This window comes from Arvicola amphibius, chromosome 11 (assembly GCF_903992535.2).
Source record: "Arvicola amphibius chromosome 11, mArvAmp1.2, whole genome shotgun sequence".
NCBI lineage: Eukaryota > Metazoa > Chordata > Mammalia > Rodentia > Cricetidae > Arvicola > Arvicola amphibius.
The window spans coordinates 117,981,099-118,052,863 of NC_052057.2; the positions used below are offsets into that span (position 1 = coordinate 117,981,099).

Here is a 71,765-nt window from a genome sequence, read left to right on the forward strand (position 1 = left end):
TCCCTGGGCACCTGTATATATGGTTTACTAACCAGAGTGTCCAGGTGACTAGGAATTGCCCTCAGAGTGAGCACAGGTCAGCTGGTCTAGTGTCTGTACTGTGCCTTCAGACTGTCACTTCTTCATTCCTGAGACGCTCCAGTCGGGATAAGGATCAGGCCAGATGTGAAGAGGCACACAGACACTCAAATGTACACATAGTTTTTAAGGAAAGAGAAAAGACTGGGAGCTGGGAGATGAGTTGGTGCCTATGGTGGCCAGAAGTATCAGGTCTCCCCGGGCCCGAGCTGGAGTTACAGGTGGCTGTATGCCGCCTGTGATTTGGGTGCTGGGAATTGAACTCAGGTCCTTTAGTGAGCGCAATCTGATCTCTTAACCACTGAGTTGTCTCTCCAGCCCCCCAGCTCCCGGTCTTTCTTGTCTCAAGCACTGCTAGATCCAGCCATGGTAGCTCACACCTATAGTCTCAACATGCGGGAGGCCAAAGAAAAGATCACAAGTCCATGGCCAGTGTAGACCACAGTGGAACTCCTACCCAGCAAAATCCTGTCTCAAAAACCCAAAGGTGACAGAAACAAATACACAAAACCTCTGCCGGTTTTCTACTGCAGTAATAATGCCACAGCTTTACTTGATGGGGATATAAACTAACTTATATTGCACTTACTACATGGCAGGTGCTTCTTGTAACTCTGTATGTTAGCTCATTTATCTAAACAACACTTTGGGTAGGAAGTAATACATCCTCGTGTCTGCCCGGAAGCTGTCACAGTTAGTGAACGCAGAATTAGATCACGGTCAGGCTTCTGCCGAGCGTGTGCCACCATCCTCCATCTTCTCGCACGTCTCGAGGCCTCCAAAGCCCTCAATGGTTCTTCAACCCACCGCTCTACACACCTGTTTCTGGGAGTGGATCGCATGCAGCCAGTAAAGCCAGCAACTTTCAGTCCCAGCTATGAAAATCACCTGGAAGAAGGACGCTGGATCGCCGGGAACTTTGCTAGCATGCGCAAGACCCCGGCAACAAGCTCCAGCACTAAACAACAAATACACTTTTTTCAATCTTCTAAATGAATAATTGTTACTGTTTGGTTTTTGTTTGAAGACAGGGTCTCTGTGTAGCCCTGGCTATCCTAGAACTCCCTCTGTAGACCAGAGTAGTCTAAAACTCAAAGCTCTGCCTGCCTCTGAGATTAAGGGCATGTGCCACCATGTCCAGCACAACAAACAAATGAATAAAATACTTTGGAAAAATGCAATTCTCAGTGTCAGTTACTCTACCAATCTCCAGGGAGAAAGGCCTAGAACTTGGAAGAGACAGACAGATCTAAGTATGAGTTTGAGGCTAGCCTGGTCTACACAGTGAGTTCTAAACTACCCAGGGCTATCTAATGGAACTGTTTCAAAAGATTCTTTCACAATTTCACAGACACACACACTCCCCTACTATTTTCTCTTATCCCCTCCTCCTCCACCAAACCCTTCCCAAGAAGCAAACTCTTAAAGAACTAAAGCAGATTCTGGTGAACTCAGGAACCAGTTAGGAGCCATCAGAGCCAAGTGGAACTGAAGTAAATTCCGAGGTGAAAAGTGTCAAAAAGGAGTGAAGGCCAGAGTGAGCAACCGTTCAGTGGGGAAACATGAAGACTCCTCCCGTGGCCAGAAGACATCAGAGCAGGAGAGACAGCCAGGCCAGGGTGATGAGTTCTCCCCCAAGCTAGCTGAGAGCAGAGCACTCACTCAACGGGAAAAGCAAGAACGCTGCTGCTGCTGCCGGGTTCCAGGAGGGGAGGAGACAGGAGCAGGCATGGACAGCAGACACACTCTGTGGACGAGCGGGGCCCTGTGAGAAAGCTCAGGCTTCTCACTCACAAAAGGGTGCATCCACCAGCTGAGGGCAGGGAGGGGGTTTCTGGAGCAGGAAAAGTTTCCAATAGTCCCTGAGATAAACCCTGGGAACACAACGAACACCGGAACAAAGACTACAAAGGTCAGAGTCCATAGCATGCTACAGAAAGGCTACCATATGTAAAAACCCATAGCATCTTAGGGCTTCCATTGCCCTGAAGAGACACCATGACGGCGGGGCAACACTTACAAAGGAAAACATTTCATTAGGGCTGACTTACAGATCAGAGGTTTAGTCCATTACTGTCACGGCGGCGGGACGAGGTGCTGCAGAAGGAACTGAGAGCTCCCCATCTAGATCTGCAGGCAGCAGCAGGTGTCTGTGTCCCACTGGCCAGACCTCCAAGTCGGCCTCCACAGTGACACACTTCTTCCAACAAAGCCACACCTCCTCCCACAAGCCCACACCTCCAACAGTACCATTTGCTATGGGTAATTCCTTCAAACACATGGTCCGTGGGCCATGCCTTGTTGTGGATCATTTAAAGATGTGAAGGTGTGTTGCATTTGTTTATAATGGAGAATATTACTTTAACTGTGTAAAGGTGTGTTACATTTGTTTATACTACAATTTATTACCTTAACTGAGTGGAGGTGTGTTACATTTGTTTATACTGCAGAATATTTAACTGTGTGAAGGTGTGTTATACTTGTTTATACTGCAGAATATTACTCTATGTGAAGGTGTGTTGTATTTGTTTATACTGAAGAATATTTAACTGTGTGAAGGTGTGTTACATTTGTTTATACTGAAGAATATTATTTGAGAAGATGTGTTATATTTGTTTATACTGCAGAATATTTAACTGTGGGAAGGTGTGTTATATTTGTTTATACTGCAGAATATTTAACTGTGTGATGGTGTGTTATATTTGTTTATACTGCAGATTATTAACTGAAGGTGTGTTATATTTGTTTATGCTGCAGAATATTTAACTATGTAAAGATGTGTTATATTTGTTTACAATGGAGAATATTACTTTACCTGTGTGATGGTGTGTTTTGTTTATACTGCAGAATGTTTAACAGTGTGACGGTGTGTTATATTTGTTTATCCTGCAGAATGTTACTTTAATTCTGTAAAAGTGCGTTACATGTGTTTATTTTTCAGAAAACTCTGTGTGAAGGTGTGTTATATTTGTTATACTGCAGAATATTTAACTGTGTGAAGGTGTTATTTTGTTTATTCTGCAATATTTAACTATGTGAAGGTGTGTTTGTTTATTCTGCAGAATATATAACTGTGTAAACGTGTGTTCCATTTGTTTATAATGGAGAATATTACTTTAACTGTGTAAAGGTGTGTTACATTTGTTTATACTACAATTTATTACCTTAACTGAGTGGAGGTGTGTTACATTTGTTTATACTGCAGAATATTTAACTGTGTGAAGGTGTGTTATAATTGTTTATACTGCAGAATATTACTCTAACTATGTGAAGGTGTGTTATATTTGTTTATGCTGCAGAATGTTAACTGTGAAGTTGTGTTACATTTGTTTATACTGAAGAATATTATTTAATTGAGAAGATGTGTTATATTTGTTTATACTGCAGAATATTATTTAACAGTAAAGGTGTTTTATATTTGTTTATCCTGCAGAATATTACTTTAACTCTGTAAAGGTGTGTTACATTTGTTTATTTTGCGGAATATTACTCTAACTGTGTGAAGGTGTGTTGTATTTGTTTATGCAGCAGAATATTTAACTATGTAAAGATGTGTTATATTTGTTTATAATGGAGAATATTTAACTGTGTGAAGGTGTCTTTTGTTTATACTGCAGAGTGTTTAACAGTGTGAAGGTGTGTTATATTTGTTTATACTGAAGAATATTTAACTGTGTGAAGCTGTGTTACATTTGTTTATACTGCAGAATATTATTTAATTGTGAGATGTGTCATATTTGCTTATACTGCAGAATATTTAACTGTGGGAAGGTGTGTTAAATTTGTTATACTGCAGAATATTATTTATCAGTGAAGGTGTGTTATATTTGTAAATACTACAGGATATTTAATTGGGTGAAGGTGTGTTATATTTGTTTATACTGCAGATTATTAACTGTGAAGGTGTGTTATATTTGTTTATACTGGAGAATATTTAACTATGTAAAGATGTGTTATATTTGTTTATAATGGAGAATATTACTTTAACTGTGTAAAGGTGTGTTACATTTGTTTATACCACAATTTATTACCTTAACTGAGTGGAGGTGTGTTACATTTGTTTATACTGCAGAATATTTAACTGTGTGGAGGTGTGTTATACTTGTTTATACTGCAGAATATTACTCTAACTATGTGAAGGTGTGTTATATTTGTTTATGCTGCAGAATGTTAACTGTGAAGGTGTGTTACATTTGTTTATACTGAAGAATATTATTTAATTGAGAAGATGTGTTATATTTGTTTATACTGCAGAATATTATTTAACAGTAAAGGGGTTTTATATTTGTTTATCCTGCAGAATATTACTTTAACTCTGTAAAGATGTGTTACATTTGTTTATTTTGCGGATTACTCTAACTGTGTGAAGTTGTGTTATATTTGTTTATGCAGCAGAATATTTAACTATGTAAAGATGTGTTATATTTGTTTATAATGGAGAATATTTAACCGTGTGAAGGTGTGTTTTGTTAATACTGCAGAGTGTTTACAAGTGTGAAGGTGTGTTACATTTGTTTATACGGCAGAATATTATTTAATTGTGAGATGTGTTATATTTGTTTATACTGCAGAATATTTAACTGTGGGAAGGTGTGTTATATTTGTTATACTGCAGAATATTATTTATCAGTGAAGGTGTGTTATATTTGTTAATACTGCAGGATATTTAACTGTGTGAAGGTGTGTTATATTTGTTTATACTGCAGAATATTTAACTTGTGATGGTGTGTTATATTTGTTTATACTGCAGATTATTAACTGTGAAGGTGTGTTATATTTGTTTATGCTGCAGAATATTTAACTATGTAAAGATGTGTTATATTTGTTTATAATGGAGAATATTACTTTACCTGTGTGAAGGTGTGTTTTGTTTATACTGCAGAATGTTTAACAGTGTGAAGGTGTGTTATATTCGTTTATACTGAAGAATATTTAACGGTGTGAAGGTGTGTTATATTTGTTTATACTGAAGTATATTTAACAGTGTGAAGGTGTGTTATATTTTTTTATTCTGCAGATTATTTAACTGTGTGAAGGTGTGTTATATTTGTTTACACTACAGAATATTACTTTAACTCTGTAATGGTTAGTTACATGTGTTTATTTTGAGAAATACTCTGTGGGAAGGTGTGTTATATTTGTTATACTGCAGAATATTTAACTGTGTGAAGGTGTGTTATATTTGTTTATTCTGCAGAATATTTAACAGTGTGAAGGTGTGCTATATTTGTTTATTCTGCAGAATATTTAACAGTGTGAAGGTGTGTCATATTTGTTTATCCTGCAGAATATTACTTTTACTCGGTAAAGGTGTGTTACATGTGTTTATTTTGCTACTTACTCTGTGTGAAGGTGTGTTATATTTGTTATACTGCAGAATATTATTTATCAGGGAAGGTGTGTTATATTTGTTAATACTGCAGAATATTTAACTGTGTGAAGGTGTGTTATATTTCTTTATTCTGCAGAATATTCAACAGTGTGAAGGTGTGTTATATTCGTTTATACTGCAGAATATTATTTAACTGTGATGATGTGTTATATTTGTTTATAATGGAGATTTGTAACTGTGTGAAGGTGTGTGATATTTGTTTATTCTGCAGAATATTATTTATCAGTAAAGGTGTGTTGTATTTGTTTATCCTGCAGAATATTTAACTTTGTTAAGCTGTGTTATATTTGTTTATTCTGCAGAGTATTTAACTGTGTGAAGGTGTGTTATATTTGTTCATACTGCAGAATATTCAACAGTGTTAAGGTGTGTTATATTTGTTCATACTGCAGAATATGATTTAACTGTGTGATGGTGTGTTATATTTGTTTATAATGGAGATATTTAACTGTGTGAAGGTGTGTGATATTTGTTTATTCTGCAGAATATTTAACAGCGTGAAGGTATGTTATATTTGTTTATACTGCAGAATTTTTAACTTTTTTAAGCTGTGTTATATTTGTTTATTCTGCAGAATATTTAACAGTGTGAAGGTGTGTTATATTTGTTAATCCTGCAGAATATTACTTTAACTCTGTAAAGGTGTGTTACATTTGTTTATTTTGTGGAATACTAATCTGTGTGAAGGTGTGTTATATTTGTTTATTCTGCAGAATATTTATGGTGTAAAGGTGTGTTCCATTTGTTTATAATGGAGAATATTACTTTAACTGTGTGAAGGTGTGTTTTATTTGTTTATGCTGCAGACTAACAGTGTGAAGGTGTGTTATATTTGTTCATTGTGAAGAATATTATTTAACTGTGTGATAGTGTTTTATATTTGTTTATAATGGAGATATTTAACTGTGAAGGTGTGTTATATTTGTTTATTGTGCAGAATATTATTTATCAGTAAAGGTGTGTTATTTGTTTATCCTGCAGAATATTACTTTAACTCTGTAAAGGTGTGTTACATTTGTTTATTTTGTGGAATACTAATCTAACTGTGTGAAGGTGTGTTATATTTGTTTATTCTGCAGAATAATGGTGTAAAGATGTTATATTTGTTTATAATGGAGAATATTACTTTAACTGTGTGAAGGGTGTTATACTTGTTTATTCTGCGGAATATTTAACTGTGTGAAGGTGTGTTGTATTTGTTATACTGCAGAATATTACTTAACTGTGAAGGTGTGTTACATTTCTTTATAATGGGGAATATTACTTTAACTGTGTGAAGGTATGTTTATTTGTTTATGCTGCAGAATATTTAACAGTGTGAAGGTGTGTTATATTTGTTTATAATGGAGATATTACTTTAACAGTGTGAAGGTGTTATATTTGTTTTACTGCAGAATATTACTTAGAAGGTGTTTTATATTTGTTTATACTGTAAATATTTAACTGTGTGAAGGTGTGTGATATTTGTTTATTCTGCAGAATATTTAACAGCGTGAAGGTGTGTTATATTTGTTTATTCTGCAGAATATTTAACTGTGTGAAGGTGTGACACATTTATTTTGTGGAATATTACTTTAACTCTGTAAAGGTGTGTTACATTTGTTTATTTTGTGGAATATTACTTTAACTCTGTAAAGGTGTGTTACATTTGTTTATTTGTGGGATATTACTTTAACTCTGTAAAGGTGTGTTACATTTGTTTATTTTGTGGGATATTACTTTAACTCTGTAAAGGTGTGTTACATTTGTTTATTTTGTGGGATATTACTTTAACTCTGTAAAGGTGTGTTACATTTGTTTATTTTGTGGAATATTACTTTAACTCTGTAAAGGTGTGTTACATTTGTTTATTTTGTGGAATACTAATCTAACTGTGTGAAGGTGTGTTATATTTGTTTATTCTGCAGAATAATGGTGTAAAGATGTGTTATATTTGTTTATAATGGAGAATATTACTTTAACTGTGTGAAGGTGTGTTATACTTGTTTATTCTGCGGAATATTTAACTGTGTGAAGGTGTGTTATATTTGTTATACTGCAGAATATTACTTAACTGTGAAGGTGTGTTACATTTCTTTATAATGGAGAATATTACTTTAACTGTGTGAAGGTATGTTTTGTTTATGCTGCAGAATATTTAACAGTGTGAAGGTGTGTGTTATATTTGTTTATAATGGAGATATTACTTTAACAGTGTGAAGGTGTTATATTTTACTGCAGAATATTACTTAGAAGGTGTTTTATATTTGTTTATACTGTAAATATTTAAGTGTGTGAAGGTGTGTCATATTTATTTATTCTGCAGAATATTTAACTGTGTGAAGGTGTGTTATATTTGTTTATACTGAAGAATATTTAACTGTGTGAAGGTGTGTTACATTTGTTTATACTGCAGAATATTATTTAATTGCAAAATGTGTTATATTTGTTTATACTGCAGAATATTTAACTGTGGGAAGGTGTGTTATATTTGTTTATACTGCAGAATATTTAACTGTGTGAAGGTGTGTTATATTTGTTTATACTGTAGAATATTACTTTAACTCTGTAAAGGTGTGTAACATTTGTTTATTTTGCGCAATATTACTCTGTATGAAGGTGTGTTATATTTGTTATACTGCAGAATATTATTTATCAGTGAAGGTGTGTTATATTTGTTTCTTCTGCAGAATATTTAACAGTGTGAAGGTGTGTTTGTTTATTCTGCAGAATATTTATGGTGTAAACGTGTGTTCCATTTGTTTATAATGGAGAATATTACTTTAACTGTGTGAAGGTGTGTTTTATTTGTTTATGCTGCAGACTAACAGTGTGAAGGTGTGTTATATTTGTTTATACTGCAGAATATTTAACTGTGTGATGGTGTGTTATATTTGTTTATAATGGAGATATTTCTTTAACTGTGTGAAGGTGTGTTATATTTGTTATACTGTAGAATATTACTTTAACTCTGTAATTGTGTGTTACATGTGTTTATTTTGCAGATTACTCTGTGTGAAGGTGTGTTATATTTGTTATACTGCAGAATATTATTTGTGTGATGGTGTGTTATATTTGTTTATAATAGAGATATTACTTTAACAGTTTGAAGGTGTGTTATATTTGTTTATACTGAAGAATATTACTTAACTGTGTGATAGTGTGTTATATTTGTTTATAATGGAGATATTTAACTCTGTGAAGGTGTGTTATATTTCTTTATACAGCAGAATATTATTTAACAGTAAAGGTGTGTTATATTAGTTTATCCTACAGAATATTTAACTGGGTAAAGGTGTGTTATATTTGTTTATACTGCAGAATATTACTTTAACTCTGTAAAGGTGTGTTACATTTGTTTATTTTGTGCAATATTAATCTAACTGTGTGAAGCTGTGTTATATTTGTTTATTCTACAGAATATTTAAGTGTGTAAACATGAGTTATATTTGTTTATAATGGAGAATATTACTTTAAGTGTGTGAAGGTGTGTTTTCTTTATCCTTCAGAAAGTTTAACAGTGTGAAGGTGTGTTATATTTGATTATACTGCAGAATATTTAACTGTGTGAAGGTGTGTTACATTTGTTTATCCTGCAGAATATTACTTTAACAATGTGAAGGTGTGTTATATTTGTTTATCCTGCAGAATATTACTTTAACTCTGTAAAGGTGAGTTACGTTTGTTTATTTTGTGGAATACTACTCTGTTTGAATGTGTGTTATATTTGTTTATGCTGAAGAATATTATTAACTGTGTGATACTGTGTTATTTTTGTTTATATGGAGATATTTAACTGTGTGAAGGTGTGTTATATTTGTTTATTCTGCAGAATATTACTTTAACTCTGTAAAGGTGTGTTACATTTGTTTATTTTGTGCAATATTAATCTAACTGTGTCAAGCTGTGTTATATTTGTTTATTCTGCAGAATATTTGAGTGTGTAAACATGTGTTATATTTGTTTATAATGGAGAATATTACTTTAAGTTTGTGGTGTGTTTTCTTTATACTGCAGAACGTTTAACAGTGTGAAGGTGTGTTATATTTGTTTATACTGAAGAATATTTAACTGTGTGAAGGTGTGTTTTATTTCTTTATACTGCAGAATATTATTAAACTGTGTGAAGGTGTGTCATATTTGTTTATTCTGCAGAATATTGAACTGTGTATAGATGTGTTATATTTTTTTATACTGTAGAATATTACCTTTATTCTGTAAAGGTGTGTCACATGTGTTTATTTTGCTACTTACTCCGTGTGAAGGTGTGTTATATTTGTTATACTGCAGAATATTATTTATCAGGGAAGGTGTGTTATATTTGTTTCTTCTGCAGAATATTTAACAGTGTGAAGGTGTGTTATATTTGTTTATACTGCAGAATATTATTTTTGTGATGGTTTGTAATATTTGTTTATAATAGAGATATTACTTTAACAGTTTGAAGGTGTGTTATATTTGTTTATACTGAAGAATATTACTGAACTGTGTGATAGTGTGTTATATTTGTTTATAATGGAGATATTTAACTCTGTGAAGGTGTGTTATATTTCTTTATACAGCAGAATATTATTTAACAGTAAAGAGTGTTTTATTTGTTTATCCTACAGAATATTTAACTGTGTAAAGGTGTGTTATATTTGTTTATAATGGAGAATACTATAACTGTGTGAAGGTGTGTTTTATTTGTTATACTGCAGAATATTAATTGTGAAGGTGTTTTATATTTGTTTATACTATAAAATATTTAACTGTGTGAGGTGTGTTATATTTCTTTATTCTGCAGAATAACAGTGTGAAGGTATGTTATATTTGTTTATAGAGCAGAATATTTAACTGTATGAAGGTGTGTTATATATCTTTATACTGCAGAATATTAACTGTGAAGGTGTGTTATATTTGTTTATACTGAAGAATATTAATTGTGAAGAAGTGTTACATTTGTTTATAATGCAGAATATTATTTGTCTGATGGTGTGTTATCTTTGTTTATAATAGAGATATTACTTTAACTGTGTGAAGGTGTGTTATATTTCTTTATACTGCAGAATATTATTTAACAGTAAAGGTGTGTTATATTTGTTTATCCTGCAGAATATTTAACTGTGTAGAGGTGTGTTACATTTGTTTATAATGGAGAATACTATAACTATAACTGTGTGAAGATGTGTTTTATTTGTTATACTGCAGAATATTAATTGTGAAGGTGTTTTATATTTGTTTATACTGTAGAATATTTAACTGTGTGAAGGTGTGTTATATTTCTTTATTCTGCAGAATATTTGACAGTGTGAAGGTGTGTTATATTTCTTTATAAAGCAGAATATTTAACTGTATGAAGGTGTGTTATATTTCTTTATACTGCAGAATATTAACTGTGAAGGTGTGTTATATTTGTTTATGCTGAAGAATATTATATTTGTTTATTCTGCAGAATATTTAAGTGTGTAAACATGTGTTATATTTGTTTATAATATATGTGCAAATACACTCACAGACACACAAATAAAATAAAAACATGTTTTCTTTAGAGAGTAACTGTGCTTTGGTTCCTAATTCCCTTACCCTATTTATGGCTGATGATCACTTTACCGCACTGCCCTGCCTTATGCGTATTTACCAAGTCTTTTCTAATGTGGTCCTGAGCGCATAGTTTCTAGTATCCCAGTGGCTGAAAGGAAGGCAGGATTTTATCTCATTTTATTTTAGATTGAACCCAAGGCTCATGTCGGCCAGAACCGCTCCACCATTGAGTACACTCCACAGCCTTCAGCTATGAGAATAGCTGTCTCTGCCTCTTCGAGTTGGTCAGGAAGTTAGAAAGAGTTTGGTTACAGACTAGTATTTGTTGCATTTTGTTCTACTTTATCTACCTTTCACGTGTGGATCAGTGCACACGGGAATGCCTTTGAATACAACTCGAGCAACAACGCCAGCTCTTGTCATTGCCCTCACCACAGCGCTAACAGGGCTGGAGGGAGAAGCTGTGTCAGGAAATGTCCGAGGTGCCACAGTCAGAAACACAGTCCCTTTTAACACTTTCTGTCTAGAAAATCTCCACTCAGGCTCAGGTCGCACTCATAATGGAAGGAGGGACAGGTTTTCACCATCCAAGTTCGCAGAACCCTTGAACTTTATGCATGAATCTTCGCTTAAGGCTCTCTCTGTAGTCAAATTGTAAAAAAAAACACTAGTTGATATTCCACCATAGTGGTGAATGTTTCAGAAATCAACATGATAAAAAAAAATTCACCTTAGCTAGACGTGGCAGAACACGCCTGAAAAGCCCAGAACTTGGAGGTGAAGGCAGGGGGGTCGAAGTTTAAGACCAGCTTTGCCTGCACAGGTGCTGGTCAGCCAGACTGCTTGAAACTGTCTCAGAGCAAACGGCAAACGAAACCCACAAAAACCTCGCCTTTTCTCTATTTATTTCTCATTATATATTTATGTAGCAACATTTGCAGATGTCATGCCTTTCTTGCTGCTTTCTGCTGTTGCTTCTTGAGACATGGCTCTATGATGTAACTCTGATGTCCTAGAACTCCCTGTGTAGACCAGGCTGACTTCAAGCTCATAGAGATCCCCCTGCCTCAGCCTCCGGAGTGCTGAGATTAAAGGTGTGCACCACCATGGCCACTCTTGTCTTTTTACAGAGAGACTGGTCATTTTCTCTTGGTGGTATTCCTAGGGTATTTTTCCTATTGCAAAAGGAAAATTTTCCATTGAGCATATTTTCCCTGTGATTATTCGTTATCCACTTCTGAGCCTTACATTTTGTCAGCAAGTATTTAGGCACATAGCTCTAGAAGATAAAAGACTTCTTAACTTTTTTGAGACATGGTCTGTTTTATAATACCAGGTTGGTCTAAAACTTGAGGGACTCCTGCCTCCGTCTCCTGAATGTTAAAAATACGAGTGTGTGCGCCGCCACACTAAGCATAAAGACTTTTTAAAGATTCCATGATTCCATTTAAAAGAACCAGGGCAGGAAGATGGCTCAGCAGGTAAAGGGCTTGCCCCCAGCCTGATGATCTGCGTTCGATGACTGGGGGAAATTCCTTAATTCCCTAAGTTTTCTCTCCTGGAGAGCAAGGAGACAGTAACTTTCCCCAGAAGAAAAGGCAGGTAAGGATGGGCAGCCCGCTCTCCTGCCCCATTTCCGCGTCTGTTTTCAGTTGTCTCTGTGCGGCTTCTGGCTAAGTCTTGCTACGGAAGCAACAGGAGGCTAAGGCTTTGCTTCACTTTTAGTAACTGCAGCATCTACAACTCTGGATCGTCCCAGTCAAGCCACCTGATGGGCTGCTGTCTTTAGAGAAATTAAACTGGTACCAGGTAAAACAGCTCACACCAAGACACCGGGGGGTTTGCTGACGTGGGCAGAACAAGTTCTCAATTCTCTGATCTTTATTCAAAATGTTTTACTAGGTCAGAAGAGGTAGGCAATTTCTACTCACACACTTTCCTATAAATGCCGGCTCATCTTCACTTGCTTCTATATTTGGGTTTTTGAGACCAAGTCTCACCTAGGCCAGGCTGGCCTCAAACTCACGAAGAGGATGACCCTGGTCCTCCTCCAGCCATCCCCCAATGCTAGGATTACAGGTGTTCTTTCTCTCCCCTCCATCCCTCCCTTAGGACTAAGGAAGTTCTTTATACCAAGGGATTCACAGCACTGTAAACTACACTAACGAGGCCTGCCTGAGGTAACTCCGGCTCATCACATCTGTAAACAGCAAATTCAGACTGCCTCAGAAAATACAGAGAAGGGGCGGGTAGAGGGGGGTGCAAGGGGGAGAAGTGGGACAAGAGGAGGGAGAGGAGGCTGTGGTTGGGATGTAAAAGAAAGAAGGATGGCAGGGAGGACAGAAGGAAGAGAGAGTCAGTCTCAGGAAGTGTTCAAGTGTTTGCTGAGCCACCGAGGGCCTGGTAATCCAGCTGAGAGTCTCAGCTCCTCTTTTGAAGACCTTTAGGCAGGAACCAAGATGTTTAGCAGTTGATAGCTGCCAAATTTAACCTGGAAGCCATGGTCACAGCGCTAACAAAGACTTAGGAACTCTTCAGCACAGGCTCCTTCAGAATCCCAAGAACCAAGTCCTGATTCTTGTACTTGCCTCCGAGGGTCAGCCATAAGATGCCCTGAAGACAGTTCGAGCCGTGCAGGGATCAACCAAACGCCTCTGACAGGGCACACTGGACACCCAGTCCAGCGTACAGTCTCTCCTACCTATTGTCAATCGGAAGGCTTTCTGCGTACTGGGGGGCTAAGATGAGGCAATGTAGCCTTGTCCTTGCAAAGTTCTGGTTGAATTTAATTTGCAAAAATGTGTTATTTTAAGTCACCACTAACTCACAGTTGAAGCAGACACTAATTTATAGCTAAAATAAAGACTAGACTCACCTGCCAAGTACCATGGAGATTTTTTTTGGAGGGGGGTTATGGGGAGACAGAGTGAGGAGACAGAGGCCTGAAAAGGCAGGAAAAAGGACCAGCTACAATCCTGGTCACAGGACTCAGAGTCTCATTCATAATCCAAACCCACAAGTTAATAGCCATGTAAATACTTTCAATCTTTGCAATCAGTAAGTATTTTACAATTTAAAATTTAGCTGCTTTAATAGTAGAACTCTGGCGGCAGAGGCAGGTTCTAGGCCAACCTGGTCTACATTAGAGTTTCTGGCCAGCCAGAGCAACAAAGTAAGACCTTGTTGCAAAAACAACAACAAAAATAAATAAATAATGAAATTTAATTACGAAAAGAGAATCATTTCAAAAAGCAAGCAAGCAAAAAAGCACATACCATACTGGGTGTGGTGGTAAACATCTTTAGTAGCAGCACTTAGGAGACAGAGGCAGGTACACATCAGAAGCTCAAAGCCAGCTGGTCTACCTAGCAAGTTCCGGGCCAACCAGGTCTAAAAAGTAAGACCCTGTCTCAAAAAAGCAAAAGGCAAACAAAATACACAATCCCATAACGGTTGTTCACTACAATACTGTTAGTATAATTTATACTAATTCAGATTTCCGCCAACACAATTTTATTCACGATCACGGTAAGGCTGAGTGGCTGAAACTGTGGCTTTGGTTAGCTGAGATTAACAAGAAAGTCAACACTTCCAGACCAACCAGAACCGAACAGTTAAATAAGGCTCCAACGGGGATGAGCAGCTGCTTCATCTTTTCCAACATAATTTCTTTATTGGTTCTTTGTGAATCAATTGTGATTACATCACAGCATGTACCCTCATTCCGCTCACCCCCCCAGCCCCCCCATATCCTGCCATCCCCACCCCTGCAGTGCCCCCTCAAAGAAAATTTAAAAAGCAAAACGAAGCAAAGCAAGTAAACAAAAAACCTTCTTCTACCCTCCATCTTTCCAACGCCTCTTTATTCGTCCCGACGGCATTGGGAGGTGTGTGTCACATAGTGTACCCTCTTGTCCAATCAGTTTTACCAGCAAATGTTCATTACAATGAGTCATTGGTTTGGTTCAAGGCCTCTGGTTTCTGGTACACCATCACTGGATTCTGACTGATATCCTGCAGCTGCCCGCGAGTCACGAGGTCTAGTCTGTTCAACCACAAGCTCCGGCAGGTCCTAGATGGGCAGATATTAGGGTGAGCCAACACAAGGCCCTGCCGTGGGCATCGGTGGTAGCTGACTGGTCAGTGTTGGCCACTGGGGCCACCTGCCTCTGGGGACGGGGCGGAGCCAGCTCCCCTACTCCCCCGCCATCAGCGACAGTTCTCCCTTGCCTGCAGCAGTGTCCAGAAAGAACCAAGGCCAGTTTTCCCAGGGCCAGCAAAAGGCAGGGCCAGCTCAACATGGTGCTTTGATTTCATCTCACATGGTTCCTATGGCCACTGAGGTGACAGAGGCCACAGACATCAGCACAGACACCAGCTGCAACCGTACCAAAGACCTAATGGCCCTTGGTAGCAGCTCGGGCCTAGACATCACGATGGCCCCAGGTGGCAAGCAGACCTCCCCATCAGCCCACTTCTGTCTTCCTTTTGGCCTCTTTCCACAGTGCATGAGCCCCCCCACCCCCGTTTCTCTTTCTCCCCCATTTCTTCACCATGTATTTGTTAATCATAACGGGACCCACCTGCTTGGTGCCACAAGGTGCCAAGTGGGCCCATGGATGTCTTCCCTCCAGACTGGACCTTCAAGGGTGGTCTGTGGGTGGCTAGCACCCACCTACGCGGCAGGCCGTGGATCGTTGCTTAATCTTAAACTCAGGTCTTTTTCATCACTATGGATCAATTTTGAGTTAGACTAGCATTAGGGCTACACAGCCCTCAACACAAGACTACTCAGACTTTACACTTATTTTCCTGCCCTAACTCAGTGGTTCTCAACCTTCCCATGGCTGCGACCCTTTAACACAGTTCCTTATGTTGTGGTGACCCCCAACTATAAAATTATTTTTGTTGCTATTTCACAACTGTAATTTTGCTACTGTTATGAATTTTATGTTATGAATGTTACGTACTGTTACATAAATATTTTTGGAGACAGAGGCTTGCCAAAGGGGTCATGACCCACAGAACCACTGCCCAAAATGAACGCATTTTGCAGCTACAGGAGCATGTGACCGTTGGCTAGCAGCATGTTACAGTGTGAACCTAAGTCCCTTCCCCTTGGACCCGAGGGCTGAGGCAGAAAGGAAGTGGCTGACTTTCCCCCTCACCAGACTCTTACTGGGATCCCAACTCCTAGTGATGGCACAGCAGCCCTGTATGGGGGGTAGGATGGTAGGGTCTCAGCAGGGTCCCAGCCCCCAGCAGCTCTACAGCTGTTCTGTGAGCTATTTGAACCCGTGCAATAAACCCTTTTCTCCTTTAGTAAAAAGTTAGCTCTGGAGGCTGGGAAGCTGGCTCAGATGTTAAGAGCTCTTACAGAGGCTCACAGCCAACAGGAACTTAAGTTCCCGGGGATCTAACACCTCTGGCCTCTGTGGGTTCTTGCACATAAACCAACAAAGGCAGACACACACACTCATAAAAATACTACATGCCCTCCCCCGGCTCTAGTGCTTAGAATACAGCTCAACGGAAAAAAGCTGGGGCAGCTAAGTGCCCCTGTTCTGTGGGAGATGCTCTTGTACACTGTAGAGATTTGTCACTCATATTGGCTTAATAAAATGCTGATTGGGAAGTATAGGCAGGGTGACCAGACTAAGAATTCTGGGAAGAGGAAAGGCAGAGTCAGCAGTCAGACAGAGGAAGCAAGATGAGAATGCCTGAGGAAAGGTACCAAGTCACGTGGATAAACACAGACAAGAATCATGGGTTAATTTAAGTTGTAAGAGTTAGTTAATAATAAGCCTGATCTAATAGGCCAAACAGTTTATAACTGTTATAACCCTCTGTGTGTTTGGAACTGAATGACTGCAGGACCAGGTGGGACAGAAACTCTGTTTATATCGCTGCAACCCCAGAGTTTGGAGACAGAGACTGGAGGATCTCAAGAAATTGTCTGGCCAGTCATTCTAGCAGAATCAGTTGGCTCCAGGTTCTCTCATTCTCTCTCTCTCTCTCTCTCTCTCTCTCTCTCTCTCTCTCTCTCTCTCTCTCTCTCCTTTCTCTCTCTCACACACACACACATATATACACACGTACATGTGTACATATGTTAGCTCTTATCCTTTCTAAACAAGATCCCAAAACACACATTTTTAAACCAATAAACTAAAAGTAAACCAGTATTAGTAACATGAAATTATTTTAATATCTTTTTCTCCATGATTGAATATACAAAGATAACGGAAGTAATGTATTCTTCTGCTGTAAAGATGGATGGAATATATCAAAATCCACTCGCTGGATTTTCTTTAAATAGTCCTCTAGAGTAACCTGGAAAAAGAGAACAGTGGTTACTAGATGAGATGATCAAGTTTCCCAAACAAACTAGAGAAAAAGGACAGCTAGCGTGGTGGCCACACCCGCAATCCTAGCACTCAGGAAACTGGAGAAGGCGGATGGCCATGAGTGTGGTCAGCCTGTGCTAATGGTGGAGTCAAGGCCAACCTGGGGTAGAGAGCTAGAGTACTGAGGGAACTGGGGCAGGAGGGTGAAAACCACGCCAATCTGGGCCACACAGTAAGACCTTGTTTCATAGAAAAGGGGAAAGTCCAAGCCTAAAGCTACTTTAGTTTCCCGAGGTGATAATCACATAAGAAAAACATTTCTTTTCCCCAAGACAGGGTCTCTTTATGTAGCCCCAGCCAGCTGAGAACTCATTATATAGACCAGGCTGGCCGTAAGCTCACAGAGATCCTCCTGCCTCTGCCCTGTGAGTGCTGGGATTAAAGCTGTTGTCTTAGGGTTTTGTGCCGTGAAGACACACAATGGCCACAGCAAGTCCTAGAAAGGAAAACATTTGAGACTGGGTAATAGTAGTTCAGAGGTTTGGTCCATTATCATCATGGTAGGACATGGTGGCAACAGGCAGACAGGGTGCCGGAGAGTTCTACATCTGGATCCTCAGGCAGCAAAGGCCTGACACACTGGCCTGGCTACAGCTTCTGAAACATCAAAGCCCACCCCCTAGAGACACATCTCCTCCAACAAGGCCACACCTCCTAAAAGGGCCACTACCTATGGGCCTATGGGGGCCATTTTTATTCAAACACAGCTCTGTACCACCATAGCTGACCAAATTAAAGTTTTTTAAGATTTATTATTTATGTGTATCTGTGTGTAGGAACACCAGTGTCTAAGCCCCTGGAGCTGGAGTTACAGGCAGTTAGGAGCTGCATGACTTGGGCATGGAACTGAACTCCGGTCTCCTAGAAGAGCAGAGCATGCTCTTGACTACTGAGCCATCACCCTAGACCCAACAAAGAGAGAAAATAAAGACAGCCATGTCCCCAGAAACATTTACAACAGCTGAGCCATCTCTCTGGCTTGCATCAGGACCTTTTAACAAGCTTTCTGGGTTAATCCGATGTAGCCAGCTCAGCAATGACCTGTGGGCAGGCACTACTACATGTTCAGGTCACCATGGAGAGAGACATCCTACCAGGGAGACACTCTCACAAGATGGTTTCTTCTATCATTCCCATTTTAAGGATGAGTAAACTGAGGGGTTAAAGAAAGTAAGGCCCTGGCTAGACAGAGACAGTGCAGAGCAAACAATGTGGCCTGGCTGCAGACCCTGTGCTAATGACAGCTCAGAGCTCAGGTGTGACCGTCACGACGAATCAAGCCACCGGGAGGCAGGAAAGCAACCAAAAGGAGTTCCGTAGGGACTGAACCAAACCTGAGAACTAGTCCCAGTCTGTGCACTGGTTCTCCGGCCTCCCCCACTGAAGCACTCACCGTCTGAAGGAAGGCGGGAAACGCCTCCGCAGGAACGTTTCTGTGGAAGGACCTCGCCTTGAAGGGAGGAAAACAGGTTGGTTGGAAAGCTTCTGAAACAGTCTCCTCTGAGGGTGAGCACCAAGCAGCGGCAGCGGTTTAAAGACGTGACCAGGGCCTCTCATGAAAGCAAGGAAACAACTCATCTCCTGCTGTTGTATAAAAGCCTCTTCTTTCAGGGTTCGGCTGGGGGATTCTAGCGCCTTAGATCTCACAATGACTCTGGCCCTAGCCTGGCCTCCTGGTTAGCTCGAGCACAGATGGCCCTCCCAAGCGGGCTTCCTTGCCTAGTGTCTGAGGAGTTCATGTCTTCATCATTACTTCACCTCGATCAAGTGCCAGCTACTCGTCCTGGAATTCGAATGTCTGCATCTAACCTGTCTCAGCTCAGCCTGAAGACCCGGTCACTCAGGCCGATGCCGTCATCCTGCACTGGCCAGACCGACCTGGTGTCCAAGTCCTTATCAGCACCGTCTCCTACACCCTCTACTTCCGCACTGCGCACGTGGTCTCAGCTCCGAGATCACCCAGTTCTCTGTGCTGTCACCATTCTCTACCCTTTCTGCAGCATGGGGAGTGTGATCCTCCTTTCTTCTCTGCTCTGGGACGCAGTCCCCAGTTCTCCTGTTCTGCCCCTCTGCCCTGCTTCCTTCTACCTGATGAATGGATGTGGCCACAGGCTCTGTCCGCATCCTCATCTAGAGGCACACTCTGTGAGCAACAGCACCTAGACTAAAGCTTTGACGGTAACCTCTCACATGGTGACTGCAATTCTGGCCTTCCCAATCACAACCCTGCACTCTCCAGCGGCCCATCTCCCTAAATGTCGCTCCCTCTAATGGAACTATAACCAGAATGAAGACCAGCACCGAGCACACACTGTCGCATCTCTGACTGGCACTAGTGTGGTCTGTGGGAACTCACCGTGCAGCCTGTGACTTGCTCTCCCCCATCCTGTCATAGTTATCTGGTGTCATTGTGGGTGTGGCTGTATATACATACACATACACATACACACATGCACGTCTCTCTAAAGAACTGTATCCTTCTCCGAAGTAAGGGGAACTGTGGGAAGCACAGCCATGCCCAATCCCACCACCACTACCACAACCACCTCAGACCTGTGGTAATGGCAAATCCTCCTGAGTCAGGCTCAGAGAAATGGCAAAACCTTGCCCTGGTCTGTGTGTGAATGTTGACGTTTACAGCCTGAGACCGCTCTCCTAGAGAGCCTCCCACTGACACTAGCTAAGCCTTCTTCCTGCTGCCGGTTTACTAACCAGAGTGTCCAGGTGACTAGGAATTGCCCTCAGAGTGAGCACAGGCCAGCTGGTCTAGTGTCTGTACTGTGCCTTCAGACTGTCACTTCTTCATTCCTGAGACGCTCCAGTCGGGATAAGGATCAGGCCAGATGTGAAGAGGCACACAGACACTCAAATGTACACATAGTTTTTAAGGAAAGAGAAAAGACTGGGAGCTGGGAGATGAGTTGGTGCCTATGGTGGCCAGAAGTATCAGGTCTCCCCGGGCCCGAGCTGGAGTTACAGGTGGCTGTATGCCGCCTGTGATTTGGGTGCTCAGGAATTGAACTTAGTGAGCGCAATCTGATCTCTTAACCACTGAGTTGTCTCTCCAGCCCCCCAGCTCCCGGTCTTTCTTGTCTCAAGCACTGCTAGATCCAGCCATGGTAGCTCACACCTATAGTCTCAACATGCGGGAGGCCAAAGAAAAGATCACAAGTCCATGGCCAGTGTAGACCACAGTGGAACTCCTACCCAGCAAAATCCTGTCTCAAAAACCCAAAGGTGACAGAAACAAATACACAAAACCTCTGCCGGTTTTCTACTGCAGTAATAATGCCACAGCTTTACTTGATGGGGATATAAACTAACATATTGCACTTACTACATGGCAGGTGCTTCTTGTAACTCTGTATGTTAGCTCATTTATCTAAACAACACTTTGGGTAGGAAGTAATACATCCTCGTGTCTGCCCGGAAGCTGACACAGTTAGTGAACACAGAATTAGATCACGGTCAGGCTTCTGCCGAGCGTGTGCCACCATCCTCCATCTTCTCGCACGTCTCGAGGCCTCCAAAGCCCTCAATGGTTCTTCAACCCACCGCTCTACACCTGTTTCTGGGAGTGGATCGCATGCAGCCAGTAAAGCCAGCAGCTTTCAGTCCTAGCTATGAAAATCACCTGGAAGAAGGACGCTGGCTCGCCGGGAACTTTGCTAGCATGCGCAAGACCCCGGCAACAAGCTCCAGCACTAAACAACAAATACACTTTTTTCAATCTTCTAAATGAATAATTGTTACTGTTTGGTTTTTGTTTGAAGACAGGGTCTCTGTGTAGCCCTGGCTATCCTAGAACTCCCTCTGTAGACCAGAGTAGTCTAAAACTCAAAGCTCTGCCTGCCTCTGAGATTAAAGGCATGTGCCACCATGTCCAGCCACAACAAACAAATGAATAAAATACTTTGGAAAAATGCAATTCTCAGTGTCAGTTACTCTACCAATCTCCAGGGAGAAAGGCCTAGAACTTGGAAGAGACAGACAGATCTAAGTATGAGTTTGAGGCTAGCCTGGTCTACACAGTGAGTTCTAAACTACCCAGGGCTATCTAATGGAACTGTTTCAAAAGATTCTTTCACAATTTCACAGACACACACACTCCCCTACTATTTTCTCTTATCCCCTCCTCCTCCACCAAACCCTTCCCAAGAAGCAAACTCTTAAAGAACTAAAGCGGATTCTGGTGAACTCAGGAACCAGTTAGGAGCCATCAGAGCCAAGTGGAACTGAAGTAAATTCCGAGGTGAAAAGTGTCAAAAAGGAGTGAAGGCCAGAGTGAGCAACCGTTCAGTGGGGAAACATGAAGACTCCTCCCGTGGCCAGAAGACATCAGAGCAGGAGAGACAGCCAGGCCAGGGTGATGAGTTCTCCCCCAAGCTAGCTGAGAGCAGAGCACTCACTCAACGGGAAAAGCAAGAACGCTGCTGCTGCCGGGTTCCAGGAGGGGAGGAGACAGGCAGGAGCAGGCATGGACGGCAGACACACTCTGTGGACGAGCGGGGCCCTGTGAGAAAGCTCAGGCTTCTCACTCACAAAAGGGTGCATCCACCAGCTGAGGGCAGGGAGGGGGTTTCTGGAGCAGGAAAAGTTTCCAATAGTCCCTGAGATAAACCCTGGGAACACAACGAACACTGGAACAAAGACTACAAAGGTCAGAGTCCATAGTATGCTACAGAAAGGCTACCATATGTAAAAACCCATAGCATCTTAGGGCTTCCATTGCTCTGAAGAGACACCATGACGGCGGGGCAACACTTACAAAGGAAAACATTTCATTAGGGCTGACTTACAGATCAGAGGTTTAGTCCATTACTGTCACGGCGGCAGGACGAGGTGCTGCAGAAGGAACTGAGAGCTCCCCATCTAGATCTGCAGGCAGCAGCAGGTGTCTGTGTCCCACTGGCCAGACCTCCAAGTCGGCCTCCACAGTGACACACTTCTTCCAACAAAGCCACACCTCCTCCCACAAGCCCACACCTCCAACAGTACCATTTGCTATGGGTAATTCCTTCAAACACATGGTCCATGGGCCATGCCTTGTTGTGGATCATTTAAAGATGTGAAGGTGTGTTACATTTGTTTATAATGGAGAATATTACTTTAACTGTGTAAAGGTGTGTTACATTTGTTTATACTACAATTTATTACCTTAACTGAGTGGAGGTGTGTTACATTTGTTTATACTGCAGAATATTTAACTGTGTGAAGGTGTGTTATACTTGTTTATACTGCAGAATATTACTCTAACTATGTGAAGGTGTGTTATATTTGTTTATGCTGCAGAATGTTAACTGTGAAGGTGTGTTACATTTGTTTATACTGAAGAATATTATTTGAGAAGATGTGTTATATTTGTTTATACTGCAGATTATTTAACAGTAAAGGTGTTTTATATTTGTTTATCCTGCAGAATATTACTTTAACTCTGTAAAGGTGTGTTACATTTGTTTATTTTGCGGAATATTACTCTAACTGTGTGAAGGTGTGTTATATTTGTTTATGCAGCAGAATATTTAACTATGTAAAGATGTGTTATATTTGTTTATAATGGAGAATATTTAACCGTGTGAAGGTGTGTTTTGTTAATACTGCAGAGTGTTTACCAGTGTGAAGGTGTGTTACATTTGTTTATACTGCAGAATATTATTTAATTGTGGGATGTGTTCTATTTGTTTATACTGCAGAATATTTAACTGTGGGAAGGTGTGTTATATTTGTTATACTGCAGAATATTATTTATCAGTGAAGGTGTGTTATATTTGTTAATACTGCAGGATATTTAACTGTGTGAAGGTGTGTTATATTTGTTTATTCTGCAGAATATTTGAGTGTGAAAACATGTGTTATATTTGTTTATAATGGAAAATATTACTTTACCTTTGTGAAGGTGTGTTTTGTTTATACTGCAGAATGTTTAACAGTGTGAAGGTGTGTTATATTTGTTTATACTGAAGTATATTTAACAGTGTGAAGGTGTGTTATATTTTTTTATTCTGCAGATTATTTAACTGTGTGAAGGTGTGTTATATTTGTTTATCCTGCAAAATATTACTTTAATTCTGTAAAGGTGTGTTACATGTGTTTATTTTGCAGATAACTCTGTGTGAAGGTTTGTTATATTTGTTATACTGCAGAATATTTAACTGTGTGAAGGTGTGTTATATTTGTTTATCCTGCAGAATATTACTTTAATTCTGTAAAGGTGCGTTACATGTTTTTATTTTGCAGATTACTCTGTGTGAAGGTGTGTTATATTTGTTATACTGCAGAATATTTAACTGTGTGAAGGTGTTATATTTGTTTATAATGGAGATATTTCATTAACTGTGAAGGTGTGTTATTTGTTCACGCTGCAGAATATTTAACTGTGTAGAGGTGTGTTATATTTGTTTATACTCTAGAATATTACTTTAACTCTGTAAATGTGTGTTACATGTGTTTATAATGGAGATATTTAACTATGTGAAGGTGTGTAATATTTGTTTATACTGCAGAATATTATTTAACATTAAAGGTGTATTATATTTCTTTATCCTGCAGAATATTACTTTAACTCTGTAAAGGTGTGTAACATTTGTTTATTTTGCGCAATATTTAACTGTGTGAAGGTGTGTTATATTTGTTTATTCTGCAGAATATTTAACAGTGTGAAGGTGTGTTACATTTGTTTATAATGGAGATATTACTTTAACATTGTGAAGGTGTGTTATATTTGTTATACAGTAGAATATTACTTTAACTCTGTAAAGGTGCGTTACATGTTTTTATTTTGCGGATTACTATGTGTGAGGTGTGTTATATTTGTTATACTGCAGAATATTATTTATCAGTGAAGGTGTGTTATATTTGTTTCTTCTGCAGAATATTTAACAGTGTGAAGGTGTATTATATTTGTTCATACTGTAGAATATTACTTTTACTCTGTAAAGGTGTGTTACATGTGTTTATTTTGCGAATTACTCTGTGTGAAGGTGTGTTATATTTGGTTATACTGCAGAATATTATTTGTGTGATGGTGTGTTATATTTGTTTATAATAGAGATATTACTTTAACAGTTTGAAGGTGTGTTATATTTGTTTATACTGAAGAATATTACTTAACTGTGTGATAGTGTGTTATATTTGTTTATAATGGAGATATTTAACTCTGTGAAGGTGTGTTATATTTCTTTATACAGCAGAATATTACTTTAACTCTGTAAAGGTGTGTTACATTTGTTTATTTTGTGCAATATTAATCTAACTGTGTGAAGCTGTGTTATATTTGTTAATTCTGCAGAATATTTAAGTGTGTAAACATGTGTTATATTTGTTCATAATGGAGAATATTACTTTAAGTGTGTGAAGGTGTGTTTTCTTTATATTGCAGAACGTTTAACAGTGTGAAGGTGTGTTATATTTGATTATACTGAAGAATATTTAACTGTGTGAAGGTGTGTTACATTTGTTTATCCTGCAGAATATTACTTTAACTCTGTGAAGGTGTGTTATATTTGTTTATTCCGCAGAATATTTAACTGTGTGAAGGTGTGTTATATTTGTTTATCCTGCAGAATGTTACTTTTACTCTGTATAGGTGCGTTACATGTGTTTATTTTGCAGATTACTCTGTGTGAAGGTGTGTTATATTTGTTTATACTGCGGAATATTATTTAACAGTGTGATGGTGTGTTATATATGTTTATAATGTAGATATTTTACTATGTGAAGGTGTGTTATATTTGTTTACACTGAAGAATATTTAACTGTGTGAAGGTGTGTTACATTTGTTTATACTGCAGATTATTTAATTGCGAGATGTGTTATATTTGTTTATACTAGAATATTTAACTGTGGGAAGGTGTGTTATATTTGTTATACTGCAGAATATTATTTATCAGTGAAGGTGTGTTATATTGTTAATACTGCAGGATATTTAACTATGTGAAGGTGTGTTATATTTGTTCATACTTCAGATTGTTAACTGTGAAGGTGTGTTATATTTGTTTATCCTGCAGAATATTACTTTAATTCTCTAAAGGTGCGTTACATGTGTTTATTTTGCAGATTACTCTGTGTGAAGGTGTGTTATATTTGTTATACGGCAGAATATTTAACTGTGTGAAGGTGTGCTATATTTGTTTATTCTGCAGAATATTTAACAGTGTGAAGGTGTGTTGTATTGGTTTATTCTGCAGAATATATAACTGTGTAAACGTGTGTTCCGTTTGTTTATAATGGAGAATATTACTTTAACTATGTGACGGTGTGTTTTATTTGTTCCGCAGACTAACAGTGTGAAGGTGTGTTATATTTGTTTATCCTGCAGAATATTTAACTGTGTAAAGGTGTGTTACATTTGTTTATAATGGAGAATACTATAACTGTGTGAAGGTGTGTTTTATTTGTTATACTGCAGAATATTAATTGTGAAGGTGTTTTATATTTGTTTATACTGTAGAATATTTAACTGTGTGAGGTGTGTTATATTTCTTTATTCTGCAGAATATTTAACATTGTGAAGGTGTGTTATATTTGTTTATAGAGCAGAATATTTAACTGTATGAAGGTGTGTTATATTTGTTTATACTGCAGAATATTAACTGTGAAGATGTGTTATATTTGTTTATACTGAAGAATATTATTTAATTGTGAAGAAGTGTTATATTTGTTTATAATGCAGAATATTATTTGTCTGATGGTGTGTTATCTTTGTTTATATAGAGATATTACTTTAACAATGTGAAGGTGTATTATATTTGTTTATACTGCAGAATATTTAACTGTGTGATGGTGTGTTATATTTTTTTATAATGGAGATTTTGTTTTTTTGTTTTGGTTTTTTTTTTTTTTTTCTTTTGTTTTTCGAGACAGGGTTTCCCTTTAGTTTCTAGAGCCTGTCCTGGAACTAGCTCTTGTAGACCAGGCTGGCCTCGAACTCAGAGATCCGCCTGCCTCTGCCTCCCGAGTGCTGGGAGAGATATTTCTTTAACTGTGTGAAGGTGTGTTATATTTGTTTACGCTGCAGAATATTTAACTGTGTGGAGGTGTGTTATATTTGTTTATACTCTAGAATATTACTTTAACTCTGTAAATGTGTGTTACATGTGTCTATAATGGAGTTATTTAACTGTGTGAAGGTGTGTTATATTTGTTTACGCTGCAGAATATATAACTGTATGGAGGTGTGTTTTATTTGTTTATACTCTAGAATATTACTTTAACTCTGTAAATGTGTGTTACATGTGTTTATAATGGAGTTATTTAACTGTGTGAAGGTGTGTTATATTTGTTTATACTGCAGAATATTTAACAGTGTGAAGATGTGTTATATTTGTTTGTACTGCAGAATATTATTTAAATGTGTGAAAATGTGTTATTTGTTTATTTTGTAGAATATTTAACTATGTAAAGATGTGTTATATTTGTTTATAATGGAGAATATTACTTTAACTGTGTGAAGGTGTGTTATATTTGTTTATAGTGCAAAATAACTGTGGGAAGGTGTGTTATATTTCTTTATTCTGCAGAATATTTAACAGTAAAGGTATTTTATATTTGTTTATCCTACAGAATATTACTTTAACTCTGTAAAGGTGTATTACATGTTTTTATTTTGCGGGATATTACTCTGTGTGAAGGTGTGTTATATTTGTTTATACTGGAGAATATTTAACTCCGTAATGATGTGTTATATTTGTTTATAATGGAAAATATTACTTTACCTGTGTGAAGGTGTGTTTTATTTGTTATACTGCAGAATATTGACTGTGAAGGTGTTTTATATTTGTTTATACTGTAGAATATTTAACTATGTGAAGGTGTGTTATATTTCTTTATTCTGCAGAATATTTACTGTGAAGGTGTGTTATATTTGTTTATGCTGAAGAATATTATTAACTGTGTGATAGGTGTTATATTTGTTTACAATGGAGATATTTAACTGTGTGAAGGTGTGTTATATTTGTTTATTTTGCAGAATATTACTTTAACTCTGTAAAGGTGTGTTACATTTGTTTATTTTGTGCAATATTAATCTAACTGTGAAGCTGTGTTATATTTGTTTATTCTGCAGAATATTTAAGTGTGTGATGGTGTGTTATACTTGTTTATACTGCAGAATATTACTCTATGTGAAGGTGTGTTATATTTGTTTATACTGAAGAATATTTAACTGTGTGAAGGTGTGTTACATTTGTTTATACTGCAGAATATTATTTAATTGTGAGATGTGTTGTATTTGTTTATACTGCAGAATATTTAACTGTGTGATGGTGTGTTATATTTGTTTATACTGCAGAATATTTAACTGTGTGATGGTGTGTTATATTTGTTTATACTGCAGATTATTAACTGAAGGTGTGTTATATTTGTTTATGCTGCAGAATATTTAACTATGTAAAGATGTGTTATATTTGTTCATAATGGAGAATATTACTTTATCTGTGTGAAGGTGTGTTTTGTTTATACTGCAGAATGTTTAACAGTGTGAAGGTGTGTTATATTTGTTTATCCTGCAGAATATTACTTTAATTCTGTAAAAGTGCGTTACATGTGTTTATTTTGCAGATAACTCTGTGTGAAGGTGTGTTATATTTGTTATACTGCATTATATTTAACTGTGTGAAGGTGTGTTATATTTGGTTATCCTGCAGAATATTACTTTAATTCTGTAAAAGTGCGTTACATGTGTTTATTTTGCAGATTACTCTGTGTGAAGGTGTGTTATATTTGTTATACTGCAGAATATTTAACTGTGTGAAGGTGTTATATTTGTTTATTCTGCAATATTTAACTATGTGAATGTGTGTTTGTTTATTCCGCAGAATATATAACTGTGTAAACGTGTGTTCCATTTGTTTATAATGGAGAATATTACTTTAACTGTGTAAAGGTGTGTTACATTTGTTTATACCACAATTTATTACCTTAACTGAGTGGAGGTGTGTTACATTTGTTTATACTGCAGAATATTTAACTGTGTGAAGGTGTGTTATACTTGTTTATACTGCAGAATATTACTCTAACTATGTGAAGGTGTTTTATATTTGTTTATGCTGCAGAATGTTAACTGTGAAGGTGTGTTACATTTGTTTATACTGCAGAATATTATTTAATTGTGAGATGTGTTATATTTGTTTATACTGCTGAATATTTAACTGTGGGAAGGTGTTTTATATTTGTTATACTGCAGAATATTATTTATCAGTGAAGGTGTGTTATATTTGTTAATACTGCAGGATATTTAACTGTGTGAAGGTGTATTATATTTGTTTATACTGCAGATTATTAACTGTGAAGGTGTGTTATATTTGTTTATGCTGCAGAATATTTAACTATGTAAAGATGTGTTATATTTGTTTATAATGGAGAATATTACTTTACCTGTGTGAAGGTGTGTTTTGTTTATACTGCAGAATGTTTAACAGTGTGAAGGTGTGTTATATTTGTTTATACTGAAGTTTATTTAACAGTGTGAAGGTGTGTTATATTTTTTTATTCTGCAGATTATTTAACTGTGTGAAGGTGTGTTATATTTGTTTGTACTGCAGAATATTACTTTAAATCTGTAATGGTGTGTTACATGTGTTTATTTTGAGAATTACTCTGTGGGAAGGTGTGTTATATTTGTTATACTGCAGAATATTTAACTGTGTGAAGGTGTGTTATATTTGTTTATCCTGCAGAATATTACTTTTACTCTGTAAAGGTGTGTTATATGTGTTTATTTTGCTACTTACTCTGTGTGAAGGTGTGTTATATTTGTTATACTGCAGAATATTATTTATCAGGGAAGGTGTGTTATATTTGTTAATACTGCAGAATATTTAACTGTGTGAAGGTGTGTTATTTTTCTTTATACTGTAGAATATTATTTAACAGTAAAGGTGTGTTATATTTGTTTATCCTGAAGAATATTTAACTGTGTAAAGGTGGGTTACATTTGTTTATAATGGAGAATACTATAACTGTGTGAAGATGTGTTTTATTTGTTATACTGCAGAATATTAACTGTGAAGGTGTGTTATATTTGTTTATACTGTAGAATATTTAACTGTGTGAAGGTGTGTTATATTTCTTTATTCGGCAGAATATTTGTCAGTGTGAAGGTGTGTTATATTTCTTTATAGAGCAGAATATTTAACTGTATGAAGGTGTGTTATATTTCTTTATACTGCAGAATATTAACTGTGAAGGTGTGTTATATTTGTTTATACTGAAGAATATTATTAACTTGAGATAGGTGTTATATTTGTATATAATGGAGATATTTAACTGTGTGAAGGTGTGTTATATTTGTTTATTCTGCAGAATATTACTTTAACTCTGTAAAGGTGTGTTACATTTGTTTATTTTGTGCAATATTAATCTAACTGTGTGAAGCTGTGTTATATTTGTTTATTCCGCAGAATATTTAAGTGTGTAAACATGTGTTATATTTGTTTATAATGAAGAATATTACTTTAAGTGTGTGAAGGTGTGTTTTCTTTAAATTGCAGAACGTTTAACTGTGTGAAGGTGTGTTATATTGTTTATACTGAAGAATATTTAACTGTGTTAAGGTGTGTTACATTTGCTTATACTGCAGAATATTATTTAATTGCGAGATGTGTTATATTTGTTTATTCTGCAGAATATTACTTTAACTCTGTAAAGGTGTGTTACATTTGTTTATTTTGTGCAATATTAATCTAACTGTGTGAAGCTGTGTTATATTTGTTTATTCCGCAGAATATTTAAGTGTGTAAACATGTGTTATATTTGTTTATAATGAAGAATATTACTTTAAGTGTGTGAAGGTGTGTTTTCTTTAAATTGCAGAACGTTTAACTGTGTGAAGGTGTGTTATATTGTTTATACTGAAGAATATTTAACTGTGTTAAGGTGTGTTACATTTGCTTATACTGCAGAATATTATTTAATTGCGAGATGTGTTATATTTGTTTATACTGCAGAATATTTAACTGTGGGAAGGTGTGTTATATTTGTTATACTGCAGAATATTTAACTGTGTGATGGTGTGTTATATTTGTTTATACTTCAGATTATTAACTGTGAAGGTGTGTCATATTTGTTTATCCTGCAGAATATTACTTTAATTCTCTAAAGGTGCATTACATGTGTTTATTTTGCAGATTACTCTGTGTGAAGGTGTGTTACATTTGTTATACTGCAGAATATTTAACTGTGTGATGGTGTGTTATATTTGTTTATACTTCAGATTATTAACTGTGAAGGTGTGTCATATTTGTTTATCCTGCAGAATATTACTTTTACTCTGTAAAGGTGTGTTACATGTGTTTATTTTGCTACTTACTCTGTGTGAAGGTGTGTTATATTTGTTATACTGCAGAATATTATTTATCAGGGAAGGTGTGTTATATTTGTTAATACTGCAGAATATTTAACTGTGTGAAGGTGTGTTATTTTTCTTTATTCTGCAGAATATTCAACAGTGTGAAGGTGTGTTATATTCGTTTATACCTCAGAATATTATTTAACTGTGATGATGTGTTATATTTGTTTATAATGGAGATTTTTAACTGTGTGAAGGTGTGTGATATTTGTTTATTCTGCAGAATATTATTTATCAGTAAAGGTGTGTTATAGTTGTTTATCCTGCAGAATATTTAACTTTGTTAAGCTGTGTTATATTTGTGCATACTGCAGAATATTCAACAGTGTGAAGGTGTGTTATATTTGTTCATACTGCAGAATATGATTTAACTGTGTGATGGTGTGTTATATTTGTTTATAATGGAGATATTTAACTGTGTGAAGGTGTGTGATATTTGTTTATTCTGCAGAATATTTAACAGCGTGAAGGTATGTTATATTTGTTTATACTGCAGAATATTTAACTTTTTTAAGCTGTGTTATATTTGTTTATTCTGCAGAATATTTAACAGTGTGAAGGTGTGTTATATTTGTTTATCCTGCAGAATATTACTTTAACTCTGTAAAGGTGTGTTACATTTGTTTATTTTGTGGAATATTACTTTAACTCTGTAAAGGTGTGTTACATTTGTTTATTTTGTGGGATATTACTTTAACTCTGAAAAGGTGTGTTACATTTGTTTATTTTGTGGGATATTACTTTAACTCTGTAAAGGTGTGTTACATTTGTTTATTTTGTGGAATATTACTTTAACTCTGTAAAGGTGTGTTACATTAGTTTTTTGTGGAATATTACTTTAACTCTGTAAAGGTGTGTTACATTTGTTTATTTTGTGGAATACTAATCTAACTGTGTAAGGTGTGTTATATTTGTTTATTCTGCAGAATAATGGTGTAAAGATGTGTTATATGTTTATAATGGAGAATATTACTTTAACTGTGTGAAGGGGTGTTATACTTGTTTATTCTGCGGAATATTTAACTGTGTGAAGGTGTGTTATATTTGTTATACTGCAGAATATTACTTAACTGTGAAGGTGTGTTACATTTCTTTATAATGGAGAATATTACTTTAACTGTGTGAAGGTATGTTTTATTTGTTTATGCTGCAGAATATTTAACAGTGTGAAGGTGTGTTATATTTGTTTATAATGGAGATATTACTTTAACAGTGTGAAGGTGTTATATTTGTTTTACTGCAGAATATTACTTAGAAGGTGTTTTATATTTGTTTATACTGTAAATATTTAACTGTGTGAAGGTGTGTGATATTTGTTTATTCTGCAGAATATTTAACAGCGTGAAGGTATGTTATATTTGTTTATACTGCAGAATATTTAACTTTTTTAAGCTGTGTTATATTTGTTTATCTGCAGAATATTTAACTGTGTGAAGGTGTGTTATATTTGTTTATACTGAAGAATATTACTTTAACTCTGTAAAGGTGCGTTACATGTGTTTATTTTTCGGATTACTCTGTGTGAAGGTGTGTTATATTTGTTATACTGCAGAATATTATTTGTGTGATGGTTTTTTATATTTGTTTATAATGGAGATATTTCTTTAACAGTGTGAAGGTGTGTTATATTTGTTAATCCTGCAGAATATTACTTTAACTCTGTAAAGGTGTGTTACATTTGTTTATTTTGTGGAATACTAATCTGTGTGAAGGTGTGTTATATTTGTTTATTCTGCAGAATATTTATGGTGTAAAGGTGTGTTCCATTTGTTTATAATGGAGAATATTACTTCAACTGTGTGAAGGTGTGTTATATTTGTTTATGCTGCAGAATATTTAACAGAGTGAAGGTGTGTTATATTTGTTCATTGTGAAGAATATTTAACTGTGTGATAGTGTTTTATATTTGTTTGTAATGGAGATATTTAACTGTGAAGGTGTGTTATAGTTGTTTATTGTGCAAAATATTTATCAGTAAAGGTGTGTTATATTTGTTTATCCTGCAGAATATTACTTTAACTCTGTAAAGGTGTGTTACATTTGTTTATTTTGTGGAATACTAATCTAACTGTGTGAAGGTGTGTTATATTTGTTTATTCTGCAGAATAATGGTGTAAAGATGTGTTATATTTGTTTATAATGGAGAATATTACTTTAACTGTGTGAAGGTGTGTTATACTTGTTTATTCTGCGGAATATTTAACTGTGTGAAGGTGTGTTATATTTGTTATACTGCAGAATATTACTTAACTGTGAAGGTGTGTTACATTTCTTTATAATGGAGAATATTACTTTACCTGTGTGAAGGTATGTTTTATTTGTTTATGCTGCAGAATATTTAACAGTGTGAAGGTGTGTTATATTTGTTTATAATGGAGATATTACTTTAACAGTGTGAAGGTGTTATATTTGTTTTACAGCAGAATATTACTTAGGTGTTTTATATTTGTTTATACTGTAAATATTTAACTGTGTGAAGGTGTGTTATATTTCTTTATTCTGGAGAATATTTAACAGTGTGAAGGTGTGTTATATTTGTTTATTCTGCAGAATATTTAACTGTGTGAAGGTGTGACATATTTATTTTGTGGAATATTACTTTAACTCTGTAAAGGTGTGTTACATTTGTTTATTTTGTGGAATATTACTTTAACTCTGTAAAGGTGTGTTACATTTGTTTATTTTGTGGAATATTACTTTAACTCTGTAAAGGTGTGTTACATTTGTTTATTTTGTGGGATATTACTTTAACTCTGTAAAGGTGTGTTACATTTGTTTATTTTGTGGAATATTACTTTAACTCTGTAAAGGTGTGTTACATTTGTTTTTTGTGGAATATTACTTTAACTCTGTAAAGGTGTGTTACATTTGTTTATTTTGTGGAATACTAATCTAACTGTGTGAAGGTGTGTTATATTTGTTTATTCTGCAGAATAATGGTGTAAAGATGTGTTATATTTGTTTATAATGGAGAATATTACTTTAACTGTGTGAAGGTGTGTTATACTTGTTTATTCTGCAGAATATTTAACAGTGTGAAGGTGTGTTATATTTGTTATACTGCAGAATATTACTTAATTGTGAAGGTGTGTTACATTTCTTTATAATGGAGAATATTACTTTAACTGTGTGAAGGTATGTTTTATTTGTTTATGCTGCAGAATATTTAACAGTGTGAAGGTGTGTTATATTTGTTTATAATGGAGATATTACTTTAACAGTGTGAAGGTGTTATATTTGTTTTACTGCAGAATATTACTTAGAAGGTGTTTTATATTTGTTTATACTGTAAATATTTAACTGTGTGAAGGTGTGTGATATTTGTTTATTCTGCAGAATATTTAACTGTGTGAAGGTGTGATATATTTGTTTATTTTGTGGGATATTACTTTAACTCTGTAAAGGTGTGTTACATTTGTTTATTTTGTGGAATATTACTTTAACTCTGTAAAGGTGTGTTACATTTGTTTTTTGTGGAATATTACTTTAACTTTGTAAAGGTGTGTTACATTTGTTTATTTTGTGGGATATTACTTTAACTCTGTAAAGGTGTGTTACATTTGTTTATTTTGTGGAATATTACTTTAACTCTGTAAAGGTGTGTTACATTTGTTTATTTTGTGGAATATTACTTTAACTCTGTAAAGGTGTGTTACATTTGTTTTTTGTGGAATATTACTTTAACTTTGTAAAGGTGTGTTACATTTGTTTATTTTGTGGAATATTACTCCAACTGCGTGAAGGTGAGCTACTGATGGAGGCGGGTCTTCTATCAATCTGTTGATTTCATTGGTTAATTAATAAAGAACTGCTTGGCCTAATAGGTTAGAACATAGGTGGGTGGAGTAGATAGAACAGGAAGAAGGAAGTGAGAAAGATGGCTCAGACAATTGCCCTGCCTCTACAACCAGATGCAAGGAAGCTAGAAGCCAGGTCAGACGTGCTGAATCTTTCCCGGTAAGACACCATTCGTCGTGCTACACAGATTATTAGATATGGATTAATCAGGATGTGAGTAAGAGGCTAAAAATAATGGGCCAGGCAGTATTTAAAAGAATACAATTTGTTTGTTGTTATTTCGGGTTTTCAGCTAGCTGGTGGCCGAGAGCAGGGCGGTGGGAAACCGCCCGCAGCCCCTCACTACAAGCTACATATTTTTTTTTTTTTTTTTTGGTTTTTCGAGACAGGGTTTCTCTGCGGCTTTGGAGCCTGTCCTGGAACTAGCTCTTGTAGACCAGGCTGGTCTCGAACTCACAGAGATCCGCCTGCCTCTGCCTCCCGAGTGCTGGGATTAAAGGCGTGGGCCACCACCGCCCGGCTACATTTGTTTATACTACAGAATATTATTTAACTGTGACGGTGTGTTACATTTGTTTATACTGCAGAATATTATTTAACTGTGAAGGTGTTACATTTGTTTCTGCTGCCTTTGCTACCTATGTAAAGATGTGTTGCTGTTATTTATGCTGGTTTTTTTAATTATGTAAAGTTGTGTTAATTTGTTTCCCTTGCCAGCCTAAGGCAGCTGGTTGATAAAGAGCTGAAAGGCCAAATGCTAGGCAGGAGAGGGACAGGCCGTGCTGACAGGCAGAGAGAATAAGTAGGAGAAGAAATCCAGGCTCGAAAGAGAAGAAAATGAGAAAGAGATACAGCTGGGGCCAGAAGCTAGGCAGCTGCCAACTGACCAGAGAGGAGAAGCAGGAAAAAGACATACAGAAAGAAAGGTAAGAAGCCCAGAGGCAAAATGTAGATAAAGAGATACAGGTTAAGAGTTAGGTAGAAACAAGCCTAAGCCAGGCCGAGCGTTCATAACTAATAAGAAGTCTCCATGTCATGATTTTGGAGCTAGTTGGTGGCCCAAAAGAAAGCCTATTCAAACCACCGCACATAACACGCCATAGAAACAGCCCTGTCTAGTAGTGATGACTTCCTAAACAGCCGGGCAAAGGAGCTACTTACATGCTTTAGGTGCAAGTGTGCCTGGCTGGCAATGTCATATATGACATCCCTCACATTTTTATCATGGTTCCTCCGTAGAAAGTCCTCTTGTGAAACACCATGCTGTGAGGAAAATACAATTTTAGGAATCTATAATCACACTTAAAATCAATATTGCTTAAGAAAACAGGCAGAGATAGGCAGCATGTATAGGATAATGGCTAATTTTTAAACTGTGTATAAGTGTGCAATGGTTGGTCTTATCCACTTGATTGGCTATATAATTTACTAAGAGGCATGTGTGTAGGTGGGTCTGTGATGGGAGTCTCTGGAAGGATTAACTAAGGGGGAAGACCTCCCAGGTGAGCAGACATAAAGATGTCTGATTGAAAAGCAGTACTCCTTTTGTCTGCCACCTTTGCTCCTTGCTGGTGAGTGCATCTGCCATGCTGCTGTCACTGCTGCCATCCTTCACTGACAGTGGAGTTCAGCTTCTCTAAAGGTCTGCAGCTCTCCAGGAACCCCCCCACCCCCAGACCTTCAATGCCAAGCTGGGATTGCTGAAGTGTCCAGCCATGAGGACTGGTCAGGTTCTCAGCTTCTCCACTGTGTAGGCAGTCACTGTTGAATTACTCAGTGGCCATGATGCAAGCCAGCGTCATAAACCCCCATTAGGATATATACTCATTGTACTAGTTCCGTTTCTGTGGCGAACCCCAACTAATACAGTGTGTATGATGTATGGAGAGAGAGAAGCCTAACAAAATACAAAAAGATTAAAAAGAGGGCTGGAGAGATGGCTTGGCAGTTAAGAGCACCTGCTGGAATCCACACATCTGGTGGCTCAGAACTTCCTGCTCCATAGCATCTGAGACTTTCTCTGGCCTTCACAGGCATCCATGCACACGCGCGCACACACACACACACACTACCAAAAATCTTTTTTAAAAGTTCAAAAGGGCAGACAATAAAGAACCTCATTCAAAACCCAAAAGTTCTGGTAAACATTTCTAACTGCTGAGCCATCTCTTCAGCCTGATAAACATTTTTTTCTTTTCTTTTTTGTTTTTTGTTTTGTTTTGTTTTCCAAGACAGGGTTTCTCTGTGTGTAGCTTTGGCTGTCCTGGAACTCACTCTGTAGACCAGACTGGCCTCAAATTCACAGAGATCCACCTGCCTCTAGGTGGCCAACAGCGACAATTCCAGCACTGGAGACATGGAGAAGGAGAACTGGAAATTCAGCATCATCCTCAGCTGTATGAAGATTCACCAGTTCAAGTTCAGCCTGAGCTTCCCAGCAATAACACAGTAACACCCAGGCCCAGGTGAGGCTACTACAACTGCTTAAGGGAGTTGTCACTGGCAAGGAGGTGCCGGTTATCCAGGCCTCCTTGTAGCGCCTCATGCTTGCCTATCTCAGTACGCAGGGCAAGTGCTGTGCCCCCTTTCAAACAGCAATGGGATAAACCAAGCAAAACAAAGAGCACCCCCCTCCTGGTGTCCCCAGAGGATCACCTGCACACAGACATCCATGGGCAGGAACACCTTTCTCCGGCTACCATGATAGGGTGTTGCTCTCAAGCATGTGACAATGCCCTGTGCCTTTCCAATATGGCTCGCAGCATGGTCTGCATGAAGATCCTTCACGCCTAGAATTAGACACCAAATGGGGTTGCTCTACTGTCCCTGAGGCATAGCAAATCAACAGAAATAGCACGAGACATCTTCTGAACCCAGGAAAGGTACTTATCCTGTCGAGATCTGAAAAATAGGGTTTATGAGGGAAAGTGGGTGCCGGGGATGAGCCAACCGTCTTCCTGGCAGCAGGCATCGCAGTCTCTTCTTGTGAACTCTCCAACATCAGCACAGCAAGAATGCACCGAGAACTTCATCAGACTTCATGGGAAACTTACGAGTTTCATTTTTTCCCTCAAAACAATGTCATAACTTTACTTTTAGGGTGCAGCAGGATAGGCCTGGATTCAGGATAGGGACTGTATTCTGGGGTCTGACATAAAGGCAGGTCACTCTCTTCAAATGAGATATTACTATTATCCTTGGCCCCAATGATCTAACAATAAGATGCCGCCCAGTTGGAGCAAGGTCAGAGGAAAAGTGTCATTTCAAATATTCTTAAAGGAGAGGAAAAGAAAATCTCATAAAATTTTGTGAGCAATTTTATTCTATCCCCCCACCACGGGAAAGAATTCTTGACAGAGAGGAAGAAGTACAGCCCTCCAGGTCACAGGAGATGCTGCAGGGAAAGGTGAGGCCACCGGCACTACCTGGTGTTTAACCCAGAGCATTCTCAGGAGTGAGCACTAGGACAAGTCTGCACTCCGAGAGGACTATAGTGCACAGATAATAGAAGGGTTCTCGGTCCTAAGTTTTATTTATTAAAATACAAATGAAATGCCACTACATTTCCCCTTTTTGTCTAAAATGAAAAAGAAAGCTATAACTAATATAAGAAAAACTACATACAATAAGTACAATGACTATATATAATATATACGGGCAATAAATACATCAATAATGTCTAGTCCATTTGCATTTGATAGATTCAGAGAAAGTACTCCATATCTATCCTATCTTGGTGAGTCCAAAGTCTTGTACCTAATTTACTTTCTTTTTTCTGTTGGTTTTTTTTGTTGTTGTTGATGTTTTGTTTTTAGAGACAGGGTTTCTCTGTAGCTTTGGAGCCTGCCATGGAACTAGCTTTGCAGACCAGGCTGACCTTGATTAAATGTGTGCACCATCACCACCCAGCTTTACTTTCTATCTTGTTTGCTGCATCAGGTAAACAAGGAAAACTGTAACTATCTAGTCTTCAACTCAGAGACCCAGAAAGGAAATAATAACTGAGTATGCAGCAAGTGCAAGCAAGCGATTTCCAAAAAAAATGTGAGTAATGGCAGAAACAGCTGGCTGCCTGGACAGTCACCAGAGTTCCTCTGCAGCACTGGGCACCCATCTTGAGCTTACAAGCCTAGCATATCCTACAGACTCTTTTAGGAAGCAGGACATTCTGAAGGGCTGGCCCTCCTTATCTTGACAATGTTGGGGAGTCTCTTTTGTGTCCTGCTTGTCCAATAGGACAGCAATACTGGCAGCAGTCAAGGCAAGGGCATTTTTTTTGACCAGTGAATTACTTTTTCCACAAAGAAAGTAAACTCCATGTGGAGTTCCTTCAATGCCCACTATCTTTTCTGAAGTAGACTGGTGCTTCCAGGAGCAGACATGTCTCATGGTCACAAAAAAGAACCTATGTCATTAAAACTTCTTAAAAGCAACTTACCCAGCACCTCCAGTGTCAGGTAAAGAAGAGAGCTCTGTGTGTTCTCGGCATAATTCTCAAGCTCCTGGATACTACGATACGCTTTGTCATCCAGATTTTTTTCCTGAAGTCAAAGAAAATGTAATTGAAGCCCACTGAATTATTATTTTATAATAATAAAGTGCTGATCTATTTTTCCTAAAATAAATAAGAATATCACTTAACAGATTTATATAGTGCACAATAAAGATTAAAGCATAGCCAGGCCTGGGACTAGAGGGTTGGCTCAGTGGCTGCGAATGCTGGCTGCTCTTGCAGAGACCCCAGGTTCTGTTCTTAGCATGTAGGGGATCCAATGCCCCCAACCTCCTCAGGTATACCTGCACATGCTGTATGAAACATTCATGCAGGCAAAATACTCATACATATAAAACAAAATATTTAAAATATGTATTTTATTCTATATAATCTTTTAAAAATTCTATATAAATGCCAAGCCAGCCAGGGCTTCATGAGACCCTGTCTCAAAAAAACAAAAATAATTCCCACCCTCATCAAAGCCTTATATATCAGAGTTTACAAATCACCTCCCAAATAAGGCTCAAGAATAGCATGAATAGACCACCCTACAGGCATGGGGGCCTCGCTTCTTCAGGGCTTATTGTTCATTCATGTCTTCTCTGCAAGTTTTATTGCTGAGTTGAAAAAGTCCTGACATTAAGTGTAATGGCATTTCAATTGTATTTTAATAAATAAAGCATGCCTGAAGATCAGAGAGTAGAAGAGCCCCAGTGCTCAGCCTCACAGACCAGGCAGTGGTGAGGCACACCCAGCCCTAGAGAGGGCTATAGACGGGAGGAGACAGCACTCACTCTCGTTCTGAGACCCTGGAGGCAGGACCACCATTTAGACTGAGACTGAGGTCAGAGCCAGGGGCCGGCTGTTTTGCTTTTCAGATCTTCAGGTTGAACCCCAAGTTCTCTCTCTGAGATTTTATTACTCATGCATCAATTAAGCACTTATCAGATAAGTAACTGCCAACATTTTTCCCATTCTCTCTGGGTTTTCAACTTTTTGAAGCCTTTAACTTTAATGAATTTTAATTTATCTCTTTTTTCTTGTCCATACTTTTGATATATTTAAGAAATCAACTAATTTCAAATCACAAAGATTTACAGTTTACATCAATGTTTTCAACAAAGGTTTTTTTTGTTTTTTTAGGTTCCCAATGGGCCATCAAACTATATTGCTGACTTTTATATACATTGTGAGGCAGGAGTCCTGATTCAGTCTTTTTAATTTAGATTAAATATTTTTGAGACAGAGTCTCATGTAACCTAAGCTGCCTTGTAACTCTGACTGAGCCTAAGATGGCCTTGAACCCTGAGCCCCCCCATGCCCAGTGCTGGGGTGCAGCCCTGCACCACCACTCCTAGAGCCTGTCTTTGCAGGTGCATATACCCTGCGGTCCCAGCACTGTCTGCTAAAAACAACATCTTCCCCATGAATTGTCCAGATACTCTTGTCACTCAACTGATTAAATAAATGGCTTGTATACTCTTTTAATTCTTTATAATAATTGATATAATTTGGTGTGTCTGCATATATGACAGCAGGTGCAGCGGCTCACATTGACATGTAGCGGTCAGAGGACAACTTTGGGAAATCAGTTCTCCCTTGTCACCTTGTGGGACCAAGGGGTCAAACCCGGGTCATGCGATTCTGCAGCAAGCACTCTTACTTGCTGAGCCGTTTGCCTACCCTGGACTCTATGTCTACACCACTGACTGTGTGTCCATCCGCTGCCAATACCACAGTTTGAGGTCTCCAGCTTACTAACTGGAGGAGGAGGAGACAGCGGCAAGGAGGTGAGGCTTAGGTGAGGACGGCGTCAGCAGCGCAGCGTCCAGCTGGACACGACGGAGTCACCTGTGACCCCCTGCAGCCAGATGTGCGGCAGGAGGATCTATCGCGAGTTCCAGAACAAGGTGCCCATATGAGACCTGGGCTTCAGTTTTAACTTGTCTCCCTTCAGACACTAAATGTTGGGGATGAGCATGAGGGTGTGCCCAGCACTCAGGACACTGCTGTGAGTTCAGGGCTAGATGGGCCACTAGTGAGCTCCAGGCAGCCAGGGATATACGGTGAGATCTGTCTTGAAATATTTTAGGGCCAGAGAGATGACCTGGTGGTTGAGAGCATTTGCTGCTCTTTCAGGTGACCCAGGGTCAATTCTCAGCTTAATGCCTATGTCTAATGACTAACAACCATCAAAGACTGAACCTTTTCTGGATGCCTTGGACAATGCATATGCCTGGAGCTCAGGTACACTTGCAGACAAAACACATATACACATAAATATTTAACCATCTTAAAAAATAGTAACAATAACATAAGGGCAAGGGATGTGCATACAAAAAAATTTCCTCCATGAATAATTAACCTAAGAATCAAAAAGGGAAAATCATTTAAGACTTAGACAATTTCAACTTACTCTTTCATCAATGATTCTCATAAGCCATCTTTTAGTTAAATTATGTCTCTTGACAGCCTAAAAAAACAAGAGTGTTGTAAATGTTTAGAAGGTACTAGAAGTGACTTCTCTAGATATGAACAAAATACACCAAGCACTGCAAAGGTAAATAAGAGGACACTTGGTACAGCTCATCCAATAGGCAGACATGCTGAAAAGACCTCAGGAGAAAAGCCATGATCCAGAGAAGCACGTCAGGCCATTCCCAAGTGGAGGGCTCGGTATGGCTTCCCAGTCTTCCATCCTGCTGCACAGGTACACATCTAGTGATTCAACTTTCTTTCTCTTTTCTTGGTTTTGGATGTTAGATGCCTTCATTTTTTTGTTCTATTTTTGATATTAAAATATAACGATACTGGATGGGGGTGTGCACACCTTTAATCCAACACAAGAGAGGAAGAGGCAGGTGGATCCCTGTGAGTTCCAGGACAGCCAGGGTTGTTTCAGAGAAACCTTGTCTCAGAAAACCAAGCTAAAACAAATACAAATACACACACACACACACACACACACACACACATAGACATTTCTCTCTTCCCTTCCCTCCCTTATACCTGATTACACTTTCAAATAAACCAAGCACTCAGTAGAGTGCTGTCTACCTGTCTACCTGACTCCAATCCTAACATACTACATTCAGTGTTTCTCTTACAGCACAGAGTCTCGTTAGCAAAAATAACCACGTCTCCCAAAATGCAGAGCACCTTAAACCCTGAGAACAAGAGGGCACAGTGCCGCACATTTGTGATCCCACTACTTGGGAGTCCCAGGAGGAGAATCATTGTGAGTTTGAGTCTAAGCTATAGAGCAAGGCCTAAACAAATAAGAGCAGTGCCAGAGAAGGCAGGTGGACGTGTGTCCCTCCAGCAGGGATACCATGGGAAAGACACATTTCCACTAAGAATCCATAACCTAAGTCTAATGAGAAAATATTGCAACAAACCCAAAATGAGTGTACAGAAAGGAAAAAACCAAGTTAAGACTGATTATACTTCTTAAGAAAATGGCTAGAAGGGTTGGAGAGATGGCTGAGAGGTTGAGAGCACTGGCTGCTCTTCCCAGAGGTCCTCGGTTGAATTTCCAGCACCCACACGGCAGCTCACAATCATCTGTAGTGGGATCTGACATCCTTTTCTGGCATAAAGTCATATAAGCAGACAGAGCACTCATACACATATATGGCTAAATAAATCTTTTTTTAAAAGGAAGGAAGGAAAAAAAGAAAAGAAAATATATGAACAGTGGTGGCCCACGCCTTTAATCCCAGTAATCAGGAGAGACAGAGGCAAGCAAATCTCTTGAGTTTGCAGGCAGTGAGTTACAAGACAACCAGGGCTACACAGAGAAACCATAGAAAACTGGAAAGAAAAAGAAATGTTGATGGGGTGTGAGGTGGTGGTGGTGGCTGTGACCCCATGGAAGAGTGTATGCCTAGTGTGGAAAGTGACAGGGTGTGAGGTGGTGGTGGTGGCTGTGTGGCACACTCCATGGTAGAGTGTGCGTCTAGTGTGGAAAGCCCTAGCTTCTGTGTCACATGGGGTATGATGAAGCACACCTGCAACTTCAGGATGTAAAATGCTGAGGCAGGAGAACTGCTACAAGTTCTAGGCCAGCCTGGGAATACATGGTGAGTTCCAAGCCATCCTGGCTAGAGACATGGGGTGGGTTGAGGAGTAAATTGAATTTTCAAGCTGCTCTGGCTATATGAGAGACTTGTCTCTAAACCTTTCTGCAGGGGGTGGGGGTGGAGCTGCATGTTTTCTTTTGAGATGGGGTCTTGTCACACAGCATAGGCTGTGACTTCCAGCCCTCCGGCCTTGGCCTCCTAGGAATTAGGATTAAAGTTATACTACTACACCTGGTAGGATAATACCCCCATTATCAGCAAGTCCCCAAATACTTAGTGTATTACATTATGGAAATGATGTAACACACTTATATGAGCTAGGAAGAATTGTGTGAATTTATATACATACACACGTGTACATGTACATGTTAACACGGAGGGGAAAGGAGGGACAAAGAGAATGAAGGGGAAGACAAGCGAGGAAGAGAGAACACTCACTTGTAAATGATTAAGCAGAGCTGAGGACACAGCTCAGGGCTTGTCCAGTTTGCTTTCTGTTGCTGTGGTGACAGAAGAAACGCAGGGAGGAAAGGCTGAGCCGGCTCACACTTCCAGACCTCAGTTCATCACTGAGGCAGTCAGGGCATCACAGAGCAGGAACTTCCAGCAGACACCGCACAAGTGTATGCTTGCTGGCTTGCTCACTGGCTTCTGCTCACCTGGATTTCTTTTTCAATTGTTTTTTATCGAGCTATATATTTTTCTCCTTTCCCCTCCCTTCCTCTCCCCTTCCCTTCTACTCTCTCCCATGATCCCCATGCTCCCAATTTACTCAGAAGATCTTGTCTTTTTCTACTTCCCATGTAGTTTAGATACATGGATGTCTCTCTTAGGGTCCTCATTATTGTCTAGGTTCTCTGGGATTGTGAATTGTAGACTGGTTTTTCTTTGCTTTATGTTTAAAAGCCACTTATGAGGGAGTACATGTTATATGTGTCTTTCTAGGTCTGAGTTACCTCATTCAATATGTTTTCTAGACCCATCAATTTGCCTGCAAATATCAAGATGTCATTATTTTTTTCTGCTGTGTAGTACTCCATTGTATAAATGTACCATATCTTCCTTATCCATTCTTCGGTCAAGGGGTATTTAGGTTGTTTCCAGGTTTTGGCTATGACAAACAATGCTGCTATAAATATAGTTGAGCACATGCCCTTGTGGTATGATTAAGCATCCTTTCGGTATATACCCAAAGTGCCATTGCTGTGTCTTGAGGAAGGTTGTTTCCAATTTTCTGTAAAATTGCCATACTGATATCCAAAGCAGCTGTACCAGTTTGCACTCCCACCAGCAATGGAGGAGTGTTCCTTTTATCCCACATCCTCTCCAGCATAAGCTGTCATCAATGTTTTTGATCTTGGCCATTCTTACAGGTGTAAGATGGAATCTCAGAGTTGTTTTGATTTGCATTTCTCTAATGGTTAAAGATGTTAAGCACTTCCTTAAGTGTCTTTTTCAGCCGTTTTAGATTCATCTGTTGAGAGTATTCTGTTTACATCTAGATTTCTTATACAGCCCAGGAGCAGCTGCCTAGGATGGTACTGAACACAGTGAACGGACCCTCCTAAGTCTATTGGCAATCGAGACAAAAACACCCACAGCTGGGTCTGAAGGAGCTTCATTTGAGGTTGCAAGGATGAACTCAGGTCACAGGGCTTGGTTGGGAAGCTTTTACCTGCTGCTTGTTTGTTTTTTAAGACGGGGCTTCCCTGTGTAGTCCTGGCTGTTCTTGCCGCTCTGTAGACTAGGCTGGCCTTGAACTCAGAGGTCCACCTGCCTCTACCTCCTGAGTGCTAAGATTAAAGGCGTGCGCCACCACCGCCCGGCTTTACCGGCTGCCCTTTTAAAGAGCAGCAACACACACTCTAACAATGCAGAAAGTCTCCTTGTACACAAGATTAACACTTTCCTTTGTTCAGCCTGAGTCAGAACTGGCACAAGGAGCTGCCTGGCAGACAGAACAGAAACATTCCTACCATTGCACCAGACTTGGAGTTTCCATCCTACAACCAGATGTGTAGAAAATACATAAGTAGTTTATAATATACAGGTAAAATTCCTTTTTCCACTTTTAAAAATATACACGGGGCCAGCAAGAAGCCTCAGGAGGTAAACATAAATGGGAGGTAAACACTCTTGTGGAAGAGAACTAATTTGTCCTCAAACCACCATGTGTGTGCTGTAGCATCCAATACATGGCCTCCCTCTCTCCTTACCCCTCTCCCCGCCCAACACATGTACACAAAATAAAAAATTAAATATAATTAAGATACATTTAATTCCACTTAAAAAAAGAAACATAGGGTCTGGTGAGATAGCTCAATCAGCAGAGTGCTTACACCCAAACCTAAGGACCTGAGCCCCCTCCCAGAACCTATGGGAGAAGCTAGGACTGGTGGTGCATGCTTGGAATCCCAGCTGCGATCCCTGCGGCCCTCTGAGCAGCCAGATGAGCTTACTTAGTGAGCGCCAGCTTTAGTAAGAAATCCTGTCTCAAAAAACAACAATCATGGCTGGTGCCTGCAGAATGATGCTCAAGACTGTCTTCTGGCCACACACGTACACGTAAACACCCCCAAGGAAAACACGGAGCTCAGGAGGTAGATTAGTGAGGAAAGTACTTGCTATGATAGTGAGGGCCTGAGTTTGGATCCCTAGCACCCATGTAAAGTCAGGCATGGTGACACACATCTACAACCCCTATTGGGGTAGCTGTGGATGTATGGCGGCTGTAGATACAGGAAGATCCTGGGGACTCACTGGCCAGCCGGTCTGTCTAAACGGTCAGTTCTGGATTCCGTGAGAAACCTGAACTAAATAAGGTGGAGGGCAACAGAGGAAGGCATACAAAGTCAAGTGCTAATCTCCACACACACCCTATAGGCACATCACGTGCTCTCTCTCTCTCTCTCTCTCTCTCTCTCTCTCTCTCTCTCTCTCTCTCTCTCTCTCTCTCTCTCTCACTCTCACACACACACACACACAAAAGGTGGAGGGCAACAGAGGAAGGCATCCAAAATCAATTTCTAGTCTCTACATACCCTATAGGCACACCATGTGTGCTCACGCACACACGCACACACACAAAGGTGGAGAGCAACAGAGGAAGGTATCCAAAGTCAAGTTCTAGTCTCTACACACACACTATAGGCACATCACGTGTGTCAGACACACTCACACATATGCACACACACACAAGTGAACAGTTATCTAGATTAGGTTAATTGAAATGAAAAGCCTCACACTAAACCTAAGCAGTAGCATGCCATGGGCAAGGGGGGCAGACTGAACGAAAAGGAAGTGAGGGCCACTAAGACGACTCAGCAGGTGAAGGCAACTAAAACCAAGCCTGGCAACCTAGGTTCATTCCCCAGAGCCCACCCGGTAGAAGGACAGAGCTGACTCCCGCCCCCACATGTACTTCATGACTCTTGGGCTTGCTCACTCACCTTCTCTTTCATAATAAATGAATGCCTAAAATGGGGAGCAAGCTGAACACAGTGCTTACTGCCCCGATTCTTGACTGTGGATGCAATGTGACCCAGCATGATGGACTGTACCCCTGGAACTGGATGTCAAATAAACCTCTCCTCCCTTAGAGGACTTTTGCTGCAGCAAGGCAAGTGACCATCATGCCTTACAAAGCAGCTCAGAACACTAAAGGGGCCCGAGACCATTCAGGACAGACCACCATCACCACCACTGAAATTACATCCACCAACAAGTATGCCCAAATACAATCTTACATACTAAAAGTAGTACATACACGTGCATGTGGATATATATGTTTATTATGTATGTGTATATACATGTTACCTTCCAGAGTTCCATGGCCACAGTCTGGTGTAGCGGGTTGTCGCAGTATATGTATGTATTATGTATGTATGTATATACACGTTACCTTCCAGAGTTCCGTGGCCACAGGCTGGTGTGGCGGGTTGTCGCAGTATATATATGTATTATGTATGTGTGTATATACACATATTACCTTCCAGAGTTCCGCGGCCACAGGCTGGTGTGGCGGGTTGTTGCGGTATATGTATGTATTATGTATGTGTGTATATACACATATTACCTTCCAGAGTTCCGCGGCCACAGGCTGGTGTGGCGGGTTGTTGCGGTATATGTCCTCCACAGCTTTTCTCCAGAACTGCATCCGCATCAGTCCAATTGCTTTCTCAGAGACCGAGTCCTTAACCTGTAAGCAGAGTTTAAAGCTTTAGGCTGCTGACACAGCTTAGTGGGAGAGTGCCTGTCTGTCCCATGTATGGAAGCCTTAGGTTAAAACCCAGAACAGCCGGGCTGTGGTGGCGCACGCCTTTAACCCCAGCACTCTGGGGCAGAGTTAGGTGGATCTCTGTGAGTTTGAGGCCAGCCTGGTCTAATAGAGCTAGTTCCAGGACAGGCTCCAAATCAACACAGGGAAATCCTGTCTCGAAAAACCAAAAAGTAATTAATTAAATTAAAAACCAAAACAAATAAAAAGTCCAGAATAGAAACAAACAAATGAAGACAACTTATTGTCTGAACACCAAGTCTTGTGAGGAGACTTCTGAGCCAATCAGATTGTCCTACACCATTACTATGGTGGTCAACACATGACTACATCTTTCTGAGCCAACACAGTATAAACCTAACAATGCACATTCCTCTCGGTGCTGTTAATTAACCTCTTTATTAACATAATATATAAACCAGCTGTGGTGGCTCATGCCTACAACCCCAGGATCCAGGAGGTAAAGCAACTGCCATGAGCTGGAGGCTAGCCTGGGCTACATAGTAAGTTCCATACCAGCCTGGGCTGCAGAAGGAGACCATGCCTAAATTACTAATTAAACCGTATATAAATTAATGAGGAGATCAGAGGACAACTGTGTGAGTCAGCTCTGTCCTACTGGTGTGTGGGTTCTGGGGGTCGGGCTCAGGCCGCCAGGCTTGTGGGGTAAGCACTTCTACTCACTGAGCCATTTTGCTGCTCCCCGAGTTGTTTCTCGGGGATGAAGAGATGGCTCAGTGGTTAAGAGCACTGGCTACTGTTCTCAAGGCCCCGGGTTCAATTCCCAGCACCCACATGGTGGCTCACAGCCATCTGTGACTACAGTTCCAGGGAATTCAATACTTTCCGACTTCCACAGGTACCAGCTGCACACATGGAATACAGACACACACAGGCAAACCCTTATGCACATTAAATAATAATTATATAAAAATAATAATAATAAAAATAAATAGTTTCTTGAGCTAGGGGTGGAAGGCTGGCGTAGCACAAATCTGTACCCAACACAGTGGAGGCAGGACCAGGCGTCCTCAGCTGTATAACGAGTTTAAAGCCAGCCGGGTTACAAGAGAGCCTATCTCAAAAAAATCAAAACAATCAGTCATTTTCTTCAGCAAACAGGCTTCTGCTGCTGCTACTCCGTGTCTCCAAATCTGCTTTTTGAGAACCATTACAGTATCTGCATTGCTTTGATTCTCTGCATGCATTTTAAATTGAGCATTCTTGGCTCACACGGTCAGAGCAGTTTTTGTGATGGACTGGGAGTGGGCCGGCTGCAGGAGCTTCATGTGTCAGCTCTGACCTGCTCCTGTACAGTGGGTCCCAAATCTGCAGCTCAGTTTTTATTCTTAAGTGACTAACACAATTATTCAACATCAAGTCTATGGGGAACTGGCGAACCAACAGGGCTGACAGACAGTGCAGCAGCTGAGGGCACTTGCTGCTCTGCTGGAAGAGTTTGGCTCCCAGCACTCACACGGTGACTCCAGTTCCAGGAGATCCAACACCCGCTCCTGGCCTCTATGGGCACAAGACACACATGCTGGCAAAACACTCATACACAGAAAATTTTTCAAATAAATTTTTAAAATGATAAACCAAGAAAGATTTTCCTACTCTCATATCCCTACATATCAGAGCAATTGCATGAAGCTTGGCATGGCACACACCTTTATTCTCAGCACTTGGGAGGAAATGGCAGGCAGATCTCTGCAAAAAAGGCAATGGAGTTGGAGGGCAGTTTGGTCTACACAGTGAGTTCCAAGAAAGCTCAGGATACACAACAAGACCCTGTCTCAAAAAAACAAAACAAAACAAAAACAATAAAAAAAAAACCTCGGAGTGATGGTATGGTGCAGATGCCTCAGTGTCCAGAAAGAAGGAGGCTTAGCCGAGGACGAGGACGGCAGCCAAGGCTCCAGCGGAAAGGTAGTCTCCCAGGAGGTGCATACTCTTGGCACTAGCAGTGGCAACAGCCTGTCCTATACATCAGCTGAGCTACCCCTGTGCTTAGTAATGTGTCACAGGTTTTTTTTTAATATTTATTTATTTATTATGTATACAACATTCTGTCAGGACCTTTGGAAGAGCAGGCAATGCTCTTAACCTCTGAGCCATCTCTCCAACCCCCCACCAGCTAGTTTATGTTCTGGCACTGAACAAGCCTGAGTCGTCACTGGGAGAGAAAGTCCCTAGCAGACACGGTAAGGATGTCTGCCATGTGTGCACTATGTCTTCATGTTCAGTGCCACACATATTCTACAACATCACAGCATTAATACCAGCCTGAGCCAGCTCCACGTTGAAGGCCCTGAGTGCAGACACAGAACTTCGGCATTCTGCAGGGAACAGCAGGGAACACAAGTAACTTTCATAATCCCGCTTCCTACAACAGAACAAGAGAAAAGCAGTTGGCTTCACTGGCTGAGCCGCACACACAACACTGACAGAAATCAACTGGGAACAATGAAGGTTTGACAGGTTTCTCTGTAGCTCTGGAGCCTATCCTGAAACTCACTCTGTAGACCAAGCTGCTTGGTTCTTAAATTATTTAACTTTCTCTACAAGTATTTCTTTAAAAAAAAATGTACCTGTTCTCATTCCAAGCATGTTAAAAAGGAAATCCATATTTTATTTTTATTTACAAAGCACTTGTAATTGTTTCAGAATATTTTGCTTTTAGTAAAAACTGGAATGAGCTACAAAAGAAGAAAGCAAAGCTGGACCTGTTGACACACGCTTGTGATCCCAGGACTTCAGAAACGGAGGAAGGAGAATCAGGAGTCTGAGGCTAGTCTAGGCTACTTGAAACTGTCTCAAAAACAACAACCAAGACAGTGGGGGCAAGTATAAAGAAAATAGTTTAAGCTTTTATTACATATACATAGACACAGAAATAAGAATATAAACCAATGTGTGTATTTCTGCATTTGTTAAAAGAGCCTAGAAGCACAAATAATCTCCACACTCCCAGCATCAATGAATAACACCAATTACCTGGATAGAGACACTGGCTCCTACGACCTCAGACATTCTTGAAAGAATGATGCCTAAGTGGGGTGGGAAAAATATAAAACAAGCCAAAGACGTCTCAAGCATTCAGCAAAGAGTCAAAGAATGAAAGAGACTTACTGGTCAGACCACCAGGAAAAAGCCTGATAAGAGTCTGCATAAATGTGACGGCTTGGGTGTGGTATGTGCTCAGGAGGCTGCAGCAGGAAACTGCTTAAGGTCAGCTTTCGAAAACACAGCCAGAGGCTGTGTTTAGTATATAAATTATTATATTATATAAATTAGATATTATATTATATATAATTATTATATAGAAATATAACGGCTAGTGTGTAGCTCAGTGGTACAGCGTTCAGTCTCCAGTACCATAAGGAAAACACAGCAACCAAACGTGTCAGGGTCAGCCAAAGCCTATGATCTCAGGACTTGGGAGGACAGAGGGAAACCCAACATACCTGCCAAACACAGAAGCAAATGCATTTTGGATTTATTTCCCTAATCAAATCCAAGGGGATTTAGTTACCTTAATAAAGCTTAGGCGGTGGTTCTGTTTAAAAGCAGAAAACACCGGGCGGTGGTGGCGCACGCCTTTAATCCTAGCACTTGGGAGGCAGGCTGATCTCTGAGTTTGAAGCCAACCTGGTCTACAAGAGCTAGTTCCAGGTCAGGCTCCAAAGCAACAGAGAAACCCTGTCTCAAAACAAACAACAACAACAACAAAGCAGAAAACAAGCAAACAACAAACCAAAACGGTGGCACAGACCTTTAGTCGTGGCTCTCGGGAGGCAGAGGCCATGGCTTTCAGGCCAGCCTGGTCTACACAGCCAACCATGTCTACATAAAGACTCTGGGCAGTGGTGGTGCACTCCTTTTAATCCCAGCACTCAGGGGGCAGAGACAGGCAGATCTCTATGAGTTTAAGGCCAGCCTGGTCTACAGAGTGAGTCGGGGCTGTTACAAAGAGAAAACATATTGAAAAACTAAAAATAAAAAAATTTTAAAAACAAAACAAAGAAACAAAAAAAACCCTGTCTCAGCCGGGCGGTGGTGGCGCACGCCTTTAATCCCAGCACTCGGGAGGCAGAGGCAGGCGGATCTCTGTGAGTTCGAGGCCAGCCTGGTCTACAAGAGCTAGTTCCAGGACAGGCTCTAAAAAAAAAAGCTGCAGAGAAACCCTGTCTCGAAAAAAAAAAAAAACCCTGTCTCAAAACTGTACCAGACACCACTGTTAGCAAGGAAGGGCAAACTACAGGGGTGGGGAGGGTGGGTGTGGTTAAAAAATAAATGTTCGCAGGGCTCTATTCCAAGGCAGGTCCAGCCCACCCCACATTCCCACTCATGTCTGTGGAGGAACTCCCAGATGGATTTCCAGATACATCATGAGATTGTTCTAATAAATCTCAGGCAAATTCCTTGTTCCCTTGATCTGACATGAAGTGTGATCATCTGTCTATTAAATACTAATCTAACAGTGTGCCAGGCACTGAGCTAAATGCGCTAATTGTTAAAGCTTTATTTTTAAAATTGTACTTATTCTTACGTATATGAGGTTTTTTTGTTTTTTGTTTTTTTTTTTTTCCGTACACATATGCGCCACGCTGCTTACTTAGTGCCCAGGAACTCCAGAGGGGATTGGCTCTCCTGGAACTGAACTTACAGGCAGCTGTGAGCTGCCATGTGGGTGCTGGGAATTGAACCCAGGCCCTCCAGATCAGTCTGTGCTCTTAACCACTGACCCGTCTCTCCAGCTCCTAAATGCTCTAATTCTTACAACCCTTGATGGGATTCTCAATTTGTAGCGACCGTTAAATAAGTTGCTTTGGACTTTAATTTTTGTAAACAATTTCTAGTACAGTTTCATGAGGCTGATATGTGACCAACAATAACCTTGAACCTGCCTCTCTCTACTAAGAAGTGTGCCAGGTTTTGTATGGCGCCCTTGCTCTAACTAACCCTCGTGCGTACTAGGCAAGTATTCTAGCAACAGAGCTAAATCCTCAGCCCCAGTGAAATACTTTTAATAGTGCAGAGCACATTGAACCCAAGGTCACTTAACGGTGTTAAAGTCACTAGCTGTCTATGAATAAAAGGTGCTGGAGCCGGGCGGTGGTGGCGCACGCCTTTAATCCCAGCACTCGAGAGGCAGGGGCAGGCGGATCTTTGTGAGTTCGAGGCCAGCCTGGTCTACAAGAGCTAGTTCCAGGACAGGCTCCAAAGCTACAGAGAAACTCTGTCTCGAAAAACCAAAAAAAAAAAAAAAAAAAAAAAAAAAAAAAAGTGCTAAGCAAGCAAAGGTTGCACGCTTACATTGCATGCAAGGTCCCTTAGAATTGGGGTTCAGGCAGGGAACGCGTTGAGCAGGGGAAGAAATCCCGACAAGATTCCAGAGCCACGCAAACAGGCGCCCGCACGGAGGCCAGCAGAAGGCAGGGCGGGGAGGATGCAGCCCCAGATCAGGGCAGAAAGCAGGGCGTGGAGGATGCGGTCCCAGCTCACTCCCCGCCCCGCAGGCTCCCGCTCTCGGGGACGTCCCGGGGCAGCGCCGCCGCTCACCTCAGCAGCTCCAGGCAGTAGTGGTCGGAACCCGGGATGCCGGGTCCGCTGGCCGCCGCCACGCTTCGCCGAACCGCCGAGGGCCCCGGGAGCCGCCGCACACGGTCCCACACGTCCCGTGGCGGCCGGCGACGGAACAGGCCGGCCAAACCGAACGGCCTTGGGCTGCGGAATGAACTAAGCCTGGGAGTCGCCATGACACCCGCGTCGCGTGCTCTCCGACCCCGAGGCCACGCCCCCACGTGCGGCCACGCCCCGCAGGCGGCCACGCCCCCGGTAGGTCCCTGGGCCCCTGCAGAGGGAGTCTGCATCTCCGACCCGAGCCAGGTGTCGCTGTGCTCCCACACTTCTAACGTCCGCCCTCACAGGACTCCAGAACTCCAAAAGAAGTTGCCCGTGCCTGCTTCTCGCAGAGGGAGCGGCAGACATTGCATCCCTCCACCCCGGAGATATCAACCTCCTTTGGTCCTCAACAAGAGTAGGAGCGTGCGTGGCTCTTAGCTTGTAACTGCACAGCCGCCGGAAGCCTGCCATACTGATTTATCCACACCATATTCCCAGATGCCTCCCAGTGCTGCCTACTGGGTAGCCCGTAGCTCCAAGAGAAAAACACAAAGATGCTGGAGAGACAACAGGTTACACAGCCATTATCAACCAGCAAATCCCCAGTCTGTAGCCCGCTGGCTGTTGGCTGTCTCTCACAACACAAGAGGGCACAATCATTATTTTGTTTCTTGCTTCATCCCCAAATCCAGTTCCTAGACCTTTGTATAAGCCGACTTGCCTTGCCTATCTTCATATGAAGGTAAGGCCAAAACTTGGATGTACACATCTCTTACGCCAGCACTAAGAGGCTGAGACAGAAGGGTCGAGCGTTCAAAGCCAGCCTACGTTACACAACGAGGCTGAAGCAACACAGGATGAGAAAATTGTGAACCCAAGAAAGAAAAGTAGCCTCACAGCCAGGAATCAAAGCCTTTTTGCCTGTGGAGAATCTCGAATTCCAATATGAGGCTGGAGAGATGCGTCGGTGGGTAAGAAAGCTTGCTATTCCAGATGAGCGCCTGATGAGATGGAGAGATGGCTCAGAAGAGCAGGAGACGAAAGAGGGTAACAGGAGGCGAGTACAAAATACATTATGTGCATACCAGAATGAAATCCGCTATTATGTATAATTAATATATGCTAATATGATGCTTAAAATACAATAAAAATGAAATTATATTGCAAATGATTATTGTTACCAACTATTATTAATTGAACATTCAGCAAGTATGGTGGCACACACATGTCATACCATCATTTGAGAGGTAGGGACAAAAGGACGGATAATTGAGTGTCCAGCTGGAGAGATGGCTCAGTGGTCAAGAGCACTTATTAGTGTTCTAATAAAGGGAGAAAGAAGGGGGATGTGGATGGGTAGGGAACTGGGAGTGATCTGAGAGGAGGTGGAGGGGAAACCATAATGAGAATATATTGTGTGGAAAAAATTATTTTCATCTAAAAAAAATAGCACTTGTTACTTTTCCAGAGGACCCTAGTTCAACTCCCAGCATCCACATTAGGTGGTTCACAACCACCTGAACTCCAGCTCCAGGAGGGATCCAAGGCCACTGGCTTCCATGGGCACCCACACATACACATAGTTAGAACATTTTAATTAAAAAAATAAAAGAATTCAAAGTCATCCTTGGCTACATAGTGAGTTTGGAAGCCTGTGTGGGCTACCTATATTTTAAACAAAAATAGAAAGAAAGGGAGAAACTGAATACATGAAAATGAAAATACATTCTTAGTCTAATTCTCTGATATCAAGAAATGTCTTTGAACTCAAAGCGCCCTTTCTCTGAGAATACAGTCAAAGCAGAAAGCTGTGCAAAAGAACCGATAAAGCCCACAGAAGCGCATTTGTTAACTGGGCCTTAAGCCAAATTGGTTGCCCATCGTGGCCACCTTAGTTACCACTCTATGGTAATGGCTGGAACTGACTTTTGTCGTGTACAAAACACAATGGCATATTTTCCCAAATATAGCCTGCTTCTCACTGTTCTTTGGTTGATTAATAACTACACTGTAAAGAGTTATGTTCTGTTGTTCCAGATACTATTCTACCTCGGATTTTTCCACAGCCTCTGTAGAGAGCGTCCCGTGCGTCATGCCAAGAGTCAAGCTAACTTGTCACAAGAGCTCCGTTCTGTATTTGTTTAGTTTTAATGTCAACATAAATTTATGTTCTTATAGTTCTGAGATCAGCATGCCAGCATTTTATATGTCCTGCTGTTGGGTTTCTCATCAGAGGGCCCTTCTTTAGCAAAAACTGAAAAAAACAGTGTGTGTGTGTGTGTGTGTGTGTGTAGCTCCTTCCATCGTGTGGCTAACATGGGTAGAACTCAGATTTTTATGCTTGATAACCAGGAGCTTTGCACACTGAGCCATCTTGACAACACTTACCCCCTTTAAAGGTTTATTTTTATTTTCATGATTATATGATTATATTCTTGGGGGATCAGTGCCCACGGAGGCCAGAAGAGGGCGTCAGATCCCCTGGAGCTGAAGGAGCAGGTCATCAACTACCCAATTGGATGCAACAGACAGAAGGGAACCTCCAGAAAGGCAGCAAGTTCTCTCGACCACTGGGCCATCCCTCAAGCTTTGTTTTGTTTTGCATGTTTTGTATTATTCATATATAATAGGTCATATATAAAAACCCAACAAAACAGACTCCCTCATTGAGGAAGCTGTGGTTCTCCTTGCTAATCACCACACCTGAGGTGTAGAAGCAGGGGATCAGGAACTCAAGGTCATTCTCTTGTGTTTGAATGAGAAGGCTGCCTAGGCTGCAGAGCACCCTGTCTCAACTCTCCCTACCCTAGTACCACCCCGCAAGAAGAAAAAAATACAGGCAAATGCATTTTTTTCATACTAAAACCTATAATTCAAACAATTGCTGTCCATGTTTTGATATTTTCCATTTTTTAGGTATATACTTTGGTTTGACATATGGCCTGTCCAATGTTACTTGATTAGTCTAATGTTATCACACACATTCTTACACTATGATTTTGTTCATTTCAAGATATTTATCAAGTATCTACTCTGTGCTTACACTAGCTCAATGGCTAGGATGCTAGGGTGTACACACACATTAGAGGCTAGGATGTACACACACGTTAGAGGCTGGGATGTTAGGATGTACACACATGTTAGAGGCTAGGACGCTAGATTGTACACACACGTTAGAGGCTAGGCTGCCGGAATTGTACAGGCTCTGTATCCTCCCCATCCCCTCCTCCTTATCCACTGGACAGTCTCACCATGCAGCCCTGGACCTCACTCTGTAGACCAGGCTGACCTCACAGATGTCTGTGGTTGCCCTGCCTCCCAGGTGCCCTCCAGCTGCTGTGTGCCCAGACAGAGAACTTTTGTCATCTGTTAAAGCCAGTGCTAACAAGAATAAAGTAAAATTTTAAGCAAATAAAAATGATCACAAGTAATTATAAAACATAGTGACTGCTATTGTATTGATAAGAATATAGGTTGCCACTATAAAGGCATAGTGGCACGCACCTTTAATCCCAGCATTCATAAGGCAGAGACAGGTGAATTTCTGAGTTCAAGGCCAGCCTGGTCTACAGAGCAAGTTTCAGGACAGCCAGGACTACGTAGAGAAACCCTCTCTCCAAAAAATAAAGCACACCCACAAGAGGGGGGGGAGAGAGGAAGGGAGGGAAGGAGGGAGGGAAGGAGAAGGAGGGAAGGAGAGAAGAAAAGAGTCCTAGAGTTTTTCTTGCTGCAATCAAAAAGTCAGTAGAAGAGGAAAGGGTTTATTTGGCTTACACTTCATTATTGCTAGTCAGGACACAGGGCAAGATCCCAGAGACAGAAGCGGATGCAGAGGCCATGGAGGGGAGCTGCTTACTGGCTTGCTTCCCATGGCTTGCTAGGTCTGCTTCCTCATAGAACCTAGAACCACCAACCCAGGGATGGCAGCACCCACCATGGGCTGAGCTCTTCCCCCCATTGATCACCAAATGAGAAAATGCCTTACAGACAGATCTCATGGAGGCATTTCCTCAGCTGAGGCTCCCTCCTCTGATGACTCCACACACAAAACCACCCAGTACAGAAAGAAAGACAGACAGAAAGAAAGAAAGAAAGAAAGAAAGAAAGACAGACAGACAGACAGACAGACAGAAAGAAAGAAAGAAAATAGGTCATCTACTCAAACAGGACAGAAAATCAGAGCAGCAACCTGAACAAGATTAACTCTCAGGCAGCAGGAGTTTGGGTGTGAGCAACTCAAGGTCATGAAAGTCTTGCACAACATCCCCTGGTTTGGTTTGAATAGGAAATATCCTCCACAGGGAAATTCTGGAATCCTTAAATAGAAGCTAAAGAAGTAGCTTACTAAAGGCCAGAGTTTGTAGCCTTCTAGTTGGGCCCACACATTCTGTTTCCTGGTCCATGACACGTGAGAGGTCACCACTGCATGCTCCTGCAGCATGCTCCTGCAGCCATGCCTGTCCACCATGACGGACTCCTAGTCTGAAACCATAGACCAGAATAAACCTTTCCTCTTTGGTTAATCTGCAGTGGGGGTTTTGCCACAACAATGAGAAGAGTGGCTAACACATCCCAGCTCCAGACCGACTGCATGGGTGTTTCTGGCACCCTACCCATACTTCTGCCATCCTCATTTTTAAAATATGCTTAAAGAATTTACTCAACATTATTCATCTGGTGATAACTGGTGGAAGTAAACTTGTATCTGGTACAGGTCTCAACAACTGCCATCTTTAATTCTACTGCCAGGCATAGACTGAGCGGAAAGACCGTCCACAAGAGGGCGCTGCGTGTGCGAAGGATCTTAGCCCGGGATCCGGATCCTGTTCCAAAGAGAGTGGTTACCAGCACTCACAGAGCAAGAGTGGAGGCGCCCTTTGAGAAGAGAGGTCACCAGGGGTCAAATGCTGGCTGGCTTTCCAGAGAAAGCTTAGATTTGGGGATCTTTATATACCTCGTGTAGGGAACCGCTAGGGAAGTGAAAGCAGGCGCTTGATGTAATCTGTTTTAGATCTGAAAAAAACGCAACTCTGGTTTGTGTTGGGGATTAGCTCGGGCGTGGGGAAACCAGCTGGGGGCTTGTTGATGAGAGGCAAACTGGACTCCCTGATGGCTTGGGTAGGAGCAGCTGTGGAGATGGAAAAACGGGGATTTCAGAACCCTCTGGTGCACAGGAGGGCTAGGAGACGATCCCAGCTGCTTTCTCCTGCAGAAGCCGCCTTCCCGAGGATTCAGATCTTCACCCCAGCAGTTGGTGCAGCTGGAGTGAGTTGAGGGTCTCTGATCTGCTCAATGAGTCACTCCCTCACTAAAGGAAGCACAAATAAGTATCAGAGCATGTAGGGACTACTTCCAAAATGCTTTAAGGAAAAACTAAAAGGAGGCTGACGAGATGTTTCAGCAGATGGGGATTCTGCTCACCAGCCTGAGGGCCTCTGTTGGGTCTCCAGAGCCCATCTGGTAAAGGAGAGATAGCACTCCCAACCCCACCACCCCTTCACACACATAATCAATAAACAAACTAGGTTTTTAAAATAACTAATTAAAAGGCTAAGTGTCTAACTCAATAGTAGTATTTGGCCAGCATACATGAGGCCCTGGTTCAATCCCTAGCACTAAACACACACACACACACACACCACACACAATTGTGTGTGGTGCAACTGTAGAGATGAGAAAAATGGGGGAGTTCAGAATGATTGTGTGTGCCTGGAACTCACAGAGCTCTACCTGCCCCTGAGCCCCTGCGTCCTGAGTGCTGGGACTCAAAGCAGGCTCCTCCACACCGGACCCCATGTTCACTGCTGCAACTTTTAGAGTCTGAGAATTTGTGATTTGTGTTGTCTTTAGAAAGGTATTTAGTTTGCTTTTGTTTTGAGGTTTGTTTGCGTTTTAGTTTGTTCTTGTTTTGAGAGCAGGACTCAGTCTGCAGTTAAACTATCCTGGAGCTCATTGCATAGCTCAGGATGACCTCAGACTCACGGCAGCCGCCAGTCTCAGTTTCTCAAGGGCTGGGAGTACAGACATGAGCCACCATGCTGGACTAGGCTCTGTTTCAAATAATTCTTTTGAGATTATAATATAATTATATAATTTCCCTTTCTCTTTCCTGCCTCCAAACCTTCCCATGGTCCCCTCTCTTGCTCTCTTTCAAACTCAGGAATGGCCTTTTTCTTCCGTTGTGGCTGCACGCATGCGTGTGTGTAGATGCGGGCTGCTGCTTTAAGAGTTCTTTTCGAATGGGTAACTTCTGCAGGTGAGGATACACTCTTCCGCACCTCTGCCGTTGTCTTACCACAACTTCCTCGGTGGCCTGTTTCTTCCTCCTTTATCCGAGACGTTTCCCTCTTCACGGGATGAACTCACATGTGCATTTTGTGTCCGTATTATTGCATTGTCTACTAAGGTTCTGCCCCCGCACCCCTTTTGGTGACAAGCTTGATGAACAGTACTCAAGACACCTTCTGCATCCACAGAAACCTCTGGTGAGTGGCGGCGAAGCATTTATTGTTCCCATGTCATGGCCACATGGTCAGAAGTGACTGGTTATTAGTGGTTCCAGCGTCCAGCAACTCCAGAACTGCCAACTGCAGTGCAGTAGAATAATTTAAAGCTGACGGAGCCGGGCGGTGGTGGCGCACGCCTTTAATCCCAGCACTCGGGAGGCAGAGGCAGGCAGATCTCTGAGTTCGAGGCCAGCCTGGTCTACAAGAGCTAGTTCCAGGACAGGCTCTAGAAACTACAGGGAAACCCTGTCTCGGAAAAAAAAAAAAAAAAAAAAAAAACAAAAAAAAAAAAAAAACCAAAAAAAAAAAAAGGTAACGGTTTGGTGAAGACAGGAGCTATTTAAAAGGGACCCTGTGAGAACTGCTCCCTATATGCAGGGGCCGAGACTGCGGTATTTCCTCACCCCGAGCTAGTTGGCGAGCCCCCCTCACCCTTTTCTCGTCCTGTCGTTTTCTTCTGCTTTTTCTTATTTTTCCATTTGATTGGCCTTGTTTGTTTGTGTTTGGCAATGCCAGCTATTGAATCCAGGGCCTCTCGCATGCTAGGCAAAGGCCCTACCTCTAGGAACATCCCTATCTGATTTTTAGGATCAGTTTTTGCAGTCATTTTAAAAGGCATTTGTGTTAAATTATGTTAAATTCATACCTAACACAACTTTTTAAAATATTGAGACTTAAATAAAAATAAACAAAATGTTTAACTTTATAAACATTTAACAGCATCATAGTTAATTTCATTGGCATATGTAAAGCTTTAATTATTTAATCCCCATTATTAAAGAACACAATTGCATTTTGCTATACTCACACAATACATATAACACCAGTTGAGAGTCCTTCATATGAAATTGTTTAACATCAACAACTGCACATTCCACAGATTAAAAGGGCTTAATCTCTCAAGACTGACTCCATGACAGACATAACAAGTGGATCCCCAGGTGACCTATGTTTTGTTTAGCGCGGCTATAAATCGAAGGTTCCCTGACTCCTCCCCAGCCATAGGAATGAGGTTTAATAGCTCACATGGTTCCGGGAAATTGTAAAAAACAGTAAAGGACACAGATGAACACCCAGGTGAAGCGTTACATTAGGTGAGATTTGTGGGGTGGCCACGGAGTTTCCATGCAATCTTTGGGGACATTGTTCTCCCAGCCCCTTCACATGTTCACAAACCTGGGCAATCTCTGGAAGAAGACCTTCCTCCAAGAGGTTTTTATGGGGGCTTCCTCATGCAGGCATGCCTGATTATTAACGCAATTACAGCTGCTGGAGTTGGGGTGAAACTGAACGTTCAAATCTTCTAACTGAGCCTCCTCTGAGCAGTCCCTAAACAGAAGCTACCCCCAAAGCCAGCGAGAGTCTCTTCAATAGAACAAAAGAAGACCTGTGAAGTTTGAAAGGGTTTAGGAGCCCCGTGTCAGGAGCAAGCGTGTAAGACAAATACAGCAAACATGACAAGGACGCTCTGCGCTCATGACTCACAAGTCCTGTGCGAAGTTCCCTATTGAGAGCCCGACACGGAAGCAAATTCCCTATTTCTGAGTTGAGTTTATAGTTGAATCCTTGCCCAGATCCGCGATTATCACCTTATAACTGTGAGTCAAAGCTGTGAGTCTTTAATATATCTGACATTTTCAAATTTCATACAAAGTAAATTCTGTGCTCTCAAAAATGGGAGGTGGGAGGTTTAAATATATTAGATGTCAAGGACCGGGTAGAGCAGCATTGGAGAGACGGCTCAGAGGCTAAGAGCACTTACTCGGTGCTCTTGCAGAGGATCTGGGTTTGGTTTCCAGCAGCCACAGGTCGGCCCACAACCATCCTGAACTGCAGGGAATGTAACACTCCCTTCCAACCCTCAAGGGAGTACACACACACACACACACACACACACGCACACACATTCATACACATATATACATGCACATACACGCACACACACACACACATAAATAAAATAGAGAAATCCTCAAAGAGACCAGAAGTGGAGGGGATCCCCTCTGAATATCAATGAGCCAGAAATTGAGGACAAGGTTGTTTGAGTAAGAGATCACTGTGGCCTAGACCGCGATGGCAGAAACATGGAGCTTTAAGGGGTGCTTGAGGCCACTTTGGTACACACTTTCTGGATACTGTTTGCTGTGGGATATCCTTCTGTACACTGTGAATATGTGCTACTCTTATTGGTTGATAGTAAAAGCTGTTTTAGCCTATAGCAAGGCAGAATAAAGAGAGGCAGGAAAGCCAAAGAGAATACAGAGAGGAGAAGGGCGGAGTCGGGAAACACGTGCAAGCCAGCTGCCCTGAAACAAAATGCCAGCAGACTGGTAGAAGCCACGGCAACGTGGCGATACATAGATTAATAGAAATCGGTTAATTTAAATGTAAGAACTAATTAGTAATGAGCCTGAGTTATTTGGCCAAGAATTTTGTAATTAATATTAAGCCTCTGAGTAATCATTTAGAAGCAGTTGCTGGCCAGGGTGGGATAGAGAAACCTCTGTTTACAAGTAGTCATTGGCATGGGATCGCCCATAACAGGACCATGAAATAGAACTGGACACATCCCTGGCCTCCCCACCACTGCCCTGGATCTTTAGTCTTTAACCTGCCCTGTTCCAACACGCCTTCCTACTTTGGAGGAATGTTCTTTCTCGGTGTTTACACAGTGTTCTTGACTTTGCCTCTTGTTCTCTGGTGAATGCTTCCTGGGTACGAAGGTAGGCTGGGTTTTTGTTCCTAGTCAGTTTTGTCCGTCAGAGTGACACTTGTGGCCCTGGAGGATCAAGGGCCTGACGGGAATTCGCTGCTGTCTGCTTCCTTGGATCCCTGCAGACTGAGGCCCCACAGGTGGTTCTGCAGTTGAGTATGCTAACTCACATCACCTTTGGTTCAAGGGGTTAGCAAAGGAGAACCTGGCCTTGGAGTGTGATGTCTGCAGCTGCCAGTTTGGAGCAACTGAGAAAAACCAAGCCGGGGAGGCTCCTGCTGTTGCTGATGTAGTGACTAAGCAGACAAGCAGCCACTGGAGCTTTCAGGTGGCCCCTCGCTCCACGAGCAGGTTCAGAAGGCACGGTCGTTTCAGAACCGCAAATATCAGCATGCCTACTACAGAGGAAGAAGTGAAGATTGCTGTCGTGGGCTGGGGAGGTGGGCCCGCAGACCAGAGTGGGGCTGCCAGGACAGACAGCCTGAGTTCTACTCCTGGCAACCAGATGGAGAGGGAGGAAACAAAACTTCCCATTGTCGTCCTCTGACCTCCACATGGGCACTGTGGCAGGTGTGCACCTCCACTCACACACACACACTCTCACACACACATACACTCTCACATACTCACACACACATACACTCACATACTCACTCTCCCACACATATGCACACTCTCACACACATGCACTCTCCCACACACATACACTCACATACTCACTCTCCCACACACATACACTCTCCCACACACATGCACTCATATACACACTCACACACACATACACACTCATATACACACTCACACACATACTCTCACATACTCACACTCACATAGTCTCTCACACACACACTCACACACACATAGATGTAGTAAAAACGTGGAGAACATTCTCTCATTCGCACCCCCTACGATCAGTTTGATTGATGCCCGTATACAACTGTCCTCCCTTAATGACTCAGAAGTACCCCACTTCCTGCCAAAGCACACTCACAAGTTGTTTTTTCTCAGTGAGGGTGGCTTGGGTGACTATTCTACACACACGCGGCCTCTGGATTTTCCTGGCAGGCAGCACTGCACCAAGACAGGGAAAGGATCGTGGGAATTGGAGATGGAATCTGTGCTCCCGAAACAGCTTCTGGAACAAAACAACTGCTATTTCTTGAGCAATAAGCAGTCTGGCAGTTTCAAAATCCTTCTTCAGCTGATCTCCAGTGCTGTTTCAAAACCAGAGGTTACACCTGTTTATCACCAAGGATGTTACATCTGGCCAACAAAATGTTGTGGTATTCTGCTGTTCTCTCTTCCTGGAACATCCTGTGTGTTATGTCTTCAAGTAGACCTTTTAGTAATGATCCGGAACCCCAGCCTCTGACCAGCCACCTGGGGGCAGTGTCAATTCCCAAGGGAGCTACACAGGGGACAGTCCTGACAAATGAACACTGTCTAATCCTCTGCTGTTTATAAACTTTGCTGAAGGGTTTATCTGAATCATGTCAAAGGGAAGGGAGGGAGAGACGGAGGGAGGAAGGAAAACCATAGCCGGGCAGTTTCAACAGAAACCATGTGACCCAAGACCTAGGCTCGAGCAACAGTCTGCCTCTCTGAGGCTGTTGGTACCTACCTGAAGAGCCTTGGGTTTGTCCTGGTCACCAAAGCTTTCTCGCCCTTTTGCCACCCCATGAACTCCTGTTCATCCTTTACCTATTTATCTGTCTCTTCCTTTCTGGATTTTCCTGGGCCAGAGCCAGGCCCTAACATTGTGTGTGTTTCTGGTCACTTCACCCGCCTCCGCTGTGATCTGTTTACACGGCCTTCTTCCCCAGCTGCCAAAGGTAGACTGCCCCATTCTTCCTCTTACTGCTAAGACATGGCCGGATGCCCAGCATTGTGTTCTGAAAGAAGAGTCTCCCTGGCACCACCAGCAAGGCACCTGGCTGTGCACTTACGTGGTGTGCAGATATGCCCGGCTGATGGAGCAAAGTGCGTTGTTGGATTGGTGTGGGATGTTTCTGCCCAGAGGAAGGGGGGCCTTCTAATCGCCTGGCACACACTCAGAGGGCTATAGCTACCCTGGGGAAAGGAGATTGTTCAATATACATCATGCTACCAACTAGCCTTGCCATCCCAACTGGCTGAGAAATCAGACCAGGGGACTTGAAGAATGGCAGACCAGGAAGAAAATAAAAGTGTTTCAAGCTATCATTGCGCCTTATGAAATGTTCCCACTACTCGCTGGGACTGTCCGTGCACACTGGTGATTCCAGCACTTGAGAGAGAGAGGAGGAAGGATCCTTGGCTGCACAGCAAGTTTGAGGACAACCTGTGCCACATGACAGCATGTCTCAAAAGCCAAAGCTTCCCCGACTCACCAGTCAAACCTTATGCTTATCTGATTTTAAGGGACTCATTGTCAGCTGTGAGCAAGAGAAACTTGAGTGCATGGTGTTTTTCCTATCATACTTACCCATAATTATCACTTTTTAAAATGTAAAATCGTACAATTACACCCAAGAGTTAGTCATCTAATGATTCAACAAACATTTTTGAGCATTTAGCACTGGTTGCATGTTTACCGTGGCTCAGACACCTATAAACTGTAGTCAGATTTCTGATATTTAATGCTTGTGGGAGGACAGTCTTTGCATTTTTCTTTCTTTTTCTCTGTGTAATGATATTCACCTCTCCTCTCTCTCTCTCTCTCTCCCCTCCCCCCCCCCCCCCCCCCCCCCCCTCTCTCTCTCTCTCTCTCTCTCTCTCTCTCTCTCTCTCTCTCTCTCCAGGGTGGTTTATAACTCAGACTGGTTTTTATTGCCATATAGCAGAGGGTGACTTCACACATCTGTTCCTCCTTCTTCCACCTCCTGGGTGCTGGGATTTTAAGGCATGTACTACCATACATGGTTTATAAGTTTTACATTTTGTTTTGTTTTTGTTGTTTGTTTTGGTTTGGATTTTTTTCAAGACAGGGTTTCTCTGTATAGCCTTGGCTGTCCTGGAATCTGCTCTGTAGACCAGGTTAGCCTCAAACACACAGAGATCCACCTGGCTCTGCCTCCCAAGTGCTGGGATTAAAGGTGTGGGCCACCATTGTCTGACTTGCTTTGTTTGTTATTACATGTATTTTAGTTATCTGTGTGTATATACATGTGTGTGTGTGTGTGTGCATATGTGTACCTCAATCCTATGGAAGTCAGAAGACAACGTGTAGAGGTTATTTCTCTCCATCTACCATGCAGGACATGGAGATTGAACCTAAATCATCGGGTCCAGAGGCAAGTTCCTTAATCCACTGAGCCACCTTGCCAGCCTGCTGTTCTATTTCCTAGAGGGTGTCTACCATACTGCTGTAACAGAAACTGAAATTACAGTTTTATCCATTTTGTTCTTTGACAGCCTTGGTTCCATAGCCATTCTGGGGATGCTTCGTAGATTTAATACATAGAATCGTATATACGAAGGAGAAAGATTATGGTAGACTCTTTCTGCATTCATTTTATTTTTTCTAATCAGAACAGAGGATGTAACTTTTTTTGTATTTTTGATGTTTTCTTGGTTTTTCGAGACACAGTTTCTCTGTAGCTTTGGAGCCTGTCCTGGAACTCTCTCTGTAGACCAGGCTGGCCTCAAACTCGCTCACAGAGATCTGTCTGCTTCTGCCTCCCAAATGCTGTGATTAAAGGCATGCACCTCCACCTGGTAGATCTAACATTTTTAAACAGTGATATATATATATATATATATATATATATATATATATATATATATGTGTGTGTGTGTGTGTGTTATATTATATCATTACTTCAACATTTGATTCTATATTTTAGTTCTATATATTTTGGCGTCTGTTGTTTACATACATACATTAAACATACATATTTACATACACACACACACACACACACACACACACACACACACACACACACACACACAGATTCCAGGCTGATCTGTGATAATGCCACTCCAACAGGAAAGGGTGGAGGCACAGCTGTGCAGAGGGCAGGTGCCTGGGGATGCAGCCTGCCTGTGAGCTGAACATCCCCCGCATCTCTGTGCCCAGGGCTCACCATGCCATTCCGCTTTTCCTCTCACCTTTCAACTAACTCTGCCCCTTTGATTTTTCCACCCTCTTTTGCTGCCTTCTATACAAAGATAAATTCAGTAACTTCTTTGTGTACTAAGGCAAAGTCTCCTCTGGCCCAGGCTAGCCTTGAGCTTGGTAAGTATCCAAGGATGATGCGTACTTCTGACTCTCCCACCTCCATCTCAGGAGAAATGGGATTACCGGCACGGGCCAGCAGCCTCAATTCAAGTCATTTTCATTCTGTCTCAGTGTGTCACCAGACCACACGCTGGGGCTTGTTTGAAGCACAGAAAGACACCCCTGCTGATTTTGTTTCTGCTCTGACTTTATGGCAATTGAAGTCCCCATTTCCTACAGGAAAGTTAATGAAGAAAGCCCATGAATAGAGGTAATGAAAGAAAAGAAGCATTTCTATTTAGATCTTATTTATTTAAAAGATTTGAGACTGGTGCTGGAGAGATTGCTCAGTGGTTAAGAGCACTTTGCTCCTGTAAAGGACCCCAGGTTTGGTTCCCATTACCTACATGGTGACTCAAACTGCCTGCAATTCTAGTTCTAGGGGATCCCATGCTGCCTTCTGGCCTGTGTAGGCACCAGGCATGAGCATGGTGCATATACATATATAAAAGTAAAACTCTCTCACTCTCTCTCTCTCTCTCTCTGTCTCTCTCTCTCACACACACACACACTAATTTCTAAATACTATAAGGATTGGATACAACATTATATTCATATCACATAATAGTGCTCCTAACTAGAGAGTGTAGCTGTGGTTTGAAAGAAAAATGGCCCCCAAAGGGAGTGGTGCTATTAAGAGGTGTGGTCTTATTGGAGGAAGTGTGTCACTGTGGGGGTGGGCTGTGAGGTCTCTTTCGCTCAGGCTTTCCTCAGTGTGACAGTCAGTCAACTTCCTGTTGTCTCTGAGTCAAGATGCAGGACTCCACTCCAGCATGTCTGCCTGCATACTGCCATGCTCCCTGTCATGATGATAATGGACTGAACCTCTGAAACTGTAAGCAAGCCGCCTCAATTAAATGTTTTTCTTTATAAGAGTTGCCGTGGTCGTGGTGTCTCTTTGCAGCAATAGAAACCCCAACTAAAACGGGAGAGAACAGTGAAAGAGGCTCCGCTGGCCAGGCGGTGGTGGCGCACGCCTTTAATCCCAGCACTCGGGAGGCAGAGGCAGATGGATCTCTGTGAGTTCGAGGCCAGCCTGGTCTACAAGAGCTAGCTCCAGGACAGGCTCCAAAGCTACAGAGAAACCCTGTCTTGAACCCCCCCCCCCAAAAGAGGCTCCCCTGGTTTAAAATACTACACCCAAAACTTCACCTTGCAAAGTCAACTGTTTGAAAAGAAAACAGTGATGGTGTGGGAGGTCCTTCTGTCTGTGTGTTGCTTTTCTTGGTTAATGAATAAAGAAACTGCCTTGGCTGTTGATAGGGCAGAACTTAGGTAGGCAGGGAAAATAGAACTGAATGCTGGGAGAAAGAAGGGTGGAGTCAGAAGTCGCCATGAAGCTGCTGCCAGAATAAGACATGCTGAATCTTTGCTAGTAAGCCACTGCCACATGGCGATACAAAGATTAATAGAAATGGGTTAAATTAATATAATAGCCAATAAGAAGCTAGAGCTAATGGGCCAAGCAGTGATTTATGAATACAGTTTCCGTGTGGTTATTTCGGGGATAAGTTAGCCGGGCAGCCAGAAACCAATAAGTGGTCTCATGCAACATAGTGAGGTGACTCACTGAGTAAAACCACTTTCTTCAAAAGCCTGATGGTCTATGTTTAGATCCCCAGAACCCACGTTAAAAGCCCAATTGCAGGGGCTCACATCTTTAATCTCAGCACAACCACCATGACATGGAAGACGGGAACAGGAAGCCTCTGGGAAACACATGGACCAACCAGCTAGGAGAACACACTGCAGCAGCAGAGGGAAGAGAGGTTCCTCCTCAGGGGTGGGAGGAGAGAACTGACCCCCGACAGCTGTCCTCTCACCTCCGCATGCACACTGCGGCATGCGCACACACAAGAACACAAAAGGGATCAGGAGGAAAAAGAACGGTTTCTCGGGTGTTTAATGCGGGCATTTGAAGTTTGAGGCTCCCTGGAGCTGGGCACGGTGGCTCACACCTGCCATCACTTTTGTTTGTCCCTTGGTTTACACACGGGAGGGAAAAATATACAGAGAGAAAAAAGATACTGTAGATGTGAGAAGGCAGCCTGCGGGAGGTGTCAGAAGTGCCTCACTCTGGCATTAACCGAGCTCTAATCTCTGTCATTCACCAAACTGAATGCTGGACTAGCTGAGGAGCATGGCAAGGGCTCTTTGCTAGCCTACAGACAGTCAAAACACATGTAGTAGTTGAAAGAGAACATTCATATGGAGTGTACACAAGGGAAAAATAATTAAGTGCCCCTATTTACAAAAGGAGGGGCTTTTAAGATTTATTTTGTGTGTGGTGTGTGTGTGGTGTGTGTGTGTGTGTGTGTGTGAGTATGTGTGTGTTGACATGTGTAAGTGGATGTCACATGTGTGGCTACTCATTGATGACAGAAGAGAGTGTTGGGTCCTGCAGACTGGCATTGCAGACAGTTGCGAGCTACCCAATGTAGATTCTGGGAACTTACCTCAAGACCTGGGAGACCAGCAAACATAATCACTGAGCACCTCTGCTGCCCTAAAAGGTTTTTTTCAAACAAATTACTTAAAGGATCAAAAGAAGACCCCAGGTCATAGAACATGAATGTATGATCATGCCAATCCTCAGAGAAACGCAAACTAAAATAATAGTAACTTTGCCCATCTGTCTGGCAAAAGCCGAAAAGTGACGCCTTCCAAGTTGAGGTAGGCCAGACGCCTAGCCTTGACCTAATGCCCGTGTTTGTGTTCAGGAACCTAATCTTTTGGGAAACAGCCTGAGCAAGGATACCAGGCTTTAGGTCACCAGTCCAGGAACGGCACACAGAGGCCCACTTGGCTTTGAATAAACAATATTTTTAAAATGTGTTGGAATTTATAAAGTGAAATTTCTGCTCTCTGTGGAATTAATTATTAACTAAATATAACAGGAACTGAAAGTGTCACCAGAGGGGTCTTGTGAGTCCTTCTTGATGATACCAAGGGTCTTTGATGTTAATCCTGAAATTCACCAGAGAAAAACCGGCTCCACCATTTTGACCAAATTAAAGCAAGCTTTTATTAAAATATTAAATGCTGACCAAGATGGAATTTGGTTAGGACCATCCACCTGGAAAGTTTCCAGGTGGATGGTCCCAGACACGTGTTGGTGGGTTCAGATAGACAAAACCCATAGGCCACTGTGCTTTCCCATGAGGCACTGTTGTTATTTGTCAAGAACTACAATTCCCAGAATCCCCAGAAGTAACCTGGTCCTTGGGCAGATGGGGCTTACAAGTTAATTTAGGGTCTAACATTGTGTCACAAAGAACTGAGAAAGACACAGAAAAGTAGTGTTGAAAATGTAGTTACTGCAAGTCAACACACAGCAAGGTGTGCCCCACAGAGGGGAAGTAGGCTCAAGCAAGCACATGGCTCAAGCAAGCACCCTCTTGTTTTGGGGTCCCATGAGTTTTAACTACAAAAGAAAAATGATGAGGGGGCCATTATGGGGCTCGCAGGAAACCTGGCACTAGAGAAATTCCCAGGAATCCACAAGGATGACCCCAGCTAAGACCCTAAGCAATAGTGGAAAGGGTGCCTGAACTGGCCCTTGCCCTGTAGTCAGATTGATGACCACCTTCTGTGTGATATTTCACCACAGAACCTTAATCCAGCAACTGACGGAAACAGAGGCAGAGACCCACAACGGAGCACTGGACTGAACTCCCAAAGTCCAGCTGAAGAGTGGAAGAAGTGAGAATATGAGCAAAGAGGTCAAGACCATGATGGGGACACCTACTGAAACCGTTTACCTGAGCTAATGGGAGCTCACCAACTCCAGCAGGACAGGGAAGGAACCAGCATAGGACCAAACTAGACCCTCAGAATGTGACAGTTGTATGGCTGGGGCAGACTGTGAGGCCACTAACAGTGACACCAGGATTTATCCCTACTGCTTGTGCTGACTTTTTAGAACCCATTCTCTTTGGATGGATGCCTTGCTCAGGCTAGATGTGGTAGGGAGGGCTTTGGTCCTTCCTCAAGGCAATGTGCCTCACCCTCTCTGACGAGTGGATGAGGGGTGGGGTGGGGGAGAAGGCGGAGGGAACGGGAGGAGGGGAGGGAGTAAGAACTGAGATTGGTATGCAAGATGGGAAAAGATTGTTTGTTTTTAGAATAAAATTTAAAAAAAGAAAAGAGAACAGAGAGAGAGAGAGACAGAGAGAGAGACAGAGAGAGAGACACACACACACAGAGAGAGAGAGAGACAGAGAGAGAGACAGAGAGGTTCCCTGAAGAGATAGCCCTTTTCTTGACTGGCACAGACAATTGGCATCTTTAACTATAGAATGTTATACTAAGGGCCCTGTCCCATGGTCCTCTGTGCTATAATCTTAAGCATCAGTTTTCAAAGGGTTTGGGTCTTCCCAGGGCCATCAATCCTCTCACCTAATTTGCGCATGTGTCTCCAGGAGCATTTTTTCTGGGCTCTATTTCTGAAATGTGGTCAGACTTTTTTTGGTTTGTTGGAGAAGGGTTGCAAAACACAAGGGATGAACAGGGGCAGCTCTAAGGGGCAGCGCCTGAGGTTGCTGGATCCAGGAATTAACCTTCCTATGACTCACAGTAGGCATTGGGACCAGCCTTCCTGCCTGGGGGTGTGGTTAAGTGACAGTGTTCATGGAACATCCTCCAGGCCCTGACTCTGACTCCCGGCACCATAGAAAGGAATGAACGCATGAATATTCTCAGCACTTACTCCCTGTCAAGTAGGGCAGGCAGGAAGAGCCTGCTCTGTAATATTCTGTGTTTGGGTCGTGAGAGGCAGGAGAGCTGGTGCAGCAGTTGAAAGCGCTTGTTGTCCTTGCAGAGACTCAGGATTGGTTTCCAGCACCCGCATGACAGCTACCCCATCTGTAACTCTAGTTCCAGAGGGCCTGATGCGCTCTTTTGTCCTCCGAAAGCATCGCACATATCTCATGCACAGTAATTCATGCAGACAAAATGCCTACAAAGATCACATCTTAAAATAAACCGACTAACTAACAAACTAAAAAACGTTTGGTCGTGGACATTAAATGAGGACAGGTAGAAGATACAGGATCATGAGATCAAATCCAGCAGGGACTACACAGCAAGACTATTTCAAGCAAAATAAACACTAGGCATGGTGGTAGCTACCTAGAATCCCAACTCCTGGAAGCTGAGGTAGGGGGATACTTTTCACTTCAGGCCAGTGGGCTACACAGAAACCAGAGACAGAGACAGGGAGAAAGAGAACCAGAGCGTCATTCAATGCTACTTGTCCGCTAAGCCAGCCTCATACCTACACA

At 41.2% G+C, this 71,765-nt stretch overlaps 1 protein-coding gene across 4 annotated transcripts; it reads right to left on the minus strand.

Annotated features, from left to right (window-relative positions):
• Nucleotides 1-17,157: 17,157 nt before the first annotated feature.
• Ndufaf6 (NADH:ubiquinone oxidoreductase complex assembly factor 6) lies at nt 17,158-53,161 on the minus strand. Of its 4 annotated transcripts, none has more exons than XM_038348229.1 (9): nt 52,941-53,161; nt 49,662-49,761; nt 47,175-47,297; nt 41,434-41,490; nt 38,961-39,063; nt 37,178-37,311; nt 35,684-35,785; nt 18,773-18,829; nt 17,158-17,305 (listed from the first exon to the last, which is right to left on the minus strand). In XM_038348229.1, the coding sequence occupies exons 1-9, from the start codon at nt 53,135-53,137 to the stop codon at nt 17,177-17,179; spliced, it is 1,002 nt and encodes a 333-aa protein (XP_038204157.1). In that variant the 5' UTR covers nt 53,138-53,161; the 3' UTR covers nt 17,158-17,176. The 4 variants fall into 4 exon arrangements, with proteins under 4 accessions (XP_038204157.1, XP_038204156.1, XP_038204159.1 ...); XM_038348228.1 differs by having other exon boundaries at nt 18,773-18,929; XM_038348231.1 differs by having other exon boundaries at nt 49,658-49,761; nt 52,941-53,070.
• Between the last annotated feature and the right edge of the window lie 18,604 nt (nt 53,162-71,765).

Coding starts and splice junctions, on each gene's coding strand:
- Ndufaf6 (XM_038348228.1), bottom strand. CDS start 53,137: ATGGCGACTCCCAGGCTTAGTTCATTCCGCAGCCCAAGGCCGTTCGGT. Junction 47,298..49,661: donor TCAACGTGGAGCTGGCTCAG/GCTGGTATTAAT, acceptor CTCTGCTTACAG/GTTAAGGACTCGGTCTCTGA. Junction 41,491..47,174: donor TGGCCGCGGAACTCTGGAAG/GTAATATGTGTA, acceptor TTGTTTTTTTAG/GCTGTCAAGAGACATAATTT.